Here is a 72089-nt window from a genome sequence, read left to right as displayed (position 1 = left end):
GCTGAAAAATAAATTAATAATTCTAATAAAAACAGAGGGAATATAAGTCAAATGTTTTAAATGGCAATTGAAGTTACCAATATTTTCCTTGAATGCAAACAATCCAAATACATTATTCAAAAGACAAAGATTGGGAGAAATATGTGAAAACATGAAACAAAATATTTTACAAAAGAGTAATTTTGAATATAACAATTTGTGTAGGCTGAAAGTAAAGAGATGGAAATATGTATGCTGGGCAAACATTAAACAAAATGAGGTAGGAAGAGGTATATTAATATCAGAGGGTAAGCAAAAGAGAAATGAAAAAGAAAAAGAGGCACATGATATGACAAAATGATCAATCTATCAAGAAACCATAGCAATCTTAAGTGTATATGTAACAATAATGGTTTCAAAATATATGAAGCAAAAATTGATACAACTAAAATGAGGATGAGAAAAATCCACAAATAGGGTTGAAGAGATAATAATAAAAGCAAAATAACATTTTCAATTAATTAAAATAAAATACTTAAATATATACTAAATAACAAGTACAGTATCTGTTTGCTGGAGATTGCGAAAGACTGTTGACAGAAGTCTGAGAATATCTAAATAATGGGACAGATGTGTTAGTCAGCATTCAATTGTTGTGACCAAAATAATTGTCAAGAGCAACTTAGTGCACAAGGCCCTGGGTTCAATCCCCAGCACCGCAAAAAAAAAAAAAAAAAAAAAAAAAAAAAGAACAACTTAGTAGAGGAAGAATTTATTTTGACCTCACAGTTTCAGAGGTTCAATTCATGTTCAACTGACTCCATCACTCTGGACTGAAGGTAAGGTAGAAAATCATCGTGGAAGAGTGTGGTGGAGGACCACAGTTCCATTTACAGCTCTGAGAAAGCACACAGAGAAAGTGAGGAGCCAGGAACAAGACACAGTTCCCTGAGGCATGTCCCCAGTGACTTAGTTCCTCTAGTCATAATGCTCCTGTCTTCAATTAACTCCCAGTAGTTCATTTAAATTATTAATCCACCACATGGATTAATCCACTAGAGAGGTTATAACTTTCATAATCTAATTATTTCATCTCTGAATATCCCTTCATTGCCTAACATGAGCTTTTTGGGGGATGCTTCATATCCAAACATAGCAAGAGATATACTGTATTCATGGATAAAAATATTAATTATCTTCAAACTAATCAATAGACTTAATGCATTTCATGTTATAATCCCTGGAAGATTTTCTGTATACATACCAGGTTATTCTAAAATATACACAGGAAAACCCAAGTTCTAAAATAATTAAAACAACATTGACAATGAAGAATAAAATATGTGAGAGGATCATTCCCTTGATATAGAAGCTTAATACATATCCATGATAATCAAAACAGTGTGGTACTTGTTGACAGATAGACATTTGGATCAGTAGAACAGAGTAGAAAAATTAGAAATAGACATAAGAATGCTAAACTGATTTTTGATGAAAATTCAAAAGCAATTTCATGGATGAATTAAAGCCAGTCAACAAATAGAACTGGAGTAATTTGGACGTATAGAGTTTAAAACTGAACTTACATCCATACTTCACACATTTTACAAGAATTAATTCAAAATAGATAAAAGAATGAAATGTAAATGTAAAACTATAAAACATTTAGAAATATCACAGAGGAAGTTTTTCTGAATTTCGGACTAGGCAGAGTTTTTAACCTTGATGCACAATCCATAAAATGAAATTTGATTAATTGGACACCATAAAAATTTAATAACTTTTGCTTTATTTAAAACCATGTGAGCAGACTTGAAAGAAAACTGGGAAGACAATGTTTGTAAGTGATATACACAACAAAGGACTAGTACTCATGAAGTACCCCCAAAACTCAATAGTAAAAGTAAATTCTGATTAAAAAATGGTCAAAAGTCCGGAAGAGACATTTCAATGAAGAGGAGGTACAGATGAGAAAAAAATGAACATAGAAAAAATATTTAGCATAATTGGGCAACAAGTGAATACAAATTGAAACTGTAATATGATCTCACTACACACCTAACAGAAGGCAAACAAGAAAAATAGTGACAATAGCAAATGCTGGCAAGTAAAAAACAATCACTTGTACAGTGCTGTGGGAATGTGAAATGATAAACCCACACTAGAAATAGTCTAACAGAAAAAAGAACACACACTTACAATAAATTTTAGTCAGTTGTTTTCCTTTTTCTTTTCTTTCTTTTTTCTCTTTTTGCTGTTATGACTAAAAGACCTGACCAGAACAACTGTAGAGAAGGAAAGGTTTATTTGGGGGCTCACAGTTTCAGAGGTCTCAGTGCACAGATAACCGGTTCCATTTCTCGGAGCTCAAGCTGAGGCAGGACATCATGGTGAAAGACTGGTGGATGAAAGCGACTCACATGATGATCAGAAAACAGAGAGAGAAACTCTACTCGCTCAACATAAATATGTACACCAAAGGCACACCCTAAATGTTCCACCTCCTCCAGTCACACCCTACCCTCCTTCAGTTATCATTAAGTTAACCCCATCAGGTGATCAATTCACAGATTGGGTTAAGGCTCTCATAACCAAATCATTTCTCCTTTGAACCTTCTTGTATGGTCTCACACATGAGCTTTTGGGGGGCACCTCAAATCCAAACCATAATACCATATAGACATGCCAATTGCACTCATAGACTTTTATCCCAGGAAGAATAAAATTTATACCAACACTGAATCTTGTATATGAATGTTCATATCAGTTTTGTTTGTAATAGTTCCAAACTTGAAACAGCCTAGATGGTTTGCAAGTGGTGAATTGTTTAAACAAACTGTGGTTTACACATACCTTGGAATACTACTAAGAAACAAAAATAAATGAACTGCCCTTTTCTTGTTATCACTTAGTAGTTCACAAGATAACATTGATAAATCTTTGCGGAATTATGCCGAGTAAAAATTGCCAATCCACTGGGGATTCCATGATGAAGCCACCTGAAATCTTCAAGTGATTCATGTGATATCAAGTTGGTTGCTCAATTAGTTTGACCAAGCTACATGAAGCGTAGTTGGAGATAATTTATATGAAAATGGTGATTACTAAATAAAATACATGTCACTAAAAGTCACAAACCTGGGAATTGTCCCCACATTTGACCTTTTGCCATATCTGGTCAGTTCTATCACTCCTGAATACTGCCACTTGGGTAGTACAAGCCTTTGTCACTTCTTACCTGGATTGATGCATCAGCCTTCCAGTCTTCTATCATGTTCCCTTGCCTCTGCTCTCAATTTTCTCTAACAATGTCTTTATGGCAACCAGAATGATCTTTTAGCACAATAATCATTCAAAATTCATTAGTAACTCCTCATTAATTTAAAAATAAGATCCAAACTTAGAGTGGAGTTAGGAAAAAGTGATTAAAGTATGTTAAATTGGGGTGAAGTAAATAAGTTGGTATTGTGTTTGCAGGCATATCCTTTTCAACAAAGATGAATTTGGAGGATAGGGGCGAGCACTCTCCACTACGTACTAATACAGTTCCTTGAAGTGATAAAGGATACTGTTCCTTCATATCCCATCATTAAATTAAAGTTTAAATTAAAGATGCTAAAGAGGCTGATGTGATGCCTTATGTTACTGATATTAACATAACTGATGAGGTAAAGAACACTAATGATACCTTGCCGTACTATTTCTAATTTATCAAAATTCTTTCATTCATGCTCATGACAAACTTGTGGGTTCATAATTTACAGATTGGGAAACTGAAATTCAGAGAGGAGCATAAAACCAGTCAGGTATTCCACAACTGTTCAGTTAACCGGGAAGAGAATGGAATACTTTTGACTTTGAGTTTAATGGTTTTTATTCATTACACTAATTAACATCTGATATTAGTATAGAATTCTACAAGATGAAATTATCACTTTGTAGACAGCTGCCTTAGCTTTTTGTTTACACATTCAAAAAAGGAATCATGTTACTGTGTATTATACTCAAATGAAAAATTAATATAATACTGTGTATTATATTTAAAGCAAAACATTTAAAAATGAAATAAGCTATATACTTCAGACTGATTATCTGATTAGCACTGTGATGTAAAACATATATATAACTCTGGTTTTGTCTATACCATCATACTAATATGTGATTCTTATAGATGATCAGCTATTTATTAAGAATATCAAATTACACAGATACTTGAGTACATTAACATAAGGAAATGTATTACTAATTTTGCAATTATTCTCTGTGATTGAAAATATCAAAACACGCTTTAGCATGTAGCATTTAAATGGTTAAATCTTTCAAGAACTGCAAATTGCACTTAGTAGAACATTTCCTTTCTTGGATATACAAGGGAAATATATTATTACTTGATGAAGACTGACTAAGGTCATCAGCAAATAGTAATTCAGCAAATATTTACTGAGTCCTTCAGGCACTGAGCTAGGTTGCAAAGAATATAACTTTTTATAAGAAAGAAGGTCCTGATTCTGAGATGTTGACTTTCTTAAACATCTATTATTATGAAGTACTTTTTACTCAGGGCTATGAGTTATTTCTTAGTACTTTACTCTCCTTTTAACTAAATTACTTGAATTTTAAAAGATCATTCTAAATAATAACTTTCCTAGAAATCAATTCAATAAGGAATTGGAAAATCTATTCCTTATATTAATTACCTTAAAAATATTCATAAGGAGGATAAAATATGCCTCCACAAACAAAAAATATACAACTTCGAAATATGTCTTATGCTAGAATACAGGGACAATTTCTTAAGGAGAAAAAGATTTTTAAGTAAGTAATAGGCAGTCATTATAATTAAACATATTCATAAGGATAAAAAGAAACATAAAAGAAAAAGATTAGGAATTTAAAAATTACAAAGACAGATTTAAATTCATATTTTTCATAACTCATTATCTATGTGTCCATAAGTAATATACTTATTCCCTCTGTCCCAGATCTCCATGGTGACAAAAAGGGTTCGGAGTCATCCTCATCCAGGTGAGAATGGAAGATAATATAACAAAATAACTACATTTATTAAACATGTTCAGCCTGTAAAATCCATAGTTAACTTATTACCTATATTCCACAGAAGGGGGCAGTATAGCATTGTAAATGAGTATGAGCTTCAATTTGGTGCTTGTCATCAGAGGAAAATTATCAGGTCTGATAATGGAACTCTTGGGATGGCGATTGGTGAGCATCAGAGGGCAGCCATGAGGAACTACTGAAGACTATATGCCTCGTTTTTTTCTGTACTGCTTAAATCCAACAGTTCTATAAAATCTTAGAAATCAAGGAAATCAAGTCAAGGAAAGCAAAAAACAAAACAACAACAAAATCTCAATTAGAATTTGCCATCAGCATTGCCTGGAGAGCTGAAAAGATTGATTTTATTTATAAAACAATGATGGGTAATATTTACATACTGCTTATCTGGTGCCAGACATTATTTTAAGTGTTTCTCATAAATTAATTCATTTAATCATCACATCAGCCTTATTACTATTCTTCCATTTTAGAAACGAGAGCACTGAGGGTCAGAAAAGTGAAATTTTCCCTAGGTCATATAGCTAGAAAGAAGTTGAGCTTGGATTTGAACCCAGCAGTACAATTCTAGAATCTGGTTTTAAATCACAAAACAAAACAATACAAATGAATAAACCAGAGTGTGGTTTCTAGGTCAGACCCCCTGGGTTCCAATTCAAACTCTGCCATTTGCTAGCTGTGTGATATTGCTCAAGGTACCTTACTTCTCTGTGCCTTGTTTTCTTCCCCTGTGAAATACAAAAGTACATACTTCAAATGGATGCTGAAAGAGGCAATGAAAATAAAGTATATAAGTATGATAAAGGCTATTGCTAACACATGCTTTGCTCAAAAAATATGTCCTATTCAAACAACTAGTGAAAGAGGAACAAAGAACGGAATTTTGTGTTATTTCTACATCTGGGAATGAAAGTAGTCAATAAAGAAGGACTTACAAAATGTTATCACAAAAAGCAATAGAGAATTAGAAATAATATCATGGTAGCCTAGAGAAGGATCTGTAATGTACTATATAATTCAAGTGACAAGTCCCAGGGTCAGTCTACCTGTGTTGAGTCCTACCTAGCTCTGCTATTTTTTTTTGATTCATTGTACACAAATGGGGTACAATGTTTCATTTCTGTGGTTGTACACGATGTAGAGTCACACTGTTTGTGTAATCATACATGTACATAGGTTAATGATGTTTGTCTCATTCCATTATCATTCCTTCTCCCTGCGCCCTCCCCACCCCTCATTTCCCTCTACACAATCCAACATTCCTCCATTCTTCCCTTACCCCCTCCCACCCCCATTATGTATCATCATCCACTAGTCAGAGAAAACATTCAGCCTTTGGTTTTGTGAAATTGGTTTATCTCACTTAGCAGTTCAATTCACAATAGCTAGATGCCCCTCAATTGATGAATGGATAAAGAAACTGTGCTATATATACACAAGGAAATATTATTCAGCCACAAAGAAGTATAAAATTATGGCATTTGCAGGTAAATGGATGGAGATGGAGAATATCATGCTAAGTGAGATTAGCTCTGCTATTTTGACTGATTATATACCACTGAGAAAGTTAGTTATTCCTGTATCTGCCTCAGTGTCTTTCCTTAAAGAGAAGACAATGATGGTACCTACCCAAAGGCTATTGTGAGGATTAAATGCATCAATACAAACAAAACACTTAGGGAAAAAATATGTCTCCCACAAGAATAAACTAACCATTTTAGATAAGATTATTATTTCTAGAACTTGGAGAAGAATTAAAGAAATTTGGTAATGACTGTAGAAAGGAAGGAGTCAGACACTACTAATGTAAACCTACATTTTTAGTGTGTATCCCTTCAAATCCACCCCTTCTATTCGTCCCCACTACCACAGGCTTTCTGCTAGTCCTTCTTTTCTCTCATCTGGTTGTTTTGCACATAAAATGGGACAAGGACTGAGAAATAGGAAGTAATTGTGTTTACCTTGAAGATTAGGCTAATTAAGGATCATGTTGGAGAAGTGTCTTGAATTCCTGCTAAAGCAGTTCAGACTTGATTCTATAGGCAATTAGGGGTACTGGACACTTTTGGAACAGAGAATAGTATGGCAGAATGGTATTCTGAGAAAAATTGATATAATGGGAAAAATAAGAGATGTGAAAAATTAGTTAATATGTTTCCCAATTATCAGGCAAGTAAAAATGATTATTATTTTACAAAGTACTGAAAAAGGAAGGAATGGATGCAAATTGGAGAGGTTGATGAGATTTTCGAAATACAATTGTTAATTCACTCAATAGGCATTAAACATCTGCTATATGCCAGGCATGACCATGGGCATTCAGAAAAGCAACAACATAGATTCATTTGTCCACTCAAAATATTTATTGAGCATGGACAAAGTACCATGCATTATTCTAGAAAGTGGAGATTCAGCTGTGGTTTCTGCTCTCAAAGAGTCCACAGTAGAGACTGGGAGAAAGGTAAGTAAATAGATAATTAATTGTACATTTTGACAATCAGAGATGGAGATTAAATCATCATTTAACCCAGTCTAGATTGGTGATGGGACCTATGTTACCTAAACTGTGTGAAATGACAAAGGTACAGATCAGATAGAGAAGGGTTCAGAGTGTAAAGATCCTTGGTGTCACAACAATGAGTATCAGTTATTTACTATGGACAAAAGGATACCTTTATGGGATTTAAATGAAGGTGTGTGATCCAACAGAGGTCGTTCTGGAAACAAAGATAGTGGACTAGATTTTGGGTGGACTGTAAAGAAAAAAAGATTCTTTCTAGAATCCTAGCAGATCAAAACAGAAAACACCCATAGAGATCCTCCAATATTAACCAACCTCTTCATAATTTTATAGACTCACACCACCAAAGAGGTAAAGTAACTTGTCATAAAGGTAAAATGGTTAACCTTTAAATCTGATGCAGGTCTGCTCTGATTTCCAGTAGTGCTCTGTTTACCACTTCCTTGTTTGGAACTGGAAGAGAATCAAGAAGGACTATAGGGAAGGTGGTAAATGTGAACAGCAAAAATACTGAGGTATTAAAAGAAGCGATCTTAAATTGGGATGGAAAGTCCCCTTTTTTTAACCCTACATGTGTAATGACAAAGTTTTGTAAACCTTACAGTTGAAAAACAACCAAAAAAAGTTAGAAATCCAAGGAACGGTGAATGTTAAAATGGTTGGAAGACGTCCATGCTAAAGAAATATGTCCAGTCTAGGAAGGAAACACGCAGTTGAGCACCCCTAAAAAATAGGTCAGACAGTTGAATTTCTGGCATATTTGGCCAGGACCACTGCTTCTAACTGGGAAAGATGTACTCCAGCGCCCTCTGCTGAATTCCAAAGGCTGTCTGTCTCCCTAAATCTGGTGACGCACATTCCAGCGGAAAAAAACAAAAAAAAAAAAAAAAAAAAAAACTAAAATGGCGGCGGTGCCCCACAAGCTGTGCCTCAGGGCATGACGGGAAAATTTAGGGCCCCAACTGGTAGCTAGTCACTATCCTGATAACTATTTGGGGTTACAATCCCCCCGGAGCTATGAGACCACCTTCATTTGAAAGGGTTCTGAATATGAGAACTCTACGCGGATGGTATGGCAGTGTTGTTGTCATTACAGCGGACAGTCCAGCAGGCGGCAGTAGAGGGCAGCATGAGAGTGGAAGTCACTTGCAATTTTCCAGAATTGGACTGTTAATGACAGGTTTTGAAATAGAGTCAGAGTTTAGGGATGGTGGAATTGAACTTTAGACATAGGATTTTTAATCTGAGATCCCTGGGTGAGCCCAATGACAAAGGTTTTAGATAGTGGCGAATATCAGGAAGCAAATTTCTTTGAATACTACATGAGAACATACGTTAGATTTAGAATTTCTGTGCATTTTGTGAGAGAGATAGTCCATCGTTTTCATCAGATTTTCCTAAAGAATTTGAAATTTGATGACTCTACATTAGGGGACAGGGCTTTGTGCCAGGGATAACACTGCATAATGATTTTGTGCAGAATTCTAGAACTATAATTTGTGTTTTCCTATTTTTGCTTCACTAATCCCTAGGTATGTGATCTTAGGCAAATCTTCAAACTTGTCTATGAGTCAGTTTCTTCATCTATAAAATAAGAATAATAGCACTGCCTACCTTACATGGTTATTACGAAATGAGTTTAACTAAAAATTATTATAATTACTTATTAGCTAAAAATAATCTAGTCTTTCCAAAAAGTTCAATAACCCTTGGCAGCATTGTAATATCTCATATTGTTATACTGTTACAAACACTCTAAGATCCCTTCTCTGCTCTGATCTAAGATATGATTTTGTGAAGTTCGTTGACATATAAGGAAAATTGATGCAGAGATAGGCTAAATAAATATTATGAGATCATGCAGCTAGTCAGCGACAAAGTGGGATTCTAGAAACAGGTCTGCCAGATTCTTGGCCCAGAGCTCTTTCCATTTTACCACAGGTCAGTGGAGCAATCAGCTTATGGAAACTTGAAGTCTTCTAACCCTGACTCTCATTTTATAGTTGAGAAAAAATATCCTGTTTGTTCTGTATCCAGCCTGGACTTAAACACATGTGACAGGGAGCAAATTGTGTATTGAGACAATCCAATACAATTTATAGAATGGTAATTTCATTATGATGTGCCCTGTAACATTCAGATTTGTTCAGGTTTTTTGCATGTTTAAAGAAAAGCTTTCCCTTAACACTGATATTCACATTCATCCACCACCACCACCACCTTTTTCCTACCCTTCTCAGTAAGCTTTGAGGAAGACAGTTGTTTATTCAGGGTTTCAAAACCTTCATTTCTGCTTCACCAATCAGTTTGCTTCCCAAAGAATCTTGTAAGTGGGTCCTCTTGCTTATAAAACCAGTTGACATTATTCAGTTGTCTTACTTGAACCATCTATTACTTTAACCCTGTTGACCCTTGGCCTCTAAAGTATCATACTGTTTTCACTTTTCTTTAGTTTCTTGGTCCTTTCATTCTCCCTTTCCCTCTGTGGTCTATTTTCCTCTGCCTATCGTTTAAGTGTTGATGTTTTACGAAGATATGTCCTTGGCTCTCTCTCCTTCTTATGTTACATTCAATCCCTGGATGATCTCATCCCCTCACTCAGCTTCAACCAACACCTGGAGCTAATGGCTATTAAATTTATGTCCACAGCCCAGGCTTCTTTCCCCAACTCCAGACCCACATATCAAACTGCCTACCATATGTCTCACAAACACCTTTAACTCCTCCTAAAATTGAATTTATCATTCCTCTTAAAATCGAGTTTATCATTTTCCCCTTGCCTCAGATCTGAGGTGCTAGGATCTAACTTAGTTAACAAAACCTGAAACTTGGCAGTATTTTTTAAGATGAAATTTACATTGGTGCATAATACTTATACATAATAATGGGATTCATTATTCCATATTTGTAAAAGTATATAACATAATTTGATCTATCTCATTTCCCAGTACCTTCCCTGTCCTCAATCTCCCTGATGTACTTGCTGTACTCTGCTGATATCTGTTCTATTGTTTTTGTTATTATTATTATTAGTAGTAGTAGATATATGTATGTGTATGTGTGTACATATATATGTATTATGTGTGTGTGTGTGTGTGTGTGTGTGTATACACAAGGAGAGAGAGAGAAAAAGAGAGAGAGAGAGAGAGAAAGGAACCAAGATTCATTCTAGTATATTCATACATGAATATGACATAACATAATTTGACAGATTTTCATTTCCCAGTGCTTCTCCATGCCCTGCCCTTCTCCTCCTCCTTGTCTTTAATTCTTGATTCCTTCTTCTCCCTTAACTCTTATATCCCATCATTCATTGATTTACTATCTTTTTAACAAATGCTGAGAATCTATTTTGTTCTTAGTATTATACTAAGTGCTAAGATACAGGACTGAGCTCACTCTGTAACACAGTTCTTACCTTCATGAAACTTTCATTCCAGTAACAAGCCAATATTAAATGCTAAATTAGTTACATCTTAAGTTGTAAATGTTATTTTAATTCATAGATTTTGATTTAGACCAACTTTATGTTTATAAAAATATTAAATAGAAGATAGAGTGACTTCCAATTTACAACTTGTCCTGCTCCAATACCTTAAGGTCTCTTACCATTAATATCTTTCATTAGTGAGGTATATTTGTTATAACTGATATATCAGAATTGATAAATTATTTTAACTTAAGTAAACATTAGGGTTCATATGTTTTATTATAATGTTCTATGTGATTTGCCAAATGTATGATGTCAAATATCTACCATTGCATTATAATACAGAGTACTTTCGCTGTATTAAAAATCCTGTATTCTGCTTATTAATCCCTCTTTCCACAACCCCTGAAAATACTGATCTTTTGCAGTCAATATAGGTTTTCTCTTTCCCAGTGTGTTACATAGATGGAATCATATAACATGTAGCATTTTCAGGCTGAGTTATTTTACTTAGCAATATGCAGTTAAGATGTTTTCTTTACTTTTGTGACTTGGTAACTCATTGCTTTCATTTGTGAGTAATATTCCATTACATGGGTGTATCAGCTTGTTTATCCATTCACCTATTGAAGGATATCTGGATTGCTTCCCATTTTTGGTGATTATGAATAAATGAAACCATTTATTCACATATAGTTTATGTGCATATAGGGTTTTAATTCATTTGGGTAAATATCTAGTAGCATAATTGCTGGATTATATGATAGTACAATGTTCAGTTTTTTAAGAATCTTCCAAACAATCTTCCCCAGATATGTCATTTCTGTATAGGGTATGTCATTTCACATTAAATAAGGATTGAAGGTTCTTTTTGCTCCACATCCTCATCAGAATTTTGTGGCGTCAGAGTTTTGGACTTTTTCCATTCTAATTGGTTTGTAGTAGGATCTCGTTGTTTTAATTTGAAATTTTCTTATGTTAATTAATTACAATTTAAAATTCAAAAAATGAGAAAAGTAGTGTGCTATGATAGCTCATAGCAGAGAATTTGACGTACTTTGGAATCAGGGAAGGCTTCTCTCAGGAGATAATGTTTAAGTTAAGGACTGAGGAATGAATGGAAATTAATTAAATAATGAGAAGTAAAAGAATCCTGACAGAGGAGACAGCATGTGCACAGGATCCTGAGGAAGTGAGGAGATGGCCACATTGGAGGATGGAAAAGAAGATCAGTGTGTGATTATTATTTGCTGATTACAGGACACAGTGTCATGAGGCAAGAGAGGTGGGAAGGAACTTTGTAGACATAAAAATAATTGGGATTTTTGCTTTAAATTGATGGGGAACTCATGAAGGGTTTTCATCAGGGACCTGATTTGGTCAAATTGGAGTACATCTAATCAGAGGATTGATTATATCAGTTGGGATACTTTAAAGGTAAATCAGGAAAGAGGCTTATAAAGGCTTCCATTATATTCATAAAAGAGAGTTGGCCATATTCAGGGGTTATTTAAGAGGTAAAAGCAGTAGGACACAGATTAATTATATACAAGGAGTAGGAAGTAGTGAGGTGGTGAATAAGGTTGTGCCAGGTTTCTGAATTCTAGCTTGAACAATTAAGTGAATGGTGGTGCTATTTTGAATCGGAACACTATAAAGTGGAACAAGTTTGAAATGCAGCTAAATGATTACTGCAATTTGAGATATTGTAATTTAATTGAAAGATTTTTTTTTTTTTTGCTTTCTTGTTGGTACATAAAAATTGTGCTTCCTGAAAGGGATGGCACATTAATTTTAGTTAAGTTTGCTGGTGGAATCCAGGAACATAGGTGAACTTATCCAAAGAGAGAATATAGATTTAGAAGAGATGGGATCCAAGGTCTGAGACTTGAGATTATTAACATATAAATAGAGGGATATGAACTAGCCAAGGATTGAGGAAAGCAGGCAGAGAGATAGGAGAAATCTAGTAATGTCTAGTATCACAGAAGCCAAGAGAAGGAAGCATTCTAAGAAGAAAGAGGATTCAAGTAAAATGACTAATTAAAAAGTCCAGTGGTTTTATTTACATGGAAACCAGTGGACACTTATAATCACTGAAATTAGAAATACTTCAGAGCAAAGGCATAATAGAGAAAGTTGAAAAGGGTGTGAAAATTGGGGAAGAGTTTCAAGCAAGTATAGACAGCTTTATTAAAAATTTAAGTGTGAAAAACAAAAAATCAGAAGAATTTGGGCGGGGGTAGAATCCTGATTTTACTTTCTAGTGAACTTTCTTAAATTTATCATTTTCTCTGAGACTTGACTGCAACAACATAGGTTCAGGCCCTCATTGCTGTTGCCTGAACTATTGTAACAATATTCTCTGCAGATTCTGTGGATCTGCGTTTCCTGATCTATTCTTCACACTCATGCCAGAATAGTCTGTAAAACCTAGATCTGTCCATATAACTCCCTTACATAATATCTTTGAATGTTTCTGCAGCAGATTAAGATAATACCTATCTTTGCCCATTTCCTTTGCTATAATTGAATGCCAAAAACTGGGTAGTTTATAGAGAATAAAGGTTTATTCAACTTATGGTTGAGGATGTCCAAGGTTGTGGAGCCACATCTGGTAACTTGGGATCATAACTGGTAAGGTCCACATATTTTGGGGGGACTACACACAGTCTGGAGTCATTGTGAGGCATCACATGGAAAGCCAGAGCAAGCTGGCTTCCTTGCATCTTTCTCCCTCTTCTTATAAAGCCACCAATGCAATCATGGGTCCCCCAACCTCATGACCTCCTGTAATATAATTACCTCACAAAAGCCACTTCTTAATACTATAATAATGGCAATTAAATCTTAACATGAGGTCCAAAAGGGACAGCAGTCCAAAATGTAGCAATATTCTCGATCTTTAACACTCTGCCCTTTTTTTTTAGCATCATTCCTGCCCTTGCCTTTTGCAATTCTGTGAAGATACCAGGGTATTTTGTTCATTTGGCTTCAACCCTACTTTTCCTTCTTCTTATAATGCCTTGTCCTCACCTAGTTTGTCTAATAAATTCCTTTTTCTTCCCTTTTCAGCCATCACCTCCTTTTTGAAACCTTTTCAAGCTGGACACCTTGGAGCATGCCTGTAATCCCAATGACTTGGGAGGCTGAGGCAGGAGAATCAAGAGTTTAAAGCTAACCTCAGCAATTAAAGGAGACCCTAAGTAACTTGGTGAGACCCTGTCTCTAAATAAAAAATAAAAATGACTAGGGATTTATCTCAGTTTTAAATGAACCCCTGTTATGTGGCTCAACTTAAGAACAGACCGATCACCACTGAGAAGTCCAAATTTGAGAGTCTTTATTAAGCTGGCCAGCTGACTGTCTCACACAATGCCCCAAAAAATGGCTATTGGGAGAACAGCCCCGACCACAGGGTTGTAGGGGTTCTTATACCAAAAATCATATTAATCATAAGTGTCTGTTGCTATGATTTGAAATTACACATTAACATCATGAGATCATCAACAGAGGGAGAAGTGGGTCAAAATGACCCTTACCTAGGTACAAACTAAAGAATGGTTACTAACATCCACACAATCACTGTTCACATGGTACATTGTTTAGGAGCAAGAGGAATCAAAAGAGAGCAACTTTTCTTTACATATGAATTGTCATTCTATATTGTTAAACATGTCACACTAAGTAACTGATGATGGGTACAGAGGTGGGGTGTTCCCATGAGAGAAGCTTATTTCCTACATAACATGGAGTCTCAGAGTAAATTGGAGTCTGTTTAGTCATTTCCCTTAGAGTCTGACCTGTAACATTCTCATGGAGTCAGATCTGTCAGCCCATCACACCCCTAGACTCAATCTCCAGTACGAAAAAATAAAAAAGAAATAAAGAAAAGAAACCTTTTCATACTCTCTCAGACATTTTATTACCTTGCTCTACTCTTTCTGTGTTTTGTACATATTTCTATAATTATATCAAATGTACTATATTGTAATTATTTTCTGGTATGTTTGTCACCCCATCAGACTGTTAATGCCACACACTGTTCTTAGTCAATAGTAAGTGCACCGACAAGAAAAAAAAAAAAAAACTATTTTTCAGAACACAAACAAAAAATTCCACAGAGGAAATGACTGTGAAGTTTAAATACATCAATATTTAGATTATATGAGGTAAGCTGTATAATATACCCTTCTCAGAGAGGAATTTTAGAGTTTATTCCCATTTTCTCATCCTTTTACTCATTATCCTCTTGATGTCTCCCACTGCCTCACCAGTGATAGGTGTCATGTCCAATGCTTTCAATTTCCCCAAAGCACCTAATATTTCTATAAAATATGTGAAACAATCCCCCTCCTAGAGTTTAATCCCAATTTTTCTTGAGTGATATTCACCATTTGTATTAGTCGAGGTTCTCCAAAGAGAACCAAAAGGATGGATATAGGTATATGAGAGGAGATTTATTAAGGTTCATGACTCTCACCATTATGGAAGTTGAGAAGTCCCATGGTAGGTCTTTTCAAGCTGGAGACCCTAAAATACCAATATCATGACCCAGTCCATGTATAAAGGTTTCAGAACCAGAGAATTTGGTGGTTTGACTCTGAGTCCACGGTCAAAGGGATGAGAAATCAGGGAGGCTCTGATGTAATTCTTGGAATTCAAAGACTGAGGAGCATTATGTTCTGATTTCAATATACAGAAGGGTAAGAGTCTTTCTCACTTCAGGAGATATCTAAACATATTTTTCCTTTCCCTGTTTTATTCCATCAGGGCCCCTAGTTGATTGGATGATTCCTGCTGATTGAGAGGGCATCTTTCCAACACATTCCACTAATATTCATATACTAAACTCACCTGAAAAACAATCCTCATAGACATACCCCAACATAATGCTTTACCAATTTTCTAGGTGTTCTTAATGTAGCCAAGTTTAAACCTAACATTAACCATTACACCCCTGTTCTTATGTCCTGGTGGGTCAAATATTGCATTCTCTTATTTGTCCTTAATCTATCCTCATTAAAGCATCCCCAGGTTCCAAACACTCAAAATGCCAGTTGAAGAGTCCAGTGTCTGAGAAGGTCACATTTTCCTTTCATTGTGTACTTATTTATTTTTATGAACAGTTCTATCATACTCCAAATGTAATTGTGTTTATGGAGAGTGTTAGTATCCAAACTAATTTACATTATATCCAAAATGACAACAAAGAATAGTTTTACACTGTGTGTGCATTTTGTGTGTGTGTGTGTGTGTGTGTGTGTGTGAGAGAGAGAGAGAGAGAGAGAGAGATGGAGAGAGAGAGAGAATAGAGAACTTCAATTTCCCAAAGTTATTGTCATTAAAGTATTGGAACCATGAAACATGAATTATTGTCCTGAAACTTTTATCATTAATTCACTAAATCACTCATTTAGTCAACAAATATGATATGGTCCTATGATGTGCCAGACACAGTACTAGGTTTTATAAGGAATATACAGTCTAATTATTTTCCCTCATCACTATACTGTTTTGTCAATCTCAACAAGTATCTCATTTAGTCATTCATTAAGTAGTAATCATTGAAAACCTATTATGTGCCAACCAAGAGAGTATAAATAAGTGATAAGACACTTATTTATCAAAGAAGTTATTATCTCCCTCTGGGAGCTTATAGCTTACCTCTACTTGAGAATAGAAATAATTAATTCATTTATCAGATAGACAAGAGTCCCATAGAGAGGACATATTGACTTTGTAACATATCCTTAACCTTCTTCATGACCTGCAGCTCCTTGAACTTTTTTATTTTCTCTTAACCTGTAATTTTCCATCACAGAACCTATAGTGAGGGAGATTTCTGGACCTACAGATTCTTCTAACTCAAATCCCAGCTGCAGTGGGGAATGAACCCTGGCAATTATGATTCTAACCAAAATAATCATTGTCCTGGTGTCTCCTCAACCAACTCCTGTTCATTCATGAGTTGGACATTTTGGTAGATAATATATGGATTTCCAAGAATTGAGTATATCACTCAACTACTAAAAACCTGCCAATAGCTTTGAAATGTTATAGCCTTTGTTTGACATTTTGCTGCCTTTGAGGGAGGTTTTAATTGAATTTAGGGTTTGGAAGAGGGAACATTCACCCCATGTAAGAGGAACTTTTGAAAAGTGAATGAGAAAAAAAAGAATTATTACATCTGGCAGAAATTAGTGAATTGAAAAACATAATAAGTCATAAAATTAATAAAATCAAAAGCTATTATTATGGTTTGAGGGTTTGTCACCTCCCCAAATCATGTTAAAATTAATTGCCATTGTAACAGTATTTAAAAGTGGGATCTTTAAGAAGTGATTAGGTCATAAGAGCTCTGCTCCCATAACTGATTAATGGTGTTATCATGGGAGCAAGTTTCTTAGGAATAATTTGTATCCTTTATGCCTGCTCTCCAGCCTCTTATGGCTTACTTCTCTTTTCAACCTTGTATTATGAAATGCCACAGCACAAAAACCTTGATCTGATAGCAGTGTCTTAATTTTGGACTTTCTAGATCCAGAAATGTAAGATGTAAATTTCTGTTCATTACTAATTTCCCCATCTGTGATATTCTGCTATAGCAGTACAAACAGACTAAGAGAGTTGTATTTTAACGGATCAATAAGATAGACAAGACTCTGGCAAGTATGTTCAAGAAATAGAAGATACAGGTAAACAAATTAGTAATAAAATGGTAGACATGACCACAAATACAAAGGATATTTTTTAATGTTGTTAGGAAACAGAATATAGAGTCAAGAAATAGATCCTTGTGTATCTAGACATTTAGTATAAGCTGGCAGTTCAAATCAATGAAGAAAGGATAGCCTGTATAAAAATAGTGTTGAGACAATAGATTAGCTGTATTGGGAAAAAAGAGTTCGATCTTTACCTCATATCATTCACAAAAATAAACTACATATGTATCACAAATGTAAAAGTTAAAGCTTACAAAAAACAAACAGAATAGGTATTATGATATATTTATAAATTTGCAGCAAGGAAGAATTGCATAAGGAATAAACACAAAAAGTAATAAGTGAAAATATTGAGAAATTTGATTATATAAATATTTATCTAATTTTAATCAATTATCTTTACTGATAAAATAGTCTATCTAGTGTTTACTCTCAGACATAAATTTAAAATTCTTAAAATTGGAGGAGGAGACTGCCATTAAAACAAATTAATATTTTTCAATACCCAAAACCTTAAAATTTTATCCAAACAAGAAGACCAAGAATAAATTAACTTTATTTCTGTATTTATAAAAGTATTTATCAAGTACTATTTTATAATTAGAACTACTAAATGAATTGCCTCAGACTTAATCTCAATTATGTAGCTTATTTTCTCTTTTTTATTTGTTCTTTGTAGATATACATGAGAGTAAAGTGTATTTTGACATATTATACTTACATGGTGTATAACTTATTCTAATTAGGATCCCATTCTTGTGGTTGTACATAAGTATTTGAATGAATGTGCCATTGAATAAATACTTTCCTAAAATCAAAAGAAAAATTTAAAAGTAAAAATCTACCAGTTGTAAAATATCAACTAAGGTCTCTAATGAAATCTATTTCATGTTTTGGGCCACTAGACCTTTTCTAATCAGCTGCATTCACTCCTCTTACCCCAAACTTAAGGGAGAAAATTTCTGAAGTGAAAAGTAGCTTTTAATTTTACCAATATATGAAATTATACATAAAAATTATTACAGGAAGTTATATGTCTTTAACAAATTATATAACTCAAAAGTACAATTTTCTAATTATGCTAGATTTAAAGTCTTTTTTAATATAAATGAGCATAATACATTTAATCATATCTGAAACTCTTAATTTTTCAGTCTATAATCACTAAAAAATAAGAAAAAATAGGTTTCAACTAGTGTTAAAGCAAATTTCTCTCTCTGGTGACTTTTTAAAAATTTACATATGGTTTATTTAATATTTTAAAAACTAGTACTTATAAATCTGTAGATTCCCAACCCCCTGTCCCAGTGAAAGGCCATAAGAAAAATCTTGCAAGTTTTGAGGACCCAGATGGAGCATAAAAATAGATACAGAATAGTTTTTTTGAAATTTGAGTCTACTTTTTTCACATCTTGAGAGTAATTGCTTATAAAACAGGTTTATATAAGCCAGAGGAATTCTGAGTTTACTTGAAAATTATCATTCCTATTGTACTGTATCAAACAATTCAACTGTTTGCTAGATGAATTATATGATATTCTTAAATATAAACTGGAAAAAGAAAAATATACTTTATTGACTGAGAACCAAAACTTATTCTTTCAAAGGAGTAGTTTAACCTACTAAATATGTCTATTATAAGATCTTCTTTCTTAGAAAATAATATTCCTTCTCTTTCATTTCTGAAACGATATTGCATACACTTCAGCAAGTTATTGACAACTGTGAAGTTAGTATCAGTTATGGTAAATTAGCTATAATTGTTTCTTTTGTTTGCAGTACATGTACAATATTTCTAATGTTTCTCTTTGTAGAATTTCTTTGACAAAAATTTTAAATTAATGAGGAAGTAGGAAGGCAATCACTAAAACTGAAATCTTGTAGTATATAAGCTATTTGTTATCTCTGACACCAAACTGAAGGATTAATGTAGTCTGAGGAACTTCCATTCACAAAACCATGGCAAAAACTTATATTTCGAAGTTGGAATAATTCTATGAATTGCCACACATTTACTAAGAATATTCAAGTTTATCTGAATATCATCTAGAAAATCAACAGCACTGCTAAAAGCTCTAATGTGTTCATCAGTCACTGTGAAAACCTTCCATTTGCTCACCAATTAACAGAAGCTCAGTTTATTCTTTTTAATTATGTTTTGGAAAAATGTTTATGTCCATTAACTGTAATTTTTTGTTACTATTGCTTAGCCAGTACACAGTACATACTGTTGAGGGAAACTAAAAATGTCAATTGAAATTGAGTTTTCTGTTCATTCACTTAGAAAGCAGTCCTAGTGACCATTTGAAGCCATATACAAAGTTCCCAGACGTGGAAGCTCCTCAGCTCTTCCTCACATTCAGGTCACTATTGGTTGCTAATGCTGACAAAGACATTCTTCCTGATGCATTATCCTTCTTAAGTTTCAAAAATGATTCTCAAATTGTTTGAAGAATCTCTCTCGGGTCTTTGTTTTCTTGTTCAAGTAGAGGTATTTGCTCCTTTTCCAAGTAACCCATTTGTTCATCAATTTCAATGACTTTCCTTCTGACTGCTGCCACTTCATTTATCTGGTCAACAACATATGTCTGTAACTTCTTGGAGTGCTGCACCTTTAGCTTCATTATTATACAGAGATCATCTTTTTTGCTAGCCATGAACAATCTAAATATTTGTTCTTGATTCCTGCTCATTATAAGTTCTAAGGAAGACTGATATTTTTAGGGATATATGCAATTTTTTTTCTCTTGTCACAATTCTCTGATTTGTCTTTTTCCTTGCCAAATTCCCATAACTAAAGTGGACTGTAGCTCATGTCTTGTGCCTTAATTAATTAAGTACTTGAATTTCTTTCTGATATCCTTCCTCAATCCCTTGCAGCCATCAGCTGTGGTGGCTAGGACACAAAGCTTCTACCAAACTGGAGTTAACCACCCAAAGAAAAAAGAGAGTATGCACTTGTTCTACCTATTCAGGGAGCAGGCACAGAAACCAGCAGTGGTAACTGAGGAAACAGCCCCATCACTGGTCTGGGATAAGCCACCAGTGATCAAATCCAACCCTTAATTATGTAAATAATCATTAAAGTCATGTGTGTTCAATGGCACCATAAACAGCTGGATGAGGTGATGCACACCAGTAATCAAGAGAATTACAAGTTCTAGGCCAGCTTGAGCAACTAGGCAAGGCCATATCTCAATATAAAATGTTTTTTAAAAGGACTGGGGTTGTGGTTGAGAGCTTTTTAGCAAAGTTCTAGGTTCAATCTCCAATACTGCAAAAAAATGCATCATTCATGAAGATAAATGACAAGTGACAAGTAACAGATTAGGAAAAGTACCTTGGGCATACAACAATATTAAAGATTAGTGCTCATAATGTGCACATATGTCGTGTATTATATATAATGTGTATTATATATATATATATATATATATATGTATATATAATACACATTCACACATGCAGTCATGTATCACTTAACCACAGGGAGATGATCTGCTAAATACATTAAGTGACTTTTCTTATTGTGAGAGCATCATAGAGTTCACTTATACAAACTAAAATGGCTATAGCATCACTAGGTAATGAAATATTATGGGACAACAATCATATATGTGGTTCAATGTAGCTGGAAACATTGTTATGCTGTGCATGACTATCAGTAAATCAGTTAGATTACAAACAAGAGAGTAAAAATGCAAATAAAATGAATAGATAATTCAGAGAAGAGGAAATAAAGAAGTCTAATAAACATTTGAAAATATAGCCAACCTAACTAATATTGAGAGTAATAAAGGTTAAAATAAGATACCAATTTTTAGCTATGAGAAAATTTTTTAAAGTTTGACAATATTATGTAAAGGAAGAGTCTTGGAAAACATAACTGATACACTATGGTGAGCATACAAATTGCTATAGTCATATTTTGGGGAAGAGTTTAGCATTGTCTATGAAAATTTTAAGTAATATTCTCTGTGACAGAATAGACTCAGTTCTTAATATCTTCCCTAAAGAATACCTAAAATATGTACACAATGAGATGTGGATGTGGATGTTCTTTCACTAAAACACTTTGAAATAATGAGAAAACAGAAAAATCTAAATGTTCAGAGATATTAAAAAGGCTAAACACAGTTTGGTGCATTCATACTCTGGGACCTATGCAAAATATAAAAGTAATGTGTAGTATGTGTAGTAAGACATACTAAGGAGATTAGGAGAAAAGTTGAAAAGCAATATGTTGAGAAAGTTGCCATTGATATAAAAATAGATAAATATTTACAAAATTACATAGTTTCTTTTTTTTAATTTATTTTTATTGTAAACAAATGGGATACATCTTGTTTTTCTGTACGTGAAGTAGAGACACACCATTTGTGTAATTGTACATTTACATAGGGTAATGGTGTTTGATTCATTCTGTTATTTTTCCCCTTCCCTCCACCCATCCCACCCCTCTTTTCCCTCTATACAGTCCCTCCTTCCTCCATTCTTGCCCCCCCACCCCCCATTATGTGTCATCATCCGCTAATCAGCGAGATCATTCGTCCTTTGGTTTTTTTGAGATTGGCTTATCTTGCTTAACATGACAAAGTTTCCATGAGAAACAGGGAGAGTGAGTGCGTGTGTGCATACATGCAAATATATAGGGAAAGATCTGGAAGGATACTTGACAAATATATATATTTCTTATGTGTTAAAATATTTTTTTCTGGAGAGTGGACTAGCATTGGAGTTGGTGCTTAAAATGCACTTTACTTCAAATGTTTAAATTTTTAAATGAAGATGTTTTAGTCAACTTTTCATCTCTGTGACCAAAATACCTGAGAGAAACAACTTAGAGGTGGAAAAGTTTATTTGCGGTTCACAGTTTCAGAGGTCACAGTCCATACACAACCAACTCTATAGCTCTGAGTCCAAGGTGAGGCAGTATATCATGGGAGAAGGGCCCAGCAAATGAATGCTTTTCCCCTCATGGCAGCAAAAATGAAGAGGGGTAGGGGAGAAGGAACCACATGGATGAACAACTCTTCCAGCACATACCCCAGTGACCAACATCCTCCAACCATATCCCACCCCCCTGCAGTTAAAACCCAATAGGTCCATTCAAACTAGGATGGAACGATTGATTTACAGTTCTCACAATCCAATAATTTCACCTCTGAATATCCCTGGATTAACAGAAGTTTTTGGGGACAATGTCATATCCAAACCACAACAAAAGTATTAGTTCATATGTTACTCATATAAATAAAAGTGAATGAATTAAAAATAACAAGTAAAGAATTAGAACTGAGACCCTTTACCAAATAGAAGGAAAAGTAGGCCTGAATCTTCATCCCATTGGCTTAGGACCAGACTTCCTTAACTATACCCCCAGAGCACAACAAATAAAAGCATGAATCAATAAATGGGATGAATTCAAACTAAAAAGCTTTTTCTCAGCAAAGGAAGTAATCAATAATGTGAAAAGAGAGCCTACAGAATGGGAGAAAATACTTTTCACACACACTTCAGACAGAGCACTAATCTCCAGAATTTATAAAAAACTTTACACCAAAAATGCAAAGATCCAAATCAATAAATGGATGAAGGAACTGGACAGATGCTTCACAGAGGAAGATACACAGGTGATCAACAAATGTATGAAAAAGTGCCCATCATCTCTAGTAATTAGAGAAATGCAAATTAAAACCACCCTAAGATTTCATCTAACACCAATTAGAATGGCTATTATCAAGAACACAAGCAATTATAAGTGTTGGTGTGGATGTGGGGGAAAAGGCACACTCATACATTGCTGGTTGGGTTGCAAATTGGTGCAGCCACTCTGGAAAGCAGTATGGAGATTCTTCGGAAAGCTTGGAATGGACCCATCATTTGACCCAACTATCCCACTCCTTGGTTTATACCCAAAGGACTTAAAATCAGCATACTACAGTGATGCAATGTTCAATGCTGTTCACAGCTGTTCAATTCACAATAGCCAGATTGTGGAACCAACCTAGATGCCCTTCAATTGATGAATGGATAAAGAAACTGTGATATCTGGCGGGCCAAGATGGCGGACTAGAGGGCGGCTGCATTTCACGCTGCTCCAGGACGCAAGATTCAAAAGAGGAGATAGTGAGAGACTTGGGACCAACTCAAAGCTGCCGGGTGAGTCTCTCCCATTGGGGAGGCGTCCCGGATGGGGCGGTAGCCCCGGAACGCAGGGAATTTGTGAAGTGGAGTTGCTCGGCGAGACGCCCCTCCCCCCGCTGGAGCGGTAAACACAGACAACTGGGATCATCGTAGAGGAGGCGGCTCAGCATAGCGCTTGGACTCGAGCAGCCGCTGGGGCTCCGGGTGGCTGCCTGGGGAGGAGCTGCGTGGCGAGCTGTTTGGACCCAGAGTGACCGCTTCCGAACACCGGGGGATTCCCAGGAGGAGGAGGAGAGGCCCGGTGGGTCGCTTGGGTCTAGGAGTGACTGCATCAGAGCCACGGGCGGTTGCCAGAGGAGGAGCTGCGTGGTGAGCTGTTTGAACTCAGAGTGGGCGCTCCTGAGCGCCGGGGGACTGCCCGGAGGAAGAGGAGGAGCGCGGCAGGACGCTTGGTCTGGGAGTGACTGCATCAGAACCACAGGCGGTTGCCAGAAGAGGAGCTGCGTGGTAAACTGTTTGAACCCAGAGTGAGCGCTCCTGAGTGCCGGGAGGTTGCCCGGAGTAGGAGGAGGAGCGCGGCATGTTGCTTGACCTGGGAGTGGCTGCATCAGAGCTGCGGGCGGTTGCCAAAGGAGGAGCTGCGTGACGAGCTGTTTGAACTCGGAGCAGCTGCTCCAGAACACTGGTGGCCTGCCTGGAGGAGGAGAGCGGTGGGACGCTTAGCCTGGGAGTGACTGCATCAGAACCACAGGCGGTTGCCAGAGGAGGAGGCGAGTGGTGAGCTGATTGGACTAAAAGCAACCGCTCCTGAACACCGGTGGCCTGCCTGGAGGAGGAGCGTGGTGAGTCACCTGGTCTCGGAGCCACCATTCCTGAACACCTGGGGGGCTACCCCAAGGAGGAGGAGGAGGAACAGGGAGGGTCACTTGGACTTGGAGTGACTGCCTAGGGCTACGGGTGGTTGGCGGGAGGAGGAGACCCGAAGTGAGTTGTTTGGATTCCTAGTGATTGCGTCGGAAACCGGGCGGCTGTCCGGAGGAGGAGGTGTGTGGCGGGCCTCTGTGTCTCCAAGCTATTGTACGGGGCTCCAGGTGGTGGCTCAGGGGAGGGGCTGCATAGCCAGGCGATTGGTGCAGAGCAGGGTCCCAGGAGCTAGGTGGCTTCTTGCTGGAAGAGCCGCACAGAGACACGCCTAGGGGCGGAGCGAAGTTTCCAGGGCTGCAGGCAGATTCTCTGGGAGAGGCAGCCTAAGGAGACTCGCCTGCGAAGGGTGAGGCTCCCAGGCCCAGGACGTAGGTCCGGGCCCCTGGGATCGTTGCAGAAGAAGACAGCCCAGCCCAGGAGGTAGTTGTAGATTGAGGGGAACCTCTAGGAGGGCAACTGACTAGCGAGACGTCCCCACCGAGTGACTCTTCCCGGCCGGGGGAGGTTTTCCCACAGGGACGGTAAAGCCAGAGACATAGGCACAAACAGGCCTTGCCTCAGCCCACAGTCTACTTCCCCATTGGATGACCATTGGTCAACAAGTGGAGGCACCTCCGCCCACTAGCAGGGAATATACGCCACCTGAGGGTTACCACACCTAGAGAGGCAGCTTCTTCGTGGAGCTCTGCATTATCAACCTCCTCCAAGACTTCAGGCTACTGAAGGATAAGAGGGGATATACTAGCAATCTTCAGGGACATTATAAGTTGATAGAGGAAATCTGCAATATCTTAATGACCCACTGATTCCTGAACAATATGAGAAAACAAGGGAAGAAAATGCCCCAAACAAATCTAGATGTTACATCAATAAAATCCAACGACAGCATGGCAGAAGAAATGACAGAAAGGGAGTTCAGAATGTACATAATTAAAATGATTAGGGAAGCAAACGATGAGATGAAAGAGCAAATGCAGGCATTGAACGATCGCACCAATCGACAGTTAACAGAGCAAATTCAGGAAGCAAAAGATCATTTCAATAAAGAGTTAGAGATATTGAAAAAAAAACCAAACAGAAATCCTTGAAATGAAGGAAACAATAAACCAAATTAAGAACTCCATAGAAAGCATAACCAATAGGATAGAACACCTGGAAGACAGAACTTCAGATATTGAAGACAAAATATTTAACCTCGAAAACAAAGTTGAACAAACAGAGAAGATGGTGAGAAATCATGAACAGAATCTCCAAGAACTATGGGATATCATGAAAAGGCCAAATTTGAGAATTATTGGGATTGAGGAAGGTTTAGAGAAACAAACCAAAGGAATGAACAATCTATTTGAAGAAATAATATCAGAAAATTTCCCAAATCTGAAGAATGAAATGGAAAATCAAGTCCAAGAGGCTTATAGGACTCCAAATACACAAAATTACAACAGACCCACACCAAGGCACATTATAATGAAAATACCTAACATACAAAATAAAGACAGAATTTTAAAGGCTGTGAGAGAAAAGAACCAAATTACATTCAGGGGGAAGCCAATACGGATATCAGCAGATTTTTCAATCCAGACCCTAAAAGCTAGAAGGGCCTGGAACAACATTTTTCAAGCTCTGAAAGAAAATGGATGCCAACCAAGAATCTTATACCCAGCAAAACTTACCTTCAAATTTGACGATGAAATAAGATCATTCCATGATAAACAAAAGCTAAAAGAATTTACAAAAAGAAAGCCAGCATTACAGAACATTCTCAGCAAAATATTTCATGAGGAAGAGATAAAAACAAAGAAGCAAATCAGCAAAGGGAGGAATTATCCTAAAGGAACTGTCAAATAAAGGAGGAACCAAGATGTGTCAAAAATTTTAAATATGAACCAAATGACTGGGAATACAAATCATATCTCAATAATAACCCTGAATGTTAATGGCCTGAATTCATCAATCAAAAGACATAGACTGGCAGATTGGATTAAAAAGAAAGATCCAACAATATGTTGCCTGCAAGAGACTCACCTCATAGAAAGAGATACCCATAGACTAAAGGTGAAAGGATGGGGAAAAACATACCATGCACATGGGCTCAGCAAAAAAGCTGGAGTATCCATCCTCATTTCAGATAATGTGGACTTCAAGCCAATGTTAGTTAGAAGGGATAAAGAAGGACATTTCATACTGCTTAAGGGAAGCGTAAATCAGCAAGATATAACAATCATAAACATCTATGCCCCAAACAGTGGCTCATCCATGTATGTTAAACAAATCCTTCTCAATTTTAGAAACCAAATAGACCATAACACAATAATACTAGGTGATTTTAACACGCCTCTTTCACCACTGGACAGATCTTCCAAACAAAAATTGAACAAAGAAACCATAGATCTCAATAACACAATCAATAATTTAGACTTAACAGACATTTATAGAATATACCATCCAACCAAGAGCGAATACACTTTCTTCTCAGCAGCACATGGATCCTTCTCTAAAATAGACCATATATTATGCCACAAAGCTAATGTCAGCAAATACAAGAAGATAGAGACACTACCTTGTATTCTATCAGATCATAATGGATTGAAGTTACAAATTAATGAAAGAGTAAAAAACAGAAACTACGCCAACACCTGGAGATTAAACAATATGCTACTATATGATGAATGGATAACAGAAGATATTAGGAAGGAAATTAAAAAATTCTTAGAGGTAAACGAGAACAAAGAAACAACATATCAAAATCTCTGGGACACTATGAAAGCGGTACTTAGAGGAAGATTTATTTCATGGAGCGCATTTAATAAAAGAAGTAAAACTCAAAAAATAAATGACCTAACACTACAGCTCAAAGCCCTAGAAAAAGAAGAACAGACCAACACCAAAAGTAGTAGAAGACAGGAAATAGTCAAACTGAGAGCTGAAATCAACGAAATTGAAACGAAAGAAACAATACAAAAAATTGACAAAATAAATAGTTGGTTCTTAGAAAAAATAAACAAAATTGATAAACCTTTAGCCACACTAACAAAGAGAAGACGAGAGAAAACCCAAATCACTAAAATTCGGAATGAACAAGGAAATATCACAACAGACACGACCGAAATACAAAACATAATTAGAAGCTATTTTGAAAACCTATACTCCAACAAAATAGAAAATTTCGAAGACATCAACAGGTTTCTAGAGACATATGAATTGCCTAAACTGAACGAGGAGGACATACACAATTTAAATAGACCAATTTCAAGTAATGAAATAGAAGAAGTCATCAAAAGCCTACCAACAAAGAAAAGTCCAGGACCAGATGGGTTCTCAGCCGAGTTCTACAAAACTTTTAAAGAAGAACTCATTCCAATACTTCTCAAAGTATTCCAGAAAATAGAAGAGGAGGGAACTCTCCCAAACTCATTCTATGAAGCCAATATTACCCTGATTCCTAAACCAGACAGAGACACATCGAGGAAAGAAAATTTCAGACCAATATCCTTAATGAACATCGACGCAAAAATTCTAAACAAAATTTTAGCAAATCGCATACAAAAACATATTAAAAAGATAGTGCACCATGATCAAGTGGGTTTCATCCCAGGGATGCAAGGTTGGTTCAACATCAGGAAATCAATAAATGTCATTCACCATATCAATAGACTTAAAGTCAAGAATCACATGATTATTTCGATAGATGCAGAAAAAGCATTTGATAAAATACAGCACCCCTTCATGCTCAAAACACTAGAAAAATAGGGATAGTGGGAACATTCCTTAACATTGTAAAGGCCATCTACGCTAAACCCATTGCTAATATCATTCTAAATGGTGAAAAACTGAAAGCATTCCCTCTAAAAACTGGAACAAGGCAGGGATGCCCTCTTTCACCACTTCTATTCAATATCGTCCTTGAAACTCTAGCCAGAGCAATTAGACAGAACAAAGAAATTAAAGGGATACGAATAGGAAAAGAAGAACTCAAACTATCCCTATTTGCTGATGATATGATGGTATACTTAGAGGAACCAGGAAATTCCACCAGAAAACTTTTAGATCTCATAAGTGAATTCAGTAAAGTAGCGGGATATAAGATCAATGCACATAAATCGAAGGCATTTTTATATATAAGCGATGAATCTTCAGAAAGAGAAATTAGGAAAACTACCCCATTCACAATAGCTTCGAAAAAAATAAAGTATTTGGGAATCAATCTCACAAAAGAGGTGAAAGACCTCTACAATGAGAACTACAGAACACTAAAGAAAGAAATTCAAGAAAACCTTAGAAGATGGAAAGATCTCCCATGTTCTTGGATAGGAAGAATTAATATTGTCAAAATGGCCATACTACCAAAAGTGCTATACAGATTCAATGCAATTCCAATTAAAATCCCAATGATGTACCTTACAGAAATAGAGCAAGCAATTATGAAATTCATCTGGAAGAATAAAAAACCCAGAATAGCTAAAGCAAGCCTTGGCAGAAAGAGTGAAGCAGGGGGTATCGCAATACCAGATCTTCAACTCTACTACAAAGCAATAGTAACAAAAACGGCATGGTATTGGTACCAAAATAGAAAGGTGGATCAATGGTACAGAATAGAGGACACGGACACAAACCCAAATAAATACAATTTTCTCATACTAGACAAAGGTGCCAAAAATATGCAATGGAGAAAAGATAGCCTCTTCAACAAATGGTGCTGGGAGAATTGGAAATCCATATGCAACAGAATGAAACTAAACCCATATCTCTCACCATGCACGAAACTAAACTCAAAATGGATTAAGGATCTCGGAATCAGACCAGAGACTTTGCATCTTATAGAAGAAAAAGTAGGTCCAGAGCTTCAACATGTCGGCTTAGGACCAGACTTCCTCAACAGGACTCCCATAGCACAAGAAATAAAAGCAAGAATTAATAACTGGGATAGATTCAAACTAAAAAGCTTTCTCTCAGCAAAGGAAACTATCAGCAATGCGAAGAAAGAGCCTACAGAGTGGGAGAAAATCTTTGCCAATCATACTTCAGATAGAGCACTAATCTCCAGAATCTATAAAGAACTCAAAAAACTCTACACCAAGAATGTAAATAATCCAATTGACAAATGGGCTAAAGAAATGAATAGACACTTCACAGAAGAAGATATACAAGCAATCAACAAACATATGGAAAAATGTTCAACATCTCTAATAATAAGAGAAATGCAAATCAAAACCACCCTAAGATTCCATCTCACCCCAATTAGAATGGCAATTATCAAGAATACAACCAACAACAGGTGTTGGCGAGGATGTGGGGAGAAAGGTACACTCTTACATTGCTGGTGGGGCTGCAAATTAGTGCAGCCACTCTGGAAAGCAGTGTGGAGATTCCTTAGAAAACTTGGAATGGAAACACCATTTGACCCAGCTATCCCACTCCTTGGCCTATACCCAAAGGACTTAAAATTAGCATATTACAGAGATACAGCCACATCAATGTTCATAGCTGCTCAGTTCACAATAGCCAGATTGTGGAACCAACCTAGATGTCCTTCAATTGATGAATGGATAAAGAAAATGTGGTATATATATACAATGGAATATTACTCAGCCATAAAGAATGATAAAATTATGGCATTTGCAGGCAAATGGATGAAACTGGAGAATATCATGCTAAGTGAGATAAGTCAATCTCAAAAAACCAAAGGAAGAATGATATCGCTAATAAGTGGATGATGACACATAATGGGGGGTGGGAAGGGTTAGTGTTGGGGTTGGAGTTGGGTTTAGGGAGGGGGGCAGGAATGGAGGAAGGAAGGACTGTATAGATGGAGGGGAAGGGTGGGAGGGGAGGGGGGGAAGGGGAAAAAATGGCAGAATGAATCAAACAACATTACCCTATGTAGATTTATGATTACACAAATGGTATGCCTTTACGCCATGTACAGACAGAGAAACAACATGTATCCCATTTGTTTACAATTTTATAATAAAAAAAAAAAAAAACCGAGAAAAAAAAAAAAAAAAAAAAAAAAAAAAAAAAGAAACTGTGATATATATACACAATGGAATATTATTCAGCCATAAAGAAGAACACAATTATGGCATTTGCAGGCAAATGGATGAAGTTGGAGAATATCATGCTAAGTGAAATAAGCCAAGCCCAAAACACCAAAGACTGAATGTTTTTTCTGATAAGTAGATGATAATACTTAATGGGGGTTGGGGGGTGGCGGGGGGAGCAAGAGAAGAATGGAGGAACTTTGGATGGTGTAGAGGAAAATGAAACAGGAGAGGGTGGGGGAAGGAAAGATAGTAGAGTGAGGCAGACAGTATTACCCTATGTATATGTATGATTACCTGAATGGTGTGAATCTACATTGTGTACAATCACAGAAATGAAAAGTTGTACCCCATTTGTGTACAATGAATCAAAATGCAGTCTGTAAAATTAAAAATTAAAAAAAGGAAAGTCCCTAGGTAAGAAAAAAAAAGATGTGACCAAAGCCACAAGTATTGTAAGTATTGTAGGAATATCAGGGTATAAGAGTTATATAAAGTTGAAGAAAGCTATTTTAGTTTTAGAACTGGCATATAGAAACCAAGAATCAGGGCCCAAGGAAATGACAGAAATGCAAAGGGATATACTTTGCACTCCTCTGCTCCAATTTGTTTTGGGTTTGGCACAATGCTTTGAGGTTAAGGGCAAGGCCTTCATGGTTCAGAGGAAGTGATTGAAGTCATTCTGAATTTATGGAGCTGGAACATCAAATGCTGTAAGATTTCTGTAACTTTACATAACCGTTGCCAGTAAGTCTTCATTGTTCAACAAAGCTGATGACCTAGTCCTGTTATATGCACACAAAGTTTCCTTTTCTTAGACCATTCACATCAAAGGGGTTTGTTTCTTCCTCCAAAAACAAAGAAGAACACTTGCTACTTTTAAAAATATTTTGTGGTATTTTATTCTAATCTTGATTGGTCATATTATCCTTGAATTAATTAGGATGGGTATTATTTATTCAATTTAAAGATGAGAACATAGGCTCAGAGGGGTTGCTTCATGTACCTAATATCATACAGTGTGGATAGAAAAGAGTAAGAAATCAAATTTAGGCTCATTCCCTGCAGGATGGATGTTCTGTTTGTAGCTATGGTTGTTTTCCTTCTGTAATTCTTCATTCACTCTAATACCTAGGTTTCTGTCAGATGCCTGTCTATCTCCAAGCACTGTGCCCTCATGACTCTCCTGAACATGACAAGCTCTCATCTGCAGTTCATTAGAACTAAGGGTCTTTTATGCTTTGTTTTTCAAACTCAGATGTAACTGACCCATATTCTATTCATACTTGGTACTTTTAAAGAGCTTTCTGAATTATATTAAACACACTCAGGATAATATTCCTTTTGAATAACTCAGAATCAACTGATTTGGGACCTTAATTATATTGACAAAACCCATATGATTAGGTAACATAATACATTCATGACATTACATTAGTAACAATTTTTAATATTTCTTATTTTCAACATAGTAATTTAGAATGCATATTGTTATAGTATACAATATGATGCTTTGAAATGTGCATGCATTGTAGAATGGCCAGATTCAACTTATTACTGTATGCATTAATTCACATACTCCTCAGTCATTTGTAGTGAGAACACTTAACATTTACGCTTAAGCAACTTTCAAATTTACAATACAATGTTGTTTGTTATAATAGCCATGTTGTACAATAGCTTTCTTTTTTTTTATTACTATATACAAATGGGATACATGTTTCTCTATTTGTACATAGAGTCAAGGCATACCATTTGTGTAATCATACGTTTACATAGGGCAAGGATGTTTGATTATTTTTTTCCCTTCCCCCCACCCCTCCCACCCCTCTTTTCCCTCTATACAGTCCTTCTTTCCTTCATTCTTACCACTCTCCTTATCCCTAACCCTAAACCTAACCCTAAACTTAATGCTAACCCCTTCTGCCCCCATTATATGTCCTCATCCGCTTATCAGCGAGATCATTCGTCCTTTAGTTTTCTGAGATTGGCTTATCTCACTTAGCATGATATTCTCCAATTTCATCCATTTGCCTGCAAATGCCATAATTTTATCATTCTTCATTGCGGAGTAATATTCCATTGTATATATATGCCACAGTTTCTTTATCCATTCATCAACTGAAGGGCATCTAGGTTGGTTCCACAATCTGGCTATGGTGAATTGAGCAGCAATGAACATTGACGTGGCTGTATCTCTGTAGTATGCTGATTTTAAGTCCTTTGGGTATAGGCCAAGGAGTGGGAGACCTGGGTCAAATGGTATTTCCATTCCAAGCTTTCTGAGGAATCTCCACACTGCTTTCCAGAGTGGCTGCACTAATTTGCAACCCCACCAGCAATATATGAGTGTTTCTTTTTTCCCACATCCTCGCCAACACCTACTGTTGCTTGTGTTCTTGATAATCGCCATTCTAATTGGGGCGAGATGAAATCTTAGGGTAGTTTTGATTTACATTTCCCTTATTACTAGGGATGTTGAAAATTTTTTCATATATCTGTTGATTACTTGTACATTTTCTTCTGTGAAGTGTCTGTTCATTTCCTTAGACCATTTGTTGATTGGGTTATTTGTATTCTTCGTGTAGAGTTTTTGAGTTTTTTATAGATTCTGGAAATTAGCGCTCTATTTGAAGTATGGTTGGCAAAGATATTCTCCCACTCTGTAGGCTCTCTCTTCACATTGCTGAGAGTTTCCTTTGCTGAGAGAAAGCTTTTTAGTTTGAATCTATCCCAGTTGTTGATTCTTGCTTTTATTTCTTGTGCTATGGGAGTCCTGTAAAGGAAGACTGATCCTAAGCCAACAAGTTGAAGATTTGGACCTACTTTTTCTTCTGTAAGATGCAGGGTCTCTGGTCTGATTCCGAGGTCCTTGATCCATTTTGAGTTGAGTTTTGTGTAGGGTGAGAGATAGGGGTTTAATTTCGTTCTGTTGCATATGGTTTTCCAGCTTTCCCAGCACCATTTGTTGAAGAGGCTATCTTTTCTCCATTGCATATTTTTGGCACCTTTGTCTAGTATGAGAAAATGGTATTTATTTGGGTTTGTGTCCATGTCCTCTATTCTATACCATTGATCTACCTGTCTATTTTGGTACCAATACCATGCCATTTTTATTACTATTGCTTTGTAGTAGAGTTGAAGATCTGGTATTGCAATACCCCCTGCTTCGCTCTTGCTACTGAGGATTGCTTTAGCTATTCTAGGTTTTTTATTCTTCCAGGTGAATTTCATAATTGCTTGCTCTATTTCTGCAAGGTACATCATTGGGATTTTAATTGGAATTGCATTGAATCTGTATAGCACTTTAGATAGTATAACCATTTTGACAATATTAATTATGCCTATCCAGGAACATGGGAGATCTTTCCATCTTCTAAGGTTTTCTTTAATTTCTTTCTTTAGTGTTCTGTAGTTTTCATTGTAGAGGTCGTTCACCTCTTTTGTGAGATTATTCCCAAGTATTTTATTTTTTTCGATGCTATTGTGAATGGGGTAGTTTTCCTAATTTCTCTTTCTGAAGATTCATCAATTATGTATAAAAATGCATTGGATTTATGAGCATTGATCTTGTAACCTGCTACTTTACTGAATTCACTTATGAGTTCTAAAAGTTTTCTGGTGGAATTTCCAGGTTCCTCTAAATATATAATCATGTCGTCAGCGAACAGGGATAGTTTGAGTTCTTCTTTTCCAATTCGTATCCCTTTAATTTCTTTGGTTTGTCTAATTGCTCTGGCTAGAGTCTCAAGGACAATGTTGAATAGAAGTGGTGAAAGAGGGCATCCCTACCTTGTTCCAGTGTTTAGGGGGAACGCTTTCAGTTTTTCACCATTTGGAATGATATTGGCCATGGGCTTAGCGTAGATGGTCTTTATAATGTTAAGGAATGTTCCCACTACCACAATTTTTTCTAGTGTTTTGAGAATGAAGGGATGCTGTATTTTATCGAATGCTTTTTCTGCATCTATTGAAATAATCATGTGATTCTTAACTTTAAGTCTGTTGATATGGTGAATGACATTTATTGATTTCCGAATGTTGAACCAACCTTGCATCCCTGGGATAAAACCGACTTGATCGTGGTGCACTATCTTTTTAATATATATTTGTATGAGATTTGCTAAAATTTTGTTGAGAATTTTTGCGTCAATGTTCATTAGGGATATTGGTCTGAAATTTTCTTTCCTCAATGTGTCTCTGTCTGTTTTAGGTATCAGGGTGATATTGGCTTCATAGAACGTGTTTGGTAGGGTTCCCTCCTCTTCTATTTCTTGGAATACTTTGAGGAGTATTGGAATGGGCCCTTCTTTAAAGGTTTTGTAGAACTCGGCTGAGAACTCATCTGGTCCCGGACTTTTCTTTGTTGGTAGGCTTTTGATGACCTCTTCTATTTCTTTGCTTGAAATTGGTTTATTTAAGTTGTGTATGTCCTCCTCGTTCAGTTTAGGTAATTCATATGTCTCTAGAAATTTGTTGATGTCTTCGAGGTTTTCTGTTTTGTTGGAGTATAGATTTTCAAAATAGCTTCTAATTATGTTTTGTATTTCACTCGTGTCTGTTGTGATATTTCCTTGTTCATTCCGAATTTTAGTAATTTGAGTTTTCTCCCTCTTTCTCTTTGTTAGTGTGGCTAAGGGTTTATCAATTTTATTTATTTTTTCAAAGAACCAACTATTTATTTTGTTAATTTTTCCAATTGTTTCTTTTGTTTCAATTTCGTTGATTTCGGCTCTGATTTTAACTATTTCCTGTCTTCTAATACTTTTGGTATTGGTCTGCTCTTCTTTTTCTAGCGCTTTGAGCTGTAGTGTTAAGTCGTTTATTTCTTGATTTCTACTTCTTTTTTTGAATGTGCCCCATGAAATAAATCTTCCTCTAAGTACTGCTTTCATTGTGTCCCAGAGATTTTGATATGATATGTCTTGTTCTTGTTTACTTCTAAGAATTTTTTTATTTCCCTCCTGATGTCTTCTGTTATCCATTCATCATATAATAGTGTATTATTTAATCTCCAGGTATTGGAGAAGTTTCTGTTTTTTATTCTGTCATTTATTTCTAATTTCAATCCATTATGATCTGATAGAGTACAAGGTAGTATCTCTATCTTCTTGTATTTGCTAACAGTAGCTTTGTGGCATAAAATATGGTCTATTTTAGAGAAGAATCCATGTGCTGCTGAGAAGAAAGTGTATTCGTTCTTTGTTGGATGGTATATTCTATATATGTCCGTTAAGTCTAAATTGTTGATTGTGTTGTTGAGATCTATAGTTTCTTTATTCAATTTTTGTTTGGACGATCTATCCAGTGGTGAGAGAGGTGTGTTAAAATCGCCTAGTATTATTGTGTTGTGGTCTATTTGATTTCTGGAATTGAGAAGGATTTGTTTGACATACATGGATGAGCCAATGTTCGGGGCATAGATATTTATGATTGTTATGTCTTGCTGATTTATGCTTCCCTTAAGCAGCATGTAATGACCTTCTTTATCCCTTCTGACTAGTTTTGGTTTGAAGTCCACATTATCTGAAATGAGGATGGATACGCCAGCTTTTTTGCTGTGTCCGTGTGCATGGTATGTTTTTCCCCATCCTTTCACCTTTAGTCTATGGGTATCTGTTTCTATGAGATGAGTATCTTGCAGGCAGCATATTGTTGGATTTTTGTTTTTAATCCAATCTGCCAGTCTATGTCTTTTGATTGATGAGTTCAGGCCATTAACATTCAGAGTTATTATTGTGATATGATTTGTATTCCCAGTCATTTGACTCATATTTGTTTTTGACATGATTTGTTTTCTCCTTTATTTGGCTATTCCTTTAGGCTAGCGCCTCCTGTTGCTGATTTGCATCATTGTTTTTCATCTCTTCCTCATGGAATATTTTGCTGAGAATGTTCTGTAATGCTGGCTTTCTTTTTGTAAATTCCTTTAGCTTTGGTTTATCATGGAAGGATCTTATTTCATCGTCAAATTTGAAGGTAAGTTTTGCTGGGTATAAGATTCTTGGTTGGCATCCGTTTCCTTTCAGGGCTTGGTAAATGTTGTTCCAGGCCCTTCTAACTTTTAGGGTCTGGATTGAAAAATCTGCTGATATTCTTATTGGTTTCCCTCTGAATGTAATTTGATTCTTTTCTCTTGCGACCTTTAAAATTCTGTCTTTATTTTGTATGTTAGGTATTTTCATAATAATGTGCCTTGGTGTGGGTCTGTTGTAATTTTGTATGTTTGGAGTTCTATAAGCCTCTTGTACTTGGTTTTCCATTTCATTCTTCAGATTTGGGAAATTTTCTGTTATTTTTTCATTGAATAGATTGTTCATTCCTTTGGTTTGTTTCTCTAAGCCTTCCTCAATCCCAATAATTCTTAAATTTGGCCTGTTCATGATATCCCATAATTCTCGTAGATTCTGTTCATGATTTCTTACCATCTTTTCTGTTTGGTCAACTTTGCTTTCAAGATTAAATAATTTGTCTTCAATGTCTGAGGTTCTGTCTTCCAGGTGTTCTATCCTATTGGTTATGCTTTCTATGGAGTTTTTAACTTGGTTTATTGTTTCCTTCATTTGAAGTATTTCAGTTTGTTTGTTTTTTTTTTCAGTATCTCTAACTCTTCATTGAAATGATCTCTTGCTTCCCGTATTTGGTCTTTTAACTGTTGATTGGTGCGATCATTTAATGCCTGCATTTGCTCTTTCATCTCCTCCTTCAATGCCTGCATTTGCTCTTTCATCTCCTCATTTGCTTCCCTGATCATTTTAATTATGTACATTCTGAGCTCCCTTTCTGACATTTCTTCTGCTGTGCTGTCATTGGGTTTTATTGATGTAGTATCTAGGTTTGTTTGGGACATTTTCTTCCCTTGTTTTCTCATATTGGTCAGCTGTCAGTGGGACCCTGAGATATTGCAGATTTCCTCTATTGGCTTATAGTGTCCCGGTAGATTTCCAGTGTATCACCTCCCCGCCTTCAGTAGCCTGATGTCTTGGAGGAATTTGATAATGCAGTGCATTCGAAGAAATGTGCCCATAGCCCCCTACTTGTTCCAGGGTTTGGAGCTGGCTGTGTGCGGAAAGGCTATCACTGGGGGCCTGCACCGTACAGCTGGCCGTGCGGGAGGAGCCCACCGCCGGAGTGAGGAAGGCTACCTGGGGAAGACTCTAGCTGCCCTGCCCTGCTCTGATAAGCCATCCCTATCTGTGCCTGCTGCCCAGGCCAAGTTTCACCCATTGGGGAGACTCACCCCGTGACTCTATTTTTGTCCAAGTCTCTCAAAGCCTCCCCTTCTTTAGTCCTGGGTTCTGGAGTGATTGGAGATGCAGTCACCCTCTAGGCCGCCATCTTTGATCACCCCGTGGAAAGAGCCTGCAGCTGGAGTGGGCAGAGCTGCCTGGAGAAGTCTCTGGCTGCCCTGCCCTGATCCCAGAGGCTGCTTGCGGATCGAAGCTCTCCTTTGGCTCGGGGACTTGTGGCTGGCTCTATGTAGAAAGGCTCTCACTGGGCGGTCTGTTCCGAGAAGCTAGCCTTGAAAGGCACCTCCCACCGCAGGGGTCCAGGCTGCTTGGGGAGTTCGCTGGCTGCCCTGTTCTGGTCGCTGAAGCTGCTTCCGTGCCAGAGTACGCCGTGCTGGCTCCCGGACTTGGAGCTTGTTCTGGTCGGAAAGGCTCTCACTAGGGGGCCTGCTCCGAGAACCAGGAGAAGCTGGCTGTGTGGGCGGGGCCCACCGCCGGAGTGCACAGGGCTGCCTGTGGAAGACTCTAGCTGCCCTGCCCTGCTCCGATAAGCCACCTCTATCTGGGCCTGCCACCCAGGCCGAGCTTTACCCAGTGGGCAGACTCACCCGTGGCTCTATTTCAGTCTGAGTCTCTCAATGGCTCCCCTTCTTAACTCCTGGGTTCTGGAGCAACTGGGGATGCGGTCACCCTCTAGGCCACCATCTTGGATCGCCCCATGGAAAGAGCCTGCGGCCGGAGTGGGCAGAGCCGCCTGAAGTGGTCTCTGGCTGCCCTGCCCTGATCCCAGAGGCTGCTTGCGGATCGAAGCTCTCCTTTGGCTCGGGGACTTGTGGCTGGCTCTATGTAGAAAGCCTCTCACTGGGCAGTCTGCTCCGAGAAGCTAGCCTTGAAAGGCACCTCCCACCGCAGGGGTCCAGGCTGCTTGGGTAAGTCTCTGGCTGCCCTGTCCTGGTCCCTGAAGCTGCTTGCGTGCCGGAGTACGCTGCGCTGGCTCCGGGACTTGGAGCTTGTTCTGGTCAGAAAGGCTCTCACTCACAATAGCTTTCTTGAACATATTCCTCAAAATAGAAATGTTAAAACCTTTGAGAAATATTTTCCCAGTATCCACCACTGATCCCTGATAAACACCATTCTTTCTACTTCTATGAGTTTGTCTATTTTAGATTCCACATATAAGTGATATCATGTTATCATTTGTCTTTGTGTGTTGGTCTAATTTCACTTAATAAAACATGCTCCAAGGTTATCCATATTGTTTTAAATGACAGGATTTTCTCTCTTTTTTAAGGCTGAGAAGGATTTCATTTTATATATAAATAACATATATATACATATACCATAATTTTTATTATTTCATCTATTTATGAGCACTTAGGTTGATTCCCTTTATTGGCTATTGTGAATAGTGTTGCTGTAAATATGGGAGTGCAGATATCTATTTCACATACTGATTTCATTTCCCTTATGTATATACCCAGAAGTGATATTACCACATCATTTGGTAGTAACATAATTCTGTCTCATCATATTCACAGATTCTTAGCACACATAAGGAGAAGGCATTAAACAAAGGAAAAAGGCATTAGAGGTCACGTTAGAATTCACAGAATTGCACCTTATGGTTGTGTCCACCATATCCCTCAGCTTCTCCCACCTCACATATAATTAGTAAATAATATGTAATCAATAATTTAATGTTGCATAACTATCCTTTTCAATAGCCTGTCACCCAGTGATTTTAGCATCTATTGATTATGCTGATCTATATCAGTCAGTACTATGGTGTTTGTGGTGTCTATTTTCTAATTGTATAATTTTTGTAGTAGTTAGTGTTATTTTTCTGCAAACAGAAAAAGAAAACTTTCCTTTCTCTTCTCATTCCAATTATATAATTTCACAATGAAAATCTTCGCTTTTTGCCCACCCAGATCTTAAGGGGATGGGATGTTTTGTTCATGGATTCAACCATCAGAGGATGTTCATCTGAACATTATTAACCTTTGTTTTATTACCATTTCCAATTTCTGACAGGTGGCATGATATATTTTCAGATGATTAGAGTCTGATGAATAAAGTTCTTATAGGGTCAGGAATCTGCAGACTTAGATAAGAAGAGATAATCTTGCACCTTAAATTTTGGCAAGGACCATGAATCTTGAAACCAGAAGACTGTGGGGTGAATGGCTAACAGATTATGTGAGAAGTTTACCCATAAGTTGGTCAGGCTGTTTTGTCTAGCCATGCTCTAGCTACAGAAAAGGATCTAGGTCCATGTGCAGTGGCACATGCCTGTAATCCCAGTGGTTTGGGAGGCTAAGGCAGGAGGATTGTGAGTTCAAAGTCAGCCTCAGCAAAAACTAAGCACTAAGCAATTCAGTGAGACCCTGTCTCTAAATAAATTACAAAATAGGACTGGGGATGTTACTCAGTGGTGGAGTGCCCCTGGGTTCAATCCCTGGTACCCCCTTACCAAAAAAATAAATTAAAAGAATAAGAATCTAGGAAGGTGTTGTGTGATCATAACACTGGGACAATGACTCTTTGACCAGTTAAAATACTTGATCAGGATATGGCAGTTTTCTAGTTCATTCACTCTGAGAGTGAAACAGAATCAGGTCTCTTTATGGTATAAATCTTTTGCTCTGGTGCTTGACATGTAAGGAAAATTAATCTCTCATACTGCTTATACCACTCACAAACCATTTAATCTCAGGACAGACACCTGAGTTTCTTCTGAATGATACATGGATCCTCTAATGCATTTTCATAATAGCTACAACAGACAACCAATGAATTAAATGGTGTCTTCTTCAGACTTCACAAGAACAAGACTTTTTTTCCTTCTTCACAAGGGAGAAGTTGAAGCGGTACATATACAAATTGTGCAAGTGTTTTCAGGTTATTATATGTGCCTCAGCAGTCTGAGGTTTCCATTTATTGGGAAAGATTATAGAACCACTAACCAGTTCCATTTTAGAATCATTTTTTCCTAGGAATACCTATTTTCCATTTCGACATACTTAATTTTAAAAGAATTTTAGTGAGTCATTACTTTGATTAAAATTCATAGAAATTTTTCCCTAAACATCAATATATAAAACATCAGTATATATATATATATATATATATATATATATATATATGTATACACATATATACATATATGCATATGCATATATACATGTACATATATGCATATGTATATTATATACATACTCTAGGATACTTGAAATATACAAAAAGTAAAGAAAAAAATAAAAATCATTCATAATCCTATTAATAACAATCACCATTAACAATTATGTCTGTTTCCTTTTAATTTGTTTTTCACACATAAATGTGTTTATATCATTGACTTCATACACTAATTGTGTAATTTTTATTTAACTTTACATCAGAAATGTGGTCTAATTTTGGTTTATAAATCTCCATGTAATCATTTAGCTGACTGCATAATATCTCATCATGCCATGGTTTATTTAAATATTTTCTAATTGTTAGACAATGAGATTATGGGTATTATGTTACTCTGATAATTTTTACCACTGTAATTAACAATTTTATGCATAAAGTTATGCTTATAACTGTTGACAATCATTTTATTGAAGTCTAATTGCCATTCAAAAAGTTGTGCATTTTTAATGTATACAATTTGATGAGTTTGTAGATAAGTATATATCCATGAAACCCTCACCACAATCAATCCCATAAACAATCCCATCACTCCAAAAAGTTTCCTCTTGTTCTCCTTATCTTTTTTTAAGTTTTCTTAGTATGTCTTCTCAAAATGGGGATTATTAGTTCAAAGAACATGAATATTGCTAAGATTTTTATTATGTATTACCAAATTACCTTCCAGAAAATAGGTGCTGGCAATATTGCTTTGTAATAAAGTGAGAAGTTTGAAACAGTCCCTTTTGGAACCTGGAAAAGTTACTCTTCTGCTCAAAGGGGCCTAAACTTGGGGGGAGAGTAGAATAATAAATAGTACAATGGTAAGGTGACAGCATTTTATATTGTCCCAAGTGTCAGCTCTTACAGTTATATCATGAATAGTTAGTTTTGAATTTACTCGGATGATTAGGTCATATATAACTCTCAAAATTTGTTGATCTTTTCCAGTGCATTCTTAATTTCAGTCAGTTCTTAATTCTTAATGAATTTTAAAATAATTTATATTTACACTTCCCCTCTAGTCTAAGAATCCAGTACATTCCATCTTTTCTGTATTTCCAGTCCTGTCTATCTTCACAAAATGACACATAGCCAACCATTTTCTTCATATTGATGTGAGTTACATATTAATGTGAACGTTGCTTATAAACACTTTCAACTATCCAAGCTAAAGTTACACACATCAACCTTGTGCATAAACAGCCTAAGTGAGGAACAGAAAAATAAGACAAATGAGTTTACAGTAAATCTTTTCCTAATTCAGCCTCAAAATGTTATTTTCCTCACTTTTGTATGATATACTGAGAATATGCTTGTCAGAGCCCAAATTTCACTGGTTGCTGTTTTCAAAAAGCCTTCAAAGCACAACTGGCAGTCCTCCCAAAATGATGTGGCTAATTCATTCTTCTCTATTTTGGTTTTTGTCATAATACATTCCTAATCACCAGTGACCCAGCTGGTTAATTTGTTTTACCAGGGGTTTCATGTTCAACCAAGATCAGATTAACTCTGATCAGAAGGGCATAAAGGAGGTTTGATCTGAGGTTAGACATAAACTAAATCACCTAATACAAAATACTTTCTAATTATTTATTATTTATGCCTCACTTAGTTCTATAAAGTAATTAAAATGACATGTCTGACAAGTCTCACACCATTCCTCTCAGCTCTGCTCTTTAAACATAGGTGATACAACCTGATTCTATAAATTTCTTCATATTTAGGCTGAAAACTGCCCGTAGTGCAGAACAATTCTGGCATGAAACAAGTACCAAAGAAGAATTTTTTTAGTAAATTAAATTTATTTCTGGGGGTTAGGGAGGAGTGTGGAAGCTCAATATGGAGTCAACCTCCTTGTTACATGGATCCAGAGACAGCAAATATTCAGGGAATGGAGGTCGTATGCTGATAGTGGGGACCCTGTGTGGACAGATACCCACATCCCAGTTCCTTCCTTGTGCTACAATGAAAGGAAGGGTCAGGATAGGTTCTTCAGGACTAGACAATCTTCACCCTCTCTCTGAACAATAGGATCACACAAAGGAAAAAAGATGCATGAAAAATCAAAATGTAGGCAAGTCCAGGAGTCAAAATGCAGAAAGAGAAATTATGTAAAAATTCTGAATTTTGGGGGCTGGGGAGATAGCTCAGCTGGTAGAGTGCTTGCCTCGAAAGCACAAGGCCCTGAGTTCGATCCCCAGTACCACAAAAAAAATATATTCTGAATTTTGGTGGGGTCAGTTGGACTGGAGTTAGAGGACAGAGTCATGAGGTTCTCAAACAAATGAGAATGAGAAAAGAGGAAGTCTGAAGCATTCATCATGAATGCCATCTAGAAATTATGATGTGCATCTGTGGGTCAGATGTGGCATGGATGATGTAGTTATATAGCACAAGAAACTCCATTATGCACCCTAGTTCTTTTTTTTATTAAAATCTTTTTTTTTATTTTTACAGATGGAATTTTAATTCATTGTACACAAATGGGGTACAACTTTTTATTTCTATGGTTGTACACAATGTAGATTCACACCATTCAGTTAATCATACATATACATAGGGTAATACTGTCTGCCTCACTCTACTATCTTTCCTTCCCCCACCCTCTCCCATTTCATTTTCCTCTACACCAACCAAAGTTCCTCCATTCTTCTCTTCCCCCCACCAACTTCCCCTCATTATATATTGGCATGCACTTATCAGAGAAAACATTCGACCTTTGGTTTTTTGGGGCTTGGCCTATTTCACTTAGCATGATATTTTCCAACTTCATCCATTTGCCTGCAAATGCCATAATTTGATTCCTCTTTATGGCTGAGTAATATTCCGATGTGCATATGTACCACAGTTTCTTTATCCATTCATCAATTGAAGGGCATTTAGGTTGGTTCCACAATCTTGCTATTGTGAATTGAACAGTTGTGAATATTGATGTGGCTACATCACTGTAGTATACAGATTTTAAATCCTTTGGATATAGGGATAGCTGGGTCAAATGGTGGGTCCGTTCGAACCTTTCCGAAGAATCTCCATACTGCTTTCCAGAGTGGTTGCACCAATTTGCAACCTCATCAGCAATGTATGAGTGTGCCTTTTTCCCCACATCCACACCAACACTTATTATTGCTTGTGTTCTTGATAATAGCCATTCTAATTGGTGTTAGATGAAATCTTAGGTTGGTTTTAATTTGCATTTCTCTAATTACTAGAGATGATGGGCACTTTTTCATACATTTGTTGATCACATGTATATCTTCTTTTGTAAAGTGTCTGCCCATTCCTTAGCCCATTTATTGATTGGATTCTTTGTATTTTGGACGTAAAGTTTTTTAAGTTCTTTATAAACTTTGGAGGTTAGTGCTCTATCTGAAGTGTATGTGGAAAAGATTTTCTCCCACTCTGTAGGCACTCTTTTCACATTTTGATTGTTTCTTGTGTTGAGAAAAAAAGTTTTTAGTTTCAATCTATCCCATTTATTGATTCTTGCTTTTATTCCTTGTCCTCTGGGGGTCTTGTTAAGGAAGTCTGGTCCTAAGCCAACATGATGAAGATTAGGGCCTACTTTTTCTTCTATTTGGTGAAGGGTCTCAAAACCCCTATCACTCAACCTAGTTCTTAACAATAGACAACTAACCTTTGTTTTTCATCATGAGAATGAGAATAAGCAAGAGAACAAAAATGTTTTCTGTCCTTCTTCCAAGCCAGTTCTGCACTGTGCTTTCATTAATCTTATCACCTTTATGAAGTAGTTATTACTCCTATTCTACAGATGAGAAGACAAAACCTGTTAATTCTGAAGCCAATGCCCTTCCTCTTGTGATCATGATGATTTAGTGGTTTTCAGACTGGTTGTCAGTGTTTCATTCTTTCTCCCCATATTGTCAGTCACTGTGAGACACCACTCTGGTCTGTCTATGTCAGTGAAGGATGTGTATCTTGCTTTGTATTTCAGGCTGTCTCAACTTTACTAATACTCTTGACTCTGCCTGCTCCACCAAGAGTCTCCCACTCTGACTCATGCCTCTAATTCAAACTCTGACACTTGTGTGGCAAAACATGGCATGATCAGCCTGATAATAATAACAATGATGGCATATATCAGTTTTTGAGCACTTACCATGTGCCAGATTTATATCAAGGATTTGACATGCATTATCTCATTTATTTCTTACTCAAGTCCTATAAATATTACTGTTATCCTCATTTTCCAGAAGAAAATTAGCTCTTATTTATATCAGAAAGCTCATATGCCTCTCTCCCTCTTTCACCTGCCCTAGCCACAATGGCTTTTTTGGTATTCCTCAGACAGATCAAGTTTGTTTCCACTGAATAGTCATTACATTTGCTATTTCCTCTGCCAAGAACTCTTTTCTCTCATATTTAGTTTCATGGATAAGTCCTTCATATTAATCAAATCTCTTATGTTGTTTTGAGGTTTTTCTTGACCACCTTATACCAAATAGCATGCATATAAACATACTTCTAACACTCTCTTTTGCCTGACCCTACTTTATTTTTGTTCATAGTGGATATCATTTCTTTAAAGTTTTTTTTAGGATCGGGAGGTTCAAGATGGCGGACTAGAGGGCGGCTGCATTTCATGTTGCTCCAGGACTCAAGATTCAAAAGAGGAGATAGTGACTTGGGACCAACTCAAAGCCGCCGGGGGAGTTTCTCCCATAGGGGAGACGTCCCCGATGGGGCAGTAGCCCTGGAACGCAGAGAACTTTGTGAAGTACAGTGACTCGGCGGGTCGCCCCTCCCCCGCCGGAGCGGTAAAAACGGACAGCGAAGCGGAGCGAAAAATGGCGGATTGAAGTTTCCAGGACCGCGGGCAGATTCTCTAACCTAAGGAGACTCGTCTGCGAAGGGTGAGGCTCTCAAGCCCAGGAGGGAGGTCCGGGCCCCTGGGAACGTTGCCTGCGAAGGCTGCCCTGCCCAGGCGGCAAGACACACCTCCCCCGCTGGAGCAGTGAACTCGGAAAGCGGGGAACTTTGCAAGGGAGGTTGTGCGACACACCGCTTGGTTTTGAAGCGATCTGCCAGGGCTCCAGCGGCTGCCAGAGAAAGAGTGGGGCGGCGAGTTGTTTGGATCCAGCAACCGCCTGAGCAACGGGGAGGGGGCTGCCCAGAGGAGGTGGAGGTACGCAGTGAGTGCCTTGGTCTCCAAGCGCCCACACCTGGAGGAAGAGACGAGCGACGGGTCACTGGGACTTGGAGCATATGTACGAGGCTCCAAGTGACTGCTCAGAGGGCGGGTCGCATAGCCAGGCGATTAGGTGCATAGCAAGGTCCAGTCCAGGGACCTAGGCACCTTTTCTTGAATGAACTACACAGAGACAAGCTGAGGGGCGAAGTGAAGGTTCCAGGACTTCAGGCAGCGTCTCTGAGAAGGGACAACCTAAGGAGACTCGTCTACGAAGGGTGAGGCTCCCAGGCCCAGGAGGTAGGTCTGGGCCCCTGGGAAGACTGCCCTGCCCAGGCAGCAAGACACATCTACCCTCATTGGAACAGTGAGCTCGGAAAGTGGGGAACCTTGCAGAGGAGGCCGAGCAGCACACCGCTTGGTTTTTTGGTTTTTTGGACCAATCTGCCAGGGCTCCGGGGGCTGCCAGAGAAAGAGTTGGGTGGCGAACTATTTGGATTCAGCAACTGCCTGAACAACGGGGAGGGAGCTGTCCTGAGGAGGTGGAGGTGCGCAGTGAGTGGCTTGGTCTCCAAGCGCCCACACAGAACACCTGCCTGGAGGAAGAGACGAGTGACGGGTCACTGGGGCTTGGAGCATATGTACGAGGCTCCAAGTGACTCTTCAGAGGAGGGGTCGCATAGCCAGGTGATTAGGTGCAAAGCACGGTCCGAGCCGGGGATCTAAGCACCTTTTCTTGAAAGAGCTACACAGAGACCAGCTGAGGGGTGGAGCGAAGGTTCCAGGACTGTGGGCAGCTTCTCTGAGGAGGGGCCACCTAAGGAGACTCGTCTGCGAAGGGCAGGGCTCCCAAGCCCAGGAGGTAGGTCCAGGCCCCTGGAAACGCTGCTTGGGAAGGCTGCCCTGCACAGGCGGTAGTTGTGGACTGAGGGGAACCTCTAGGAGGGGAACGGACTAGTGAGACCTCCCCACCGGGTGGGTCTTCCCCGCCGAGTGAGGTTTTCCCACAAAGACAGTAAAACCAGAGACACAGGCCCAAACAGGCATTGCCTTAGCCCGCAGTCTAGTTCCCCTTTGGATGACCATTGGTCAACAAGTAGAGGCACCTCTGCCCTCTAGCAGGGAATATACCCCACCTGAAGACCACCACCCCTAGAGAGGCAGCTACCTAGGGGAACACCGAAGTATCAACTTCCTCTAAGACTTCAGGCTACTGAAGGATAAGAGGGGATACACTAGCAATCTTCAGGGACATTATAAGTCAATAGAGGAAATCTGCAACATCTCTGCAGTCCACTGATACCTGAACAATATGAGAAAACAAGGGAAGAAAATGCCTCAAACAAATCTGGATGTTATATCAATAAAATCCAATGACAGCATGGCAGAAGAAATGTCAGAAAGGGAGTTCAGAATGTACATAATCAACATGATAAGGGAAGCAAACGATGAAATGAAAGAGCAAATGCAGGCATTGAATGAACGCACCAATAGACAGTTAAAAGAGCAAATACAGGAAGCAAAAGACCATTTCAATAAAGAGTTAGAGATATTGAAAAAAAACCAAACAGAAATCCTTGAAATGAAGGAAACAATAAACCAAATTAAGAACTCCATAGAAAGCACAACCAATAGGATAGAACACCTGGAAGACAGAACCTCAGATATTGAAGACAAAATATTTAACCTCGAAAACAAAGTCGAACAAACAGAGAAGATGGTAAGAAATCATGAACAGAATCTCCAAGAACTATGGGATATCATGAAAAGGCCAAATTTGAGAATTATTGGGATTGAGGAAGGCTTAGAGAAACAAACCAAAGGAATGAACAACCTATTCAATGAGATAATTTCAGAAAATTTCCCAAATCTGAAGAACGAAATGGAAAATCAAGTTCAAGAGGCTTACAGGACTCCAAATACACAAAATTACAACAGACCCACACCAAGGCACATTATAATGAAAATACCTAACATACAAAATAAAGACAGAATCTTAAAGGCTGTGAGAGAAAAGAACCAAATTACATTCAGGGGGAAGCCAATACGGATATCAGCAGATTTTCAATCCAGACCCTAAAAGCTAGAAGGGCCTGGAATAACATTTTTCAAGCCCTAAAAGAAAATGGATGCCAACCAAGAATCTTATACCCAGCAAAACTTACCTTCAGATTTGACAACGAAATAAAATCCTTCCATGATAAACAAAAGCTAAAAGAATATACAAAAAGAAAGCCAGCATTACAGAACATTCTCAGCAAAATATTCCATGAAGAAGATATGAAAAACAAAGAAGCAAATCAGCAAAGGGAGGAGATATCCTAAAGGAACTCTCAAATAAAGAGGAACCAAGTCGTGTCAAAAATAAGCAAATAAATGAATAAAATGAGTCAAATGACCGGGAATACAAATCATATCTCAATAATTACCCTGAATATTAACGGCCTGAATTCATCAATCAAAAGACATAGACTGGCAGATTGGATAAAAAAGAAAGATCCAACAATATGTTGCCTTCAAGAGACTCATCTCTTAGAAAGAGATACCCAAAGACTAAAGGTGAAAGGATGGGAAAAAACTTACCATGCACATGGACCCAGCAAAAAAGCTGGGGTATCCATCCTCATTTCAGATAAAGTGGACTTCAAGCCAAAGTTAATCAGAAGGGATAAAGAAGGACATTTCATAATGCTTAAGGGAACCATAAATCAGCAAGACATAACAATCATAAATATCTATGCCCCAAACAGTGGCTCACCCATGTATGTCAAACAAATCCTTCTCAATCTCAGAAACCAAATAGACCACAATACAATAATACTAGGTGATTTTAACACGCCTCTCTCTCCACTGGACAGATCTTCCAAACAAAAATTGAATAAAGAAACCTTAGATCTCAATAACACAATCAATAATTTAGACTTAACAGACATTTATAGAATATACCATCCAACGAAGAGTGAATACACTTTCTTCTCAGCAGCACATGGATCCTTCTCTAAAATAGACCATATATTATGCCACAAAGCTAATGTTAGCAAATACAAGAAGATAGAGACACTTCCTTGTATTTTATCAGACCATAATGGATTGAAACTAGAAATAAATGAAAGAGCAAAAAACAGAAATTACTCCAACATCTGGAGATTAAACAATATGCTATTATATGAGGAATGGATAACAGAAGATATTAGGAAGGAAATTAAAAAATTCTTAGAGGTAAACGAGAACAAAGAAACATCGTATCAAAATCTCTGGGACACTATGAAAGCCGTACTTAGAGGAAGATTTATTTCATGGAGCGCATTTAATAAAAGAAGTAAAACTCAAAAAATAAATGAACTAACACTACAGCTCAAAGCCCTAGAAAAAGAAGAACAGACCAACACCAGAAGTAGTAGAAGACAGGAAATAGTTAAACTCAGAGCTGAAATCAACGAAATTGAAACGAAAGAAACAATACAAAAAATTGACAAAATAAATAGTTGGTTCTTCGAAAAAATTAAAAAAATTGATAAACCTTTAGCCACACTAACAGAGAGAAGACGAGAGAAAACCCAAATCACCAAAATTCGGAATGAACAAGGAAGTATCACAACAGACACGACTGAAATACAAAACATAATTAGAAGCTATTTTGAAAATCTATATTCCAACAAAATAGAAAATTTCGAAGATATCAACAAGTTTCTAGAGACCTATGAATTGCCTAAACTAAACGAGGAGGACATGCACAATTTAAATAGACCAATTTCAAGTAATGAAATAGAAGAAGTCATCAAAAGCCTACCAACAAAGAAAAGTCCAGGACCTGATGGTTTCTCAGCCGAGTTCTACAAAACCTTTAAAGAAGAGCTCATTCCAATACTTTTCAAAGTATTCCATGAAATAGAAGAGGAGGGAACCCTCCCAAACTCATTCTACGAAGCCAATATCACCCTGATACCTAAACCAGACAGAGACACATCGAGGAAAGAAAATTTCAGACCAATTTCCTTAATGAACATCGACGCAAAAATTCTCAACAAAATTTTAGCAAATCGCATACAAAAATGTATTAAAAAGATAGTGCATCATGATCAAGTGGGTTTCATCCCAGGGATGCAAGGTTGGTTCAACATCAGGAAATCAATAAATGTAATTCACCATATCAACAGACTTAAAGTCAAGAATCACATGATTATTTCAATAGATGCAGAAAAAGCATTTGATAAAATACAGCACCCCTTCATGCTCAAAACACTAGAAAAAATAGGGATAGTGGGAACGTTCCTTAACATTGTAAAGGCCATCTATGCTAAGCCCATGGCTAATATTATTCTTAATGGTGAAAAACTGAAAGCATTCCCCCTAAAATCTGGAACAAGGCAGGGATGCCCTCTCTCACCACTCCTATTCAATATCGTCCTTGAAACTCTAGCCAGAGCAATTAGACAGACCAAAGAAATTAAAGGGATACGAATTGGAAAAGAAGAACTCAAACTATCCCTATTTGCTGATGATATGATTATATACTTAGAGGAACCAGGAAATTCCACCAGAAAACTCTTAGAACTCATAAGTGAATTCAGTAAAGTAGCAGGATACAAGATCAATGCTCATAAATCCAATGCATTTTTATACATAAGTGATGAATCTTCAGAAAGAGAAGTTAGGAAAACTACTCCATTCACAATAGCCTCAAAAAAAATAAAATACTTGGGAATCAATCTCACAAAAGAGGTGAAAGACCTCTACAATGAGAACTACAGAACACTAAAGAAAGAAATTAAAGAACACCTTAGAAGATGGAAAGATCTCCCATGTTCCTGGATAGGCAGAATTAATATTGTCAAAATGGCCATACTACCAAAAGTGCTATACAGATTCAATGCAATTCCAATTAAAATCCCAATGATGTACCTTGCAGAAATAGAGCAAGCAATTATGAAATTCATCTGGAAGAATAAGAAACCCAGAATTGCTAAAGCAATCCTCCGCAGGAAAAATGAAGCAGGGGGTATTGCAATACCTGAACTTCAACTTTACTACAAAGCAATAGTAACAAAAACGGCATGGTATTGGTACCAAAATAGACAGGTAGATCAATGGTACAGAATAGAGGACACGGACACAAACCCAAACAAATATAATTTCCTCATACTAGACAAAGGGGCCAAAAATATGCAATGGAGAAAAGATAGCCTCTTCAATAAATGGTGCTGGGAAAATTGGAAATCCATATGCAACAAAATGAAAATAAACCCATATCTCTCACCGTGCACAAAACTAAACTCAAAATGGATTAAGGACCTCGGAATCAGACCAGAGACCCTGCATCTTATAGAAGAAAATGTAGGTCCAGATCTTCAACATGTCGGCTTAGGACCAGACTTTCTCAACAGGACTCCCATAGCACAAGAAATAAAAGTAAGAATCAACAACTGGGATAGATTCAAACTAAAAAGCTTTCTCTCAGCAAAGGAAACTATCAGCAATGTGAAGAAAGAGCCTACAGAGTGGGAGAAAATCTTTGCCAATCATACTTCAGATAGAGCACTAATCTCCAGAATCTATAAAGAACTCAAAAAACTCAACACCAAGACTACAAATAATCCAATCGACAAATGGTCTAAGGAAATGAACAGACACTTCACAGAAGAAGACCTACAAACAATCAACAAACATATGGAAAAATGTTCAACATCTCTAGTAATAAAAGAAATGCAAATCAAAACCACCCTAAGATTCCATCTCACCCCAATCAGAATGGCGATTACCAAGAACACAAGCAACAACAGGTGTTGGCGAGGATGTGGGGAAAAAGGTACACTCATACATTGCTGGTGGGGCTGCAAATTAGTGCAACCACTCTGGAAGGCAGTATGGAGATTCCTTAAAAAACTTGGAATGGAACTACCATTTGACCCAGCTATCCCACTCCTTGGCCTATACCCAAAGGACTTAAAATCAGCATACTACAGAGATACAGCCACATCAATGTTCATTGCTGCTCAATTCACCATAGCCAGATTGTGGAACCAACCTAGATGCCCTTCAGTTGATGAATGGATAAAGAAACTGTGGCATATATATACAATGGAATATTACTCAGCCATAAAGAATGATAAAATTATGGCATTTGCAAGCAAATGGACGAAATTGGAGAATATCATGCTAAGTGAGATAAGCCAATCTCAAAAAACCAAAGGAAGAATGATCTCGCTGATAAGTGGATGATGATACATAATGGGGTGTGGGAGGGGTTAGTTTTAGGGTTAGAGTGAGGGTTAGGGAGGGGGGCAAGAATGGGGGAAGGAAGGACTGTATAGAGGGAAAAGAGGGATGGGAGGGGTGGGGGGAAGGGGAAAAAATAACAGAATGAATCAACCAACATCACCCTATGTAAACGTATGATTACACAAATGGTATGCCTTTACTCTATGTACAAACAGAGAAAGAACATGTATCCCATTTGTTCACAATAAAAAATAAAATAAAAAAAATAAAAAAAAAAGTTTTTTTTAATTTGTTGACTTATTTATTGTTTTTCTCCCCGACAAGACTTTAAGCTCCACAGAGGTTGGGATTTCATACATTTTCTCATATCTCTCTAGTGTTCCTAATCAATGGTCAGAACTTACCATATATCTGATGGTTGTATAAAGGGATGGATGAATCATCCAACACTCTGATTAATCAGAGTGTTTAATCACTACACTTGTTTCTCCTAGTTGGCAAAGATGGTGTCACGTACCTTGGGGCAAAGACAATTTATGTCTTGAGATTTTTACATGAAACAAGTATGGAACAATTATCATTCCAATAAGGCTATGAGCTGCAAAAGTGCAGATTTTATTTTCTCTCCCAACCTGTAATGTAAAGATGGACTTTAGAGCCAGAGAGAACTAGTTTCTAATGCCTGTGCTGCTTAGGTTTTTCTGTGACTTTGATTAATTGTTTAACCTCTTATGAGTGTTAGTTTATACATCTTCAAAATAGACATGTTACTGAAACAATAAAATAAATATCATCGGCAATCTTACTGGTTTACTGCCTAGCACATAAAGGCACTAAATAGATGTAAATGATTTGTATCTTTGCATTTCCTCCAAAGTGGAACTTTCCACAAGATTTATTAATTAGTGGATCAAATATTTGGTTTTTGCACCAGTCTGGTTTTGCATCTGGTTATTGTAGGGCTTTAAATATTAAGGATGGATTTTTTTAATTAACTTCCTCAATATTTATTTGATTCCTACTTGGAGGCGAATCCGGAGGGTATATAGGTTCAATGTTGGTATTTTATGAAGCTTGAAGGGAGTTCAAATAAGCCTGATGACATAGGGAGGATCCAAAAGATCTCCACAGGGTGCCATCAAGCATGCCTGTAATCCCAGTGACTCAGTAGGCTGCGAAATGAGGATTACTAGTTCAAGACCAGTCTCAGCAACTTAGTTAGGCCATAAGCAACTTAGTGACACCCTGTCTCAAAACAATAAATGAAAAAGAGCTGTGATACAGCTCAGTGGTAAAGTGCCCCTGGTTTAAATTTCCAGTACCAAAAACTAAAACAAAACAAAAATCTCCATAGGCTGATCTAAATAAGACAAATATCGTGTTTATAAATGCAAAGTTCTTCATCCAAGTCCAAAAAATACAATTATCCAAGTTCAGGCTGAAAATGGCATAAGAAACTTTTGGTTAAGAGTTTCAGTCTTCAGGAAGCTCACTATGAAAAGTATGATATGAGTACTAAAAGATGAAAATCATATTAATTGAAATGTATGCCTGGGATCTATCATCACCTGGAATTGATCTACTTATGGGATCTTAGATAGCATTATCCCACGTGGACCATGATTTTACATCCTTCTATCTTTTTTCCTTTGTTCCAACTCAATCTATATTCTGTTTGACATGTCCAGTCTAATTTCCTGGTCTTTTACCCTAGTCCATTACTCACACATGGCTCCCTTTTTCCCCATGCAGCCTGGACACAACAAGTGAATCTCATTAACTGTAATTTCTGTGTTGCATTCCTCTTGTATTTTATTCACACCTACCATGATAAATGATTCCCAAACAGGTGTCATCTCAGAATATCCATCAAGATAGATCAGAAGCAAGGGGTTAAAGAAATGTTGTCCAAACTATGTAATTCCTTCTAAGAGATTGTGTTCCATGCCAACTCCAGCCTGGGTTGATAATCACTGCCCTATAGAAAGCCACAGTTTTAGCATTGTGGTTATAAGCATGAACTCTTATTCAAACTACCTATGTTTGAATCCTGGTTCCTCTATTTGCTAGCAGTATAGCTAACCTCTATGTCTCAGTTTCTTTATCTATAAATTGAGAATGAATATAGACTTAAACTCTAGAGTCATTGCAAATATTAAATGAATGAACATACAAAAAGCATTTAGTTAAGTGTCTCAGAGGTGGTAATTGCTCAGAAATTATTATAGTTCTTGTCATACCATTCAGTAAAATCGGGGTGGGAAAAGTTTGAGAACGCTTTTGGTGTGTTCCCCTCCTACACAATGAAGTTTTTGAGAAAAGTTATAACTACCATTCAGCAAGGTACATTAGGGCACCTGTGAATCCATTCACTCCATCCTCAGCTGTACTTTTAGCGCTACACTTGGTAGTATTTTTAATATGTTCCCACTTTCCCCCCTTTCTAGTTCCCTGTATCAGATATTCATATCCTCTCCCACTTCTCAAGCCATCTGTCCACTCAATATATACCATGTATCAATTGGGAAAAACTCATTTTATCTTGCATCTCTCTCAAACTGCCCCCACTGTCTCTCCCTTTCCCTCGACTGGTTAAATACTTCAAAAAAGTCTCTAGTCATCTATGTCTTCACTCTAAAACCTACTGCATTCCAGCTCACATTTTACCATTCCCCTGAGAGTGTTCTGGTTTGGTTCATCAACAACTTCCTTACTGCTGGAACCAGAGATCTCTTTGCAGAAACCTTGCTTACTAGACCTTGGTCTGGTGACCTTTGACTCTGTTATCCACTCTTTTGGTTTCTGCCATGCCACTCTTGTTTGCTTCTCTTTTTACCTCTTTGATCATTCCTTCTCAATCCTTTATGTCTTTAGGCTTTTTTCATGTACCTAAAAGATTCATGCAGTTAGAACTTTCACCTCTGGACTCTATTCTCTATCTACATGTGTACATGGGACAATTCCATCTACTGCCAATAACTTTGTTTCCAACAGTGATTTAGCATGTAGGCACTAAATCAAAGTGTACCTGGGTTTAAAACCTGCCTTTTCCAGTTAGCTATTTGTGTAAGTTACTTAACCTCCTCTAAACCTTTGTTTCCTCATTAGTATAAAGGACAGTAATATGCTTCCAAAATTATAGTCTTTGTGCAGATTAAACAAGAAAATTCTTGTGTAGTGATGAACATATACATTATACTCAATAAATAATAAAAATAATATATATTAATTTATTGCCCAGCCTTTCCTCCTGAGTTCAGTTCCATATAAATTACTGCCTACTGGACATATTCCTCTGCACATCCTCAGGCAACTCAAACTCAGTCTATTCAAACCCACTATCATAATTGTTTTCTCCAATTTTGTTTTTCATCCCTTGTTTTCAGTCTTGCTGAATAAAACCATTTATCTAGTCACATAACCTGTAACATAAACCTGCATGTGCATACTCAGATTTCTCCATCTTCCACATCTGATACATGTCCAACTAGCAACTGAACCCTTTCTCTCTTGCAAATATCTGTCCTATCTGTGCCTTCCTCTACCATCCATTCTGCTGTTGTCTTGGTTAAGTACTTTGTCTACATAGTTTTTGAATTTGTTCTCCCTTCATCTTCATAGTTTTTTAACCAGTCTCCCTCCTTCTGGCAACCATTTTTCCATTCTCTAAACTGCTGCCAGAATGATCCAGTACTTGGCCCCATAATACTTACAGTATAAAGTTGAAATTCTTTAGCATGTTATACAAGACACTCAATGATTTCATACCTCAGGTGAAACAGTGTATTCTGTTTCTCTACTGGAAATGCTCCTTTACTGTGGCCTTCTAATGAGCACATACTCAATGACCAGGGTTTAGTTCGAGGCTCACCTCCTCCAGGAAGATTTCCATGAGTGCTTTACCCCTTGCTCTAGTTAAAATCAACTTCTTTTACTTCTGCCCTCCTCTTCTACCTACAAATATTTGCTTGAAAATGAACTACGTCCTTAAATACTTTGTCTTACATATTAATATGCATATCTAGCTTCTATTAAGTTGTAAGCTTCTTGAAGATAGTTTGTTTAGATTCTTCTCGATTTTGACTATGTTTTGACTTGCTGCTTCTCATTAAGATCTAATACCACAATGGTATTGATCAAACGAATAAAACAATTAACAAAAAACTCATGAGCTATATTAATAGAAAAGGTTCACCTTTAAGAAGAGGGAAGATGACCATGCTGTTCTTACTATATGTTTTTATTTTGCCATAGTCAGAAAACTATCTAAAGAGGAGCTCCAATTAAAAGATCTTCCAGATGCTTTTCATGTCTGACATTTTGTGATTCTACCTTGTCTTCATTACAGTCGTAGATATTGAAGTATGAGATAGGATGTGCACTCCCACTAAGCTTACAATATATTTGAGGATATGAGTCTATGAAAAACCTTGATATTAATACATTAGTTTAATGTGTGTACAAAACCTAAATAATAATATATTTGGAGTGATAAAGGCAATATAATCATACATCATAAAGCAGAAATCAAAGGAGCAGATATTAAATTGACTAATGGATAGAGTGCTTAGGTAAGGCTTCCTGGGTGGGATCAGACATGAATTGGACTTTAGCAGAATGGAAGGTAGGAGTAATGTAGTAATAATAGCAAGGAGGTAGTATAGCAAAATGGTTAAGTGTACGTTCCCTATAGTCCAAATATGATTTTAAATCCAGTTCTCCCATTTACTAGCTGTATGACTTTGGGCCAGTCACTTTACCGTTCTGAGCCTTTACTACTTCTTCCATACATTTAAGATGATAAGTATGTTTGCTTTGTGTTGAAAAGATTAAATAATATATTATACAAAAATGACATATAATTGCCTAGTAAATGCTTAATTAATCACTTAATAAATATCACTTCTTTCTACTATGTCTAACATATAATGAGCACTTTCATTTTGCAGAACATGTTGCAACTGTCCTCAGCAACCCTATGAGAGCACGGAAGGTATTATTATTCCCATTTGACAAATAGTAAAACTGAGGCCCAGAGAAAGGCAGTGACTAATACAAGAGTCAAACCTTTCCTTGTCCATCAGTTTATCCTTTTTTCCAGTTTATCCCTTATACTCAGAAGTTTTATTCATGTCTCTGAGATAGTGCAAGGTGAGGGTCATCAAGGTTGGAGGAGATAGATAATGGGAGGGAAAAATATTGAGAAAAGCCAAAACCATCTTTAGGATTTGATGTTTTCTTTCTTTTAATTTTTGTTTGTTCTTTTTAGTTATACATGACAGTGGAATATGTTTCGATATATTTATACAAAGATGGAATATGACCACCCAGTTCCATGGAGAAGTTCAGGCCCTGACTCCTAGGACATGAAAGGCACAATAAAAAACAGTCCATTAGAAGTTTAAAAAATCAGTTGGGAGGAGAGATATAAAAACAGTACAGACCTCACCCTCCTTATCAGTCATCAAGGCAAACAGAAAGTGCTGAAAGGGTTGAGTCAGCTTCCTAAGGAGGAAGAGGGAGCTTTTATACAATTATTAATAACATCTGGCAAAGCTATTTCTGATTGGCCAGCATGGATTACTAGGGTAACACTCTGGATTCACTGTTGTACAGTTTATGTCTGGTTGTCACAGTGAGATAAATATAACAAAAATTACACTTTCCTCACTCTCAAATCACTCACCAGAACCCTCCACCTGGGGAAAAAAATCTATGTGCTGGTTTAATCTTTTTCTCTTCCTCTTCTTCTCCTTCTCATCCTTCTTTGTAGGCTCTACTTTGAAAGGGTCCTCCCTCCCTGCTTCTAGGCAAGGTCTCTGTGATGACACAGGAAAACAGCCTCACTATTTCTTTCTGAATCATTTCACTGTTTAGTTCTCCACTCACCCTCTTTCTCTTTCTTTCTCTCTGTCTCTCTCTCTCTACACTCACACACACACACACACACACACACACACACACACACACACAAACAGAAAGAGAGAGAGAGAAAGATACAGAGACATAGACAGAGATCCAGTGCTGCCTTTCTATGCTAAGCTGGGAGATTGATACTCTTTCACATAGGTCTGGTTTTAAGACACCATTGCTTAGAAAATCTAAAAAACAAGATTAAAAAGATAAAAACAAGATAAAAGTACCTAACATGTGCTAGCTATTATACATCTTTAAATAGGACCTCCTGTAATGAAACTTGACCAGAGTATATTATTAGTCTCTATCTTATTAATAGGCAAACAGCCCAGTGCAGTGTTGCACACCTATAGTCCCAGCAACATTGGGAGGCCGAGGCAGGAGGATTGTAAATTTGAGGTCAGTCCGGGAAACTTAGTGAGATTTTTGTCTCAAAATAAAATTTAAAAGGCTGGGGATGTAGCTCAGTGGTAGAGTGTATTCAATCCTCAGTAATACCCATACAAATAAGCAAACAGACTTTAAAATGGTGAGAGAAATAATAAAACTAGAAATCAATGCCAAGTATCTCTGACTCCAAAGCACATGCTTTGTGAATTAAAGACATATTGTGGAAGAAAGAGAACACCAATCAGGCTCTATACATACTAAACCTATATCTCTATCTTATCTAATTCTCAAAACAGATGAATCAACTAATTCCGTTATCTCCACTTTACAGATTAAAAAACCAAGGTCCATGATCATTTCTGCAGCACATAACCTAGAATTGGAGCAATGGATAGACAATTAATATGTTCCTTATGTGAGGAGGACACATATTTCATAAAATGCACTTTCTTTTCTATATTTGTACAAGAAAATGATGACTAGTGACTTGAATGAATGGATGACTGATATACTCAGTATCTTGAATGAATCTCATATAGTACTGAGTGAGAGAAGCAAAATAGAAAATATAGCATGAAATACCATTCATATAAACCTAAAAATAGGCAAAAGTATTACATGGAGAGAAGACAAACTATTACTGTTCATTATTGTATATTATTGTTCATATTCCTTCCCTTCCTCCCTGTTTCTTTTGTTTATGTGTGATATAACTCAAAATAAAAATTTATCCCTATGGGTCCTAAGGTAAGGCCTGTGACTTTTCTGTGAGGAATTCTACAGGCTTCACCTTGGGATGCCCCCAACTCCAAATAAAGTCATGAGGTCTGTGAGAGGACAAAGGTAAGATAGAGGGTTAGGCTAGAGAGATTATTCTGCATGGCCCTACTGTGTGTAAAAACTGAGTTCCAGGGAACAAGTAGGTTTTCAAAAAGCATATTTTGCATGGAAATATATCTCATGGTTCAGTATAAGCCAAACCCATGTAATGAAAAACTGTAAGAACCCAAATGAGGCCAAAATGCCAATGTTGAAACTTCATAGATATAAAACCCTATTCTCTTCCCTAGTCCAGGAGTTTTAGGAACCAGACACTGATTCCTTGCAATGTTAGTGGATAAAGAACAGAATTTTGTGTCCCACTGACTTGAGGTCATACCTTGATTTTGGCAATACTATAATTTTGAGCAAAGTACTTCTTTTCCAAGTCTGATTCCTCATAAGTGGAAGTAATGAATGGCTTATAACACACTGAAGAATCAATAATATTAAAATGAATTAACATAGAGTAGTTTTAGCACATAATAGATGCACAGTAAATAAATGTTTCCTTCATTTTATTACTTTGTGACCTCTGCCAGACCTTAGGAGATAAAGCAGAAAACTCAATGTCAGATGACTTGAGAGGATATGTGCTAGTTTATTTTTAGAAGGACATACTTCAAAGCCTGCAAATTTAACATTGTCAAAAGATGAAGACACTCCTGGAAACACAACATCAATCTGCCATCTGGTTGGAGTTCTCTATTGAATGGAGGAACAGGAAAATAGAGATTTCCCTGACTGTGTACCTTCACCAAAATAATATTCTCTTGTTACAAAATCTACTTTGGGTTAATTCTCCCTATCCTCAATTCAATGTGAGACACCACTACATGAACTTAAAGTAATAAAATACTAATAACTTTGAAGCAAACACCCTTTGATATATATTAAAATAACTTGATATCTCCTTTGGCAAATATAGTATAGTTGAAGTGGTATTCCCATGCTAGTTATTAAAAGTCAGTGTAATACCAAGTGACTTCATTGACATTGATGTGATACCCAAAAGATAATTATGGTTACTTTTCTTTTGTGATGTGAGGTATCAGCTGTTGGTGGTGATGGTGTGGCTTCTGGACTGAACCCCCCCATTCCACAACCACAGACTCTACAGTCGGCATGTTAAAATTAATGTAAAGACCTCTGGTTTGGTAGCTACAGAGACTTGTTTGAAACCTGATTATCACACTTTCTGACTGGATACACTTGGGCACATGATGTCTTCTCTCATCTGTTTTCTCATCTCTCACACTGGAATGATAACTATATCTAATTCACAAAGTCTTTGTGAGAAATTAATGAACTCATGGTATATAAAATGTGTATAAAACTTGTAACAGCATACTTCACACTAATTAGAGACTCCAGTATTAATTCTCTTTTTCCTTGCTCACTAAAGCATCTACCCCACTTCAGTGAATGAATTTAGCTGCAAGTTTAAACTCCCAGTATGCAGTTAAGTGAATCCTAAGATGCTCAGTTTCAAAATGACCCAGGCTTGAATCCTTATTTAGAAAACTATGGTCGGCTGGGTTGTGTCCAGCCAGAAGCTTGTTTTGCTATGGCTCATGAACGAAAAACTGGTTTTTAGATGTTTAATGGGTTGTAAGAAAAGGAAAATGAATATGAGGAAGAAGTAAATGACAGAATGTGGCCCACAAGCTTAAGAATACTTACTCTCTAGCCACTGACAAAAATGTTCACCAAACTCTGCACCAGTCCCTAGTTTAGTGGGGAAAGCATATGTAGTGGTGGTTAGTTGATGGCCATGTTACATCTTTTACATCTGCCCTTTCTTATTTCCCTTATTCTAGTAACAGTCTTGGTAGGCATGTGATCTATGCCTGCTAAATAAAATATGACATCTTTCCAGGCAACAGTGATTGGTCCAGTTCAAACAGAGCCAGAGTCCTTCTCTGATATATATAGATTCTAGGGAAAAGTTGTTTTTCATTGATGTTGTTAAACCAAGTCTCTTGGCAGCCATAGTTCTTGCCATATGGACAAGGTCTATTTGAAGTAAGAAAGCATGAAAGGAAATTGTATAGATGAGCAAGAAAAGAGAGAAATCAGGGAAAAAGTCCTGGCAACTTTGAGTTCCAGGTTCTTGTCATGTAAGTCCTGGTTCCTGCAACTTTTACTTTAGTTCCTTAAGTTGAAGTACCTTCAAGATTATGTTGGTAATTTCTTCCTCAAAGAAAGCCAATAAATACCTTTTATATTTAGTTCATTTTTGCCCAACATATACCAAGTTTGGTTTTCTATCACTTATAACTGAAAGAATCCTGCTCCAATAGAGTACAGATTTGAAATCTGATACACCTGGAATCAAATGAGTATCATATTTCCTAACTCTATGGCAATTTACATCATGTCACCATGGCTTCGGTTTTCTCCTCTGTAATACTGGGACAATAATACCTACATAATAGAGTTGTGAAAATTAGATATGGTAAATACGCAAAAGAGTCACAGTGTAGCATGCAATCAATATATGTTCAGAAAATATGAGTTGCCTTCCCCAGTGAGAAGGTCTAATAGGCCTGTTGATCGGTAGGTAGGGAAAACCTCTATAACTCCTGGCTTCTCAGGATGTTTTGGGGTGACTTATGAGAATAATAAACCTGAAGACCCTGGACTCACCAGTCAGTATGACAGAATAGCTTAGCAGCTTGAACTTAACAAGCAAGTCACTGAAACTTCTCTGATCCATCTTGAATAAAGACAGTTTCTCTCTCTCTCTTTTTTTAACCTATTTAGTATATATAATTTAATGAATTGGGATCCATGAAACCATCACCATGATCAAGGTGACAAACAATCATTACTTCCCCAAAGTTTCCTCATGCCCCTTTGTTTTCCTTTTTATTTTGTGGCAAGAACACTAGTGGTGTCTACCTCTGACAACTTTTTAAAATAATTTATTTATTTTGATTCATTGTAAACAAATGGGGTACGACTTGTTTCTCTGGTTGTACATAGAGACATACCATTTGTGTAATCATACATGTACATAGGGTAATGATGTTTGTATCTTTCTGTTATTTTTCCTTCCCCCCACCCCTCTTTTTCCTCTATACAATCCATCCTTCCTCCATTCTTGCCTCCCACCCCCCCGCTTATGTATCGTCATCCGCTTATCAGAGAGATCGTTCAGTCTTTTGTTTTTTGGGATTGACTTCTCTTGCCATAACTATTGAGCCTCCTAAACTACAAAGTATAGACCTCCCAAATTTTTAGTAAATGAAATAGGCTTGTCAACTCACAACCTGGCCCTGTAATTGAGGTTATTCTAGCCCCCTAAAGTGGAAATAAACAAGATCAGCAAAACTCTTCAAGGAGAGGAGCTTCATGATACTAAGAGGCAACTGTATAAACCTTAAGAGAAAATTAGGTAGAATGATAGTAAGCAGGGAGTCTGTTTTCACACTTGCACTAAAATTGGAATACACCTCAGAAGGAATTGAACCTTCTGATCATATGCATCAAAAAGGGTTTCTTGGTGCTGCAGCATCAAGAGCTCAACTCTCATCCCACTTCAGAAAGGGGAAGCTGGTCTGAGGGTAACCAATGCTGCCTAGCAGAAAAAGACTTTAGGATTGACAGGTGGAAATGGCAGCTTGAGACAGGTTAGAAGAGGGTCAGTTGGAGCTGAATCTCCCATATTAGGAAATTAACCTACGTTTAGTTTAGGTTCTTCTAAAAGTAGGAGGAACCTATAAATGGAAAGGACATCCATATTCAACTAACCTTTCCCTGAGAATACATGATACCCAACAGAGAGGATTGCAAGTGGGAGCAGTTAAGATGTATTTGTCCTTGTTTCCCTGTTCCCCTCCATGCTCCCAAAACCTAAGTATTTTGGTCTTAAAAAGTGAAGTAGAGAGAAGGGATCTCCAGAACGTCATAACTTCATACCACCCTGCACGTGCACACACATACACACACACACATACAAACACACACCAATTCCAAAACACTGGAGAAGAAGGAGGAAGAAAAGAGCATTCTATATCATTGTCACATGCTACAAACCTTGCTTGTGATGCAAATGGGAGTATATTAATTATACAGAATAGTAGGTTTCATTGTGGCATATGTGTGCATGAATATAATATAATTTGATCAATGTCACTCCCCCATACTTTCCCTTGTCCTTGTCCCCTCTCTTCTCTTATTCTTTTCCTCTAGGCAATAGTCTGCCTTCTGTTTCATGAGATCACTTCCCAACCCCACTTACCCCTCTAGCTTCCACAAACAAGAGAAAACATAGGACACTTGTTTGTCTGGGTCTCTCTCATTTAGCCTAACATGTAGACTGGGTCAACTTTTAATAAGAAATATGACAATATAGTTATGCATTCTGCCCAAGAAACCTTTAAGAGATTTGCTACTCAGCAGAAAAAGGGGATTTGACATAGCCCAGAATGGTACTGAAGAAAAACAAAACTTCTCCACATTTATAACCTGCTGAGTGACACTGTTCAAATCTATTGCATATAAGTCAGATCATTTTCCTTTCTTAAAAACCTACAAATGCCTCCCATCTCACATAGAATAAAATAAGAATTCCTTATGAAGGTCCAACATGATCTCTCAACAGTTTATCCACTATTCCACTATGACACTGGCTTTCTTTATCTCAACTAGCCCAACTGACTTGTTCCCAACTTTGCCAACAGCTATTTCATTTGTCTGCAGTCTTCATCCCTAGATCTCACAGAGCTGTATTCTTATCATTAAGATATCAGCTCATGGGAGAGATATTTGTGAATCATCCTATCTAAAATGGCACTTGGCAGGGCTTGTAGGTCAGTGGTAGAGCACTTTCCTAGCATGTGGGAGGCTCTGGGTTAATTCCACAGCAGCATAAACAAAACTAAAGTAATATGAAATGGTCCCCACGATCCCTTCTTTCCACTCATATTTGAAATTCTCTTGATATTTGTTATCAGTGTCTCCTCTCTAGAAAATAAGTTCCATGAAGAATCATGAACATATTTGTGTGTCCTTATTCACTGATGTATTTTCAGCACACAGCCCAAGGCTTGGCATATGGAAGGCACTCAATAAGTACTGGTTGACTGAAAGGATGAAATGCATATAAAATCATAGTAGCACAAAATCTATGAATTAGGAAAGAAAATTAAGATCTTTCAATTCCACTCCCTATGTAGTGCTTACTTCACATCCTAGCATTATTAAGCAAGTCAATTACTCCTGACTCTGCTTGAATATCACCTCAAAAAGAAATTTTTACATCTCCGGGCTGCCAAGGCTGTCATGGCAGCCAAGGACAACTTTGTAACAGGATTAGATATAATTTTCCCTACTCTACATTTTATACATAAAACAAGTATAAGAAAAAATTTTTGAATTTGAGAAAGAAGACTATATCAGATTCACTGGACCCAAGAAATAACAAAGTGGTGTGTTCCTTGGGTTTTCCTTTTGCCTCACAAATTCCAGACTGGATCCTGAAGAAGATGAAAATCAAAATCTGCCAAAAAGCACAGAAAAAGCCTGAAGAAAAGACAATCAAAGCATTCAGAAAGGAACATCTCAGCAAGACAGAAAAGTTTTAAACGATAATCATTGTACTGTAATCAAACAGCACAGAAAAAAAAAAGTCCCCACTATCACATATGTCAGCAAAGGCCATATGAATGGCCTGGACTTTCACCCTTTCCATGATCAATTCCAGGATCTGAGTAGGTACCCCCAAGTTCCTCCCCCATTGTAGGTATTTTTATAAAGGTTAAATGAAGAGCCTGGACTTTACTACTCCTATTGATGGATTCCCCCACACTCCCCTCCTCCACTGCATTGCCAGTGGGGAGCATGTGGGTAGACTTTTTAAAAAAAATTTATATCTTTTTGTCTCTATACATTTTAGAGACATTCTTTTACCTAAGGCGACATTAAACCAGTCTTATTCTCCCCATTTCTTATAATAGCTCCTCGGATCCATGAAGATAGAAATTGATTTGTTTCCTATACCTTCTGCCTCTCAGGTCTTCTCTTCTTAGTGAATATAGTAATTCTTAGTAGTACATAAATTAAGATTTGCTCCCTAATTTAAACTTTATTCTTATAACACATCCTAATTTGCCAATGAGGCTTTCAAGGTACTACATTACAAAGCTGGGCATGGTAATACATACCCGTAGTTTCAGCACTTAGGAAGTTTAGGCAAGAGAATCTCTTGATTCAAGAAGTTCAAGAACAACAGGCAGTAGTTCCGATCCCCAGGGAACATAGCAGAGGAGGGCTGCTCAGTGAGGGAATCTCTCACAGGGCCAGGCTCCCCAGCCCAGATGGTAGGTCAGGACCCCTGGGATCATCGCAGAGGAGGGCTTCCCAGTCCAGGTGGTAGTTCTGGACTGAACGAAACACCTTGGAGGAGAGCTACCCAGTGAAACTTCCCTACTGGGTGAGTCTTCCCTGCTGGGTGAGGCTTTCCCATCAGGGCAGTAGAACCAGAGACACAGGCCCAGATCAGACGTGCCCCAGTCTGCAGTCCAGTCCCCCTTAGAATGACCATCAGTCAACAAGTGGAGGCGCCTCTGCCCACTGACAGGGAAAATACCCCACCTGAAGGCCACCACCCCTAGAGGGCAGCTTCCTAGTGGAGCACCACATTATCAAGTTCCTTCAAGACTTCAGGCTACTGAAGGCTAAGAGGTGAGTTATTGGAAATCTACAGGGACAATATTAATCAATAGAGGAAATCTGCACTATCCCAGAGTTTCACTACTAGAGGGGTAGATACCTGAGCAATATGAGAAAGCAAGGGAAGAAATGTCCAAAACAAACCTAGATGGTATAGCAATAAAATCCAATGACAAGAAAGAGCAAGTGCAAACATCGAATGATCGCACCAATGGAGAGTTAAAGAGCAAATACAAGAAGCAAAAGACCATTTAAATAAACAGTTAGAGATATTGAAAAAAAAACAGAAATCCTCGAAATGAAGGAAACAATAAACCAAATTTAAAAATCCATAGAAAGCATAAACAATAGGATAGAACACCTGGAAGACAGAATCTCAGATATTGAAGACAAAATGTTTAATCTTGAAACAAAGTTGACCAAACAGAGAGAATGGTAAGAAATCATGAACAGAATATACAAGAATTATGGGATATCATGTAAAGGCCAAATTTATGAATTATTGGGATTGAAGAAGGCACAGAGAAACAAACCAAAGGAATGAATGATCTATTCAATGAAATAATATCAGAAAATTTCTCAAATCTGAAGAATGAAATGGAAAATCAAGTACAAGAGGCTTATAGGACTCCAAATATACAAAATTTCAACAGACCCACACCTAGATACATTAGTATGAAAATAACTAACATACAAAATAAAGACATAATTTTAAATACTGTGAGAGGAAAGTATCAAATTACATTCAGGGTGAAACCAATAAGAATATCAACAGACTTTTCAATCCAGACCCTAAAAGCTAGAAGGGCCTGGAACAACATTTTCAAGCCCTGAAAGAAAATGGATACCAACCAAGAATCTTATACCCAGCAAAATTTACCTTCATATTTGATGACAAAATAAAATCCTTCCATGATAAACAAAAGCTAAAAGAAATTACAAAAAGAAAGCTGGCATTACAGAACATTCTCAACAAAATATTCCATGAGGAAAAGATGAAAAACAATGATGTAAATCAACAAAGGAGGAAGTACCCTAAAGGAACAGCCACATAAAGGAGAAACCAAGTCATGTCAAAAAAAAATGAGTCAAATGATCGGGAATACAAATCGTATCTCAATAATAACCCTGAATGTTAATGACCTGAACTCATTAATCAAAAGACATAGACTGGCAGATTGGATTAGAAAGAAAGATCCAACAATTTGCTGCCTGCAAGAGACTCATCTCATAGAAAGAGATTCTCACAGACTAAAGGTGAAAGGATGGGGAAAAGACATACCATGCACATGAACACACCAAAAAAGCCGGGGTATCCATCCTCATATCAGATAATGTGGACTTCAAGTCAAAGTTAGTCAGAAGGGATAAAGAAGGACATTTCATACTGCTTAAGGGAAGCATAAATCAGCAAGATAACAATCATAAATATCTATGCCCCAAACATTGGCTCATCCATGCACGTCAAACAAATCCTTCTCAATTCCAGAAATCAAATAGACCACAACACAATAATACTAGTTGATTTTTAACACACCTCTCTCACCACTGGACAGATCCTCCAAACAAAAATTGAACAAAGAAACCATAGATCTCAATAACACAATCAATAATTTATACTTAACGGACATTTATAGAATACACATTCCAACAAAGAACGAATACACTTTCTTCTCAGAAGCACATGGATCCTTCTCTAAAATAGACCATATTCTATGTCACAAAGCTAATGTTAGCAAGTACAAGAAGATAGAGATACTACCTTGTACTCTATCAGATGATAATGTATTGAAATTAGAAATAAGTGACAGAATGAAAAACAGAAACTATTCCAACACCTGCAGATTAAATAGTATGCTATTGAATGATGAATGGATAACAGAAGACATTAGGAAGGAAATTATAAAATTATTAGAGGTAAATGAGAACAAAGACACATCATATCAAAATCTCTGGGACACTATGAAAGCAGTATTTCGAGGAAAATTTATTTCATGGAGTGCATTCAATAAAAGAAGGAAAAAATCAACAAATAAATGACCTAACAATACAGCTCAAAGCCCTAGAAAAAGAAGAACAGAGCAACACCAAAAGTAGTAGAAGACAGGGAATACTTAAAATGAGAGCTGAAATCAACGAAACTGAAACAAAAGAAACAATCAAATAATTGACAAAATAAATAGGTGGTTCTTTGAAAACATAAACAAAATTGATAAACCCTTGGCCACACTAACAAAGAGAAGGAGAGAGAAAAACCCAAATTATTAAAATTTGAAATGAACAAGGAAATATCATGACAGACACATTTGAAATACAAAACATTATTAGAAGCTATTTTGAAAATCTATACTCCAACAAAATAGAAAATCTCGAAGACATCAACAGGTTTCTAGAGACATATGAATTACCTAAACTGAACAAAGAGGACATACACAACTTAAATAAATCAATTTCAAGCAATAAAATAGAAGAGGTCATCAAAAGCCTACCAATAAAGAAAAGTCTGGGACCAGATGGGTTCTCAGCCGAGTTCTACAAAACCTTTAAAGAAGAGCTCATTCCAATACTCCTCAAAATATTTCATGAAATAGAAGAGGAGGGAACCCTTCTAAACTCATTCTATGAAGCCAATATCGCCCTGATACCTAAACCAGACAGAGACACATCGAGGAAAGAAAATTTCAGATCAATATACTTAATGAACACTGATGCAAAAATTCTCAACAAAATCTTAGCAAATCACATACAAAAATATATTAAAAAGATAGTACACCATGATCAAGTGGGTTTTATCCCAGGGATGCAAGGTTGGTTCAACATTCGGAAATCAATAAATGTAATTCACCATATCAACAGACAAAGTCAAGAATCACATGATTATTTTGATAGATGCAGAAAAAACATTTGATAAAATACAGCACCGCTTCATGCTCAAAACACTAGAAAAAATAGGGATAGTGGGAACATTCCTTAACATTGTAAAGGCCATCTACGCTAAACCCATAGCACATATCATTTTAAATGGTGAATAACTGAAAGCATTTCCCCTAAGAATTGGAACAAGGCAGGGAGGCCCTCTTTCACCACTTCTATTCAACATTTTCCTCAAAACTCTAGCCAGAGCAATTAGACAGACCAAGGAAATTAAATGGATATGAATAGGAAAAGAAGAACTCAAACTATCCCTATTTGCTGATGACATGATTATATATTTAGAGGAACCAAGAAATTCCACCAGAACACTATTAGATCTCATATGTGAATTCAGTAAAGTAGCAGGATATGAGATCAATGCTCATAAATCCAATGCATTTTTATACATAAGTGATGAATCTTCAGAAAGAAAAGTTAGGAAATCTACCCCATTCACAATAGCTTTGAAAAAAATAAAATACTTGGGAATCAATCTAACAAAAGAGGTGAAAGACCTCTACAATGAGAACTACAGAACACTAAAGAAAGAAATTAAAGAAAACCTTAGAATTTGGAAAGATCTCCCATGTTCTTGGATAGGCCGAACTAATATTTTCAAAATGGCCATACTACCAAAAGTACTATACAGCTTCAATGCAATTCCAATTAAAATCCCAATGACATACCTTACAGAAATAGAGCAAGGGATCATGAAATTCATCTGGAGAATAAGAAACCCAGAATAGCTAAAGCAATCCTTAGCAGGAAGAGGGAAGCAGGGAGTATCACAATATCAGAACTTCAACTATACTACAAAGGAATAGTAACAAAAACGGCATGGTATTGGCACCAAAACAGACAGGTGGATCAATGGTACAGAAGAGAAGACACAAAGCCAAATAAATACAATTTTCTTATACTAGACAAAGGGGCCAAAAATATGCAATGGAGAAAAGATAGCCTTTTCAACATATTTTCAACTGGAAATCCATATGCAACAGAATGAAACTAAAACCCTATCTCTCACCCTGCACAAAAATCAACTCAAAATGGGTCAAGGACCTTGGAATCAGACCAGAGACCCTGCATCTCACAGAAGGAAAGTAGGTCAAATCTTCAACATGTCAACTTAGGATCAGACTTCCTTAACAGGACTTCCATAGCACAGGAAATAAAAGCAAGAATCAGTAACTGGGATAGATTCAAACTAAATAGCTTTCTCTCAGCAAAGGAAACTATCAGCAATGCGAAGGGAGCACCTACAGAGTGGAAGAAAATCTTTGCCACACATACTTCAGACAGAGCACTAATTTCCAGAATATATAAAAAACTCAAATAACTCTACACCAAGAATACAAATAACCCAATCAACAAATGGGCTAAGGAAATGAACAGACACTTCACTGAAGAAGATCTACAAGCAATCAACACATATATGAAAAAATGTTCAACATCTTTAGTAATAAGAGGAATGCAAATCAAAACTACCCTAAGATTCCATCTCACCCCAATTAGAATGGTAATTATCAAGAATACTAGCAACAATAAGTGTTGGAGAGGATGAGGGGGAAAAAGTACACTCATACATTGCTGGTGGGGTTGCAAATTAGTGCAGCCACTCTGGAAAGCAGTGTGGAGATTCCTTAGAAAACTTGGAATGGAACAACCATTTGATCCAACTATGCCACTATTGACCTATACCCAAAGGACTTAAAATCAGCATACTACAGATATACAGGCACATCAATGTTCATAGCTGCTGAATTCACAATAGCCAGATTGTGGAACCAACCTAGATGCCCTTCAATTGATGAATGGATAAAGAAACTGTTGCATATATATATATATATATATATATACATATATATATATATATGTATATATATATATATAATGAAATATTACTCAGTCATAAAAAATAATAAAATTATGGCATTTGCAGGCAAATGAATGAAATTAGAGAATATCACGCTAAATGAGATAAGTCAATCTCAAAAAACCAAAGAATGAATGATCTCGCTGATAAGTTATGATGACACATAATGGGAGGTGGGAAGGGGGCAAGAATGGAGGAAGGAGGGACTCTATAGAGGGATAAGAGGGGTGGGATGGGCGGGGAGAAGAAAAAATATAACAGAATAATCAAAAACTATTACCCTAGGTAAATGTATGATTACACAAATGGTATGCCTCTACTTCCTGTACAAACAGAGAAACAATATGTATCCTATTTGTTTACAATAAAAATGAATTAAAAAAAGAAATTAAAGTATGGCATTCCAGATCTGATGCAATACACCAAATAGAGAGTTTAGCGGAGTGGGATGCTTTAGATATATTTATGTAAGCATTGATGTTGATGTATTTTCCTAATATGGCAATTAAGACAGGAAATTCTTATTGAAGTCACAGAAACCTACTTTGGAGAAAGTACAGGGATGATGGGAAGATATTAGCAGTAGTAGGAAAAACTTGGCTAATGGGAACACAATAGTTATGGACTGCCATATAAATTCATGTAGTTTTTTAGGTGATGTAAATGGGTGGCTTCTGAAGACTGGAATTAATCTCAGCAGTTTAGATGATTAAGAAACTTGATTAATTTTTTGTGATGGTTTAGACAGGATTCCAACATCAAATGGCAGGAAGTATCACATACTCATTGTCTGCTTCTAGTTTTAACATTATGATTTGATGGTTCTAGCTATCAAGTGTCATTTCTTTGTCCCATTTTTACTTTATAAACTCCATATACAAAA

The 72089-nt window shown here is 37.1% G+C and overlaps 1 pseudogene; it reads right to left on the bottom strand.

The window, feature by feature from the left end:
* Window positions 1-20073: 20073 nt before the first annotated feature.
* Window positions 20074-65030, bottom strand: LOC124971480 (FGFR1 oncogene partner 2 homolog; annotated as a pseudogene).
* Between the last annotated feature and the right edge of the window lie 7059 nt (window positions 65031-72089).

Source organism: Sciurus carolinensis, chromosome X (genome assembly GCF_902686445.1).
Source record: "Sciurus carolinensis chromosome X, mSciCar1.2, whole genome shotgun sequence".
In the NCBI taxonomy this organism is placed as follows: domain Eukaryota; kingdom Metazoa; phylum Chordata; class Mammalia; order Rodentia; family Sciuridae; genus Sciurus; species Sciurus carolinensis.
The sequence above is the reverse complement of the archived record's forward strand: the minus strand, read 5'-3'. Positions and strand labels throughout refer to the sequence as shown.